Source organism: Aphelocoma coerulescens, chromosome 13 (genome assembly GCF_041296385.1).
Source record: "Aphelocoma coerulescens isolate FSJ_1873_10779 chromosome 13, UR_Acoe_1.0, whole genome shotgun sequence".
NCBI classification, from domain to species: Eukaryota; Metazoa; Chordata; class Aves; order Passeriformes; family Corvidae; genus Aphelocoma; species Aphelocoma coerulescens.
Window position 1 is genome coordinate 17,483,340 of NC_091027.1, and position 68,490 is coordinate 17,551,829.

General features: G+C 60.2%; 1 protein-coding gene across 4 annotated transcripts; it reads left to right on the forward strand.

Annotated features, from left to right (window-relative positions):
• The first annotated feature begins 1,657 nt into the window (after positions 1 to 1,657).
• Positions 1,658 to 57,863, forward strand: PCDH1 (protocadherin 1). Of its 4 annotated transcripts, XM_069028879.1 has the most exons (6): positions 1,923 to 2,297; positions 10,089 to 10,903; positions 12,440 to 14,632; positions 31,878 to 32,097; positions 54,948 to 54,990; positions 56,600 to 56,684. In XM_069028879.1, the coding sequence occupies exons 1-5, from the start codon at positions 2,093 to 2,095 to the stop codon at positions 54,971 to 54,973; spliced, it is 3,459 nt and encodes a 1,152-aa protein (XP_068884980.1). In that variant the 5' UTR covers positions 1,923 to 2,092; the 3' UTR covers positions 54,974 to 54,990; positions 56,600 to 56,684. The 4 variants fall into 4 exon arrangements, with proteins under 4 accessions (XP_068884979.1, XP_068884980.1, XP_068884977.1 ...); XM_069028878.1 differs by lacking the exons at positions 1,923 to 2,297; positions 54,948 to 54,990 and adding an exon at positions 1,658 to 1,914 and having other exon boundaries at positions 56,600 to 57,863; XM_069028876.1 differs by lacking the exon at positions 54,948 to 54,990 and having other exon boundaries at positions 56,600 to 57,863.
• Positions 57,864 to 68,490: the final 10,627 nt, after the last annotated feature.

Genomic DNA, 68,490 nt, shown 5'->3' on the forward strand with positions numbered 1-68,490 from the left:
AATTTGGCAGCGAGCATCCCACAGGCAAGACAGGCGGCGAACATCCGAGCCCTCCGGCTCCTCCGTGGATCCCGGCTGGCGTCGGCTGCCCGCATCCCGTGGCCAGAGCATCGCCGTGGTCCAAGGGATGCGCTGCTCCCGCATCATCCCACCGACGCTCCGGATGGGGCTGCACCCACCCAGCTCCTTCCCCCGCAAACCTGCAGCCCTCGGTGACGCGGGAGGCGAGCGGAGGAGAAGTTCTTTAATGTGCTCATTTCCTCGCATTTGGGTTTTGAGGATCTTTTTGTTTTTAATTGTAGAAACAAGCGGATTGTCAGAACATCTGTGTTATTAGCATTTGCTGCCCAAATCCGAGCTGCTGCTTCTCCTGCGGAGCCCAGAGCTGATGAGAGAGAGAACAGAGGAGCCTTTGAACTCCTTGCAGCAGACGGCAGCCAGGTTGCTGCGTGTGTGCGTTGGGGAGGGGGTATTTATTCTCTTGTAAGGTTCATTTGCTCTCCGTGTTTCCCTTTCTTCTCGCTTTCCCAGAGATTTAGCTGGATGCTCTTCCCTCACAGGCTTTGTTCTTCTGACAAGGCCCCACCGGCACCACGAAGCAGCTGCCTCTGCGTGATGCCAGAGCAGCCCAGCACGGGGTACCTGGAGCAGCCCAGCACGGGGGACCCGGAGCTCGGGGCAAGCCAGAGCCTCCAGCAGCAGCTCCGGGGGCGGTGGCACTGCCAGCACTGGGCAGGCGGGTGGGAAGCACCTGGAGGGTCTCATGGAATAACGCTGCAGACAGAGCTGCAGCCTGAGGGTTTCTGGTTGCTCAGACTGGCTCTGCTTTCTGGGAATGGTGAAGACAAGGTGAGAGTGGGTGACTCATCTGGAGCTGGTATATCTCAGGATGAAATTCTTCCCTGTGAGGGTGGTGAGACACAGGGTGCCCAGAGAAGCTGTGGGTGCTCCATTGCTGGAAGTGTTCAGGGCCAGGCTGGATGGGGCTTGGAGCAGCCTGGGATAGTGCAAGGTGTCCCTGCCAGATAAGGGTGGAATGAGATGGCCTTTGAGGTCCTTTCTAACCCAAAGCATTCCAGGATTCTACAATAACGCCCAGGAGAAGGAAGTACAGGGAATGGCAAAGCTTCCTGTGCTGTCAGAGGGCAAGGAGCGCTCTGGGAGGGGCTTTCAAAGGCAGTGGGGTGGAGGAGGAAGGTAGAGATGGACGAGGCAGCCCTGGGATCCAGGTCACCAGAGACCTGGACACAGTTTCCCCCCAGCTCCCCAGGCCACAGGTGCTGCTGGCACTGCGGAGGGCTCTGCCAGGCAGCTCCTCTGGCCTGCACAGAGGTGGTTCCTGACGCCAGGACACTTTTTCCCTGCATTCCTAGAGCCTGGACCTGTCCCTCAGAAACGTGTCTGAGCAGAGGCTGAGGTGACAGTCACCAGGGTCCCAGAAATCAGCGGCATCCAGTGATCCGTGTCCATGCCCAGCTCCGCGGCACTCCCTGTGCAGCTGCCGATCGACTGCCCCGTGACTCTTGTGAAACGCAAACCTTTGGTCCCCAGCAATCTCTAAAGTTTGCTGTCCCTGCTCCACGGGCAGCCTTGGATCCACGGGGTCACTCCCTCGGTTTCTCCCTTTGCTCCAGCTCTCCGTCCCTCCAAGGAGGGCTGCCAGTTACTGATCCATCAAATCTCCCCTTATCTCCCGAGAATTCCGCTCCCTCTCCCTGCCCAGCTCATTCTGGATCAGCAGGGCACAGCCTGACAAACCCCACAGCTCCTCTCCCTGCCCCAAAGGTGGGCTTTGACCTTCCCTGCCTTCTCACTTCTCATCTTCTGCTAAATTGCCTTCATGTGAATTGACACTCAGGAAAAAAAACCCCGCACACGGACGCGGAGGAGCTGACATCTCTGCAGGAGCAGAAGGTCTGGAAGGAGAGCTGGGCTTTCCAGCCTAAGGTTTGACTGTCCAGCCCCCTTTTCCTGGCTGGCAGGATGCAGCCCTGCCAGGGGCTGAGCCCGCTTGTTGCCGGGGAGAAGCGGGGAGATCTGGGAGAAGAGCAGGACAATTTTGGGGGGAAAACGGGGTGATTTAGGGGGTGAGATGGAGCCGGGCTGCTCCGAGCAGGCAGGCGCAGCCTCTAGATGGTGCAGTCATGCAGCCGAGCTGAGCATGTGTGCGGCGAAGGGCGCTGCGCAACAGGTTGGCGTAGCTCAGCGGGGAGACGCGCTCCCATCCTCGCTGCGGCGGAGCGGGAAGGACTTTCCAGCATCCTGGCGAGAAATCCACGCCGCAACCGGCCCGGGAGGTGGGTGAGGGGCAGCGCCACGGGCTGCGCGACCCTCGGAGGGTGCTGAGGGTTTTGGCAGGGCCGGGCTGCAGCTCCAGCCCCTGGCAGGGAGCGCGGCCGCTCCTTGCAGGAGCACGGAGGCGGTGGAGGCAGCAAGGGAAGGGGCAGCCCCGGAACACGGTGTCCCCAGGCCCCCGGGGACTTTGCATGGCCAGCCGAGGTGCCGGCGTGAGGAGCCAGCTGAGGGAGAACAGCCTGTGAAGGCATCACAAGGGCGCTGGGAGCTCGCGGGTGCTTTTGGGAGCCGCAGGTGCTCCGTGCTGCTGCTGCCGCTGCTGCGCCCCGACACCCCGCAATCAATAAAGCCGTGATTCACCGAGGTGTGACGGCAGGGCACGGCCGCCGCTCCAGCCCCACCACCGCAGCCAGCGGGGGAGCTTCGCAGCCTGCCCGCAGCCCTGCTGGGCTGGGGGCCGGGGAGGGGTGGGCACAGCCCCCGCTGAGCCCGGTCCCAAGGAGGGACCCTCCCGGGTGCGCTGCCCCGGGTCCCCGGCCCTGCGCCGAGGGGTTGTGGGGCTGTGAAGCGTCGGCTGGAAGAATAAATGAGTGAATGAATTATTAAGAGCACCGAGAGGGGAGTGAAAGGGGAGACCCGAGCCACGCGGGCGCGGAGCGGAGGGGTCCCCTGGATGAGGGGGTCCGGGGGACCGTGAGGACCCCCGTTCTCCACGGGCACGGCGCTGGGCGCGGTGCCGGCAGCCCAGAGACGGGCGGCTCTGCCCGGCAGCACTGCCCGCTCGTCCCGGCAGCCCGGCCGGGCTCGGGATCTGATAAGGAGCCGGAGCTCCACCTCCCCATGGTGGTGGTGGAGGCGAGAGGCGGAGGCATCGGCGGGCGGGGGGGGGAAGGGGCCGTGCCTGCGCTGCGCTTCCCCTGCACATCCTCACACACACCGAGGGACGGAGGCGGGCACGGACCGAGCTGCCCACCGGGGCTGCCTCCAGTCTGAGCCGCCGCTCCGCCGGAGGAGCCGCAGCCCCGGCCCGGGGAGGGGGGCGGTTCCCACGGGACATTTATATATTTTTTGCCCCCCCCCTTTTTTTTTCTTTTTTTTTTTTTTTTCTTTTTTTAAATATTTTTTTCCCATTTGGTTTTCATCCGTGGATAACGCTCGAGAGGAGCCGGGGGGGTGGGGGGAGCCCGGTCCCGGCGGGAAGGAGGCGATGGAGACGCCGCGGGACCAGCGCGCAGGGGCTCGGCACGGAGCGCAGCGCCGGCACCATCCAAGTAAGAGCTGCGGCGGGGCCGGGACCCCCGCCCGCGGCCAGGCAGAGCTGGGGGGGGGTGCGGGATGCCCCACGCCGGAGCCCGGCGCTGTGCGGGAACGCGGGGCCGGGCGGCGGCGGGAGCGGCGCTGGCGAGCATCCCGCTCCCGAGCATCCCGCATCCCTCCGCTCCCCTCCGCGCCGGGCTGCGCGGGGCTCCGCGGCCAGCGGGGCGGCTCCCGCTTGTCCCCGGTCCCGCCCGGCGCTGCCACTTGTTGTGCGGAGCGGAGCGCGGCCAGCCCCGCGCAGCGCAGCGCAGGGCGGGCGGTGGTTGCGGGAGGGCGGCTGTGGCGGGGGGTGCGCGCGTGTTTCGGGGTGTTTATTTTTCCGCGTGGGGCGGCTCTGGGTGTGTGTCCCCCGTCCAGCCCTGGGTGTGTGTCCCCCGTCCAGCCCTGGGTGTGTGCGCCCGCGGGGTGCGCGGCTGCGTGGGAGCCGCAGAAGTTGCGGGTGAGCTGGGGAGCCGGCTGGGAGCGGGGCTGTGCGTGTGCCGGAGCGGCGGGGCGCGGGGGGCTGGCGGGGGCCGTGCGGGGTGTCCGCGTGGGGTGCGTGCGACAGCGGGGTGCGGGGACGCGAGTGGGGTGCGCGTGTCTGTGTGCGGAGCTGCGTGTGTGTGACGGGGCGTGCGTGCGGGTGAGTGTGTCAGCGGGCTCTGTGCGTGCGGGTTGAGTGTGTCAGCCGGCTCCGAGTGTGAGTGTGTGTCAGCCGGCTCTGAGTGTGTCAGCGGGCTGTGCGTGTGCGGGTGAGTGTGTCAGCGCGCTCTGTGTGTGTGTGTGCATATGAGTGTGTCAGCGGGCTGTGTGCGTGCGGGTGAGTGTGTCAGCCGGCTCTGAGTGTGTCAGCGGGCTGTGCGTGCCTGCGCCGCGGAGGATCCCTGTTTCCCGGTACGCGAGCCTGAGCGCGAAGCCGGTGCCGGCAGAGCGGCTCCCGTGGTTTTTCCACGGGTGTCTGCGTGTGTGTGTCCGTGCGTGTGTCCGTGCGTGTCTCTGTGCGTGTGCGCGGGGCTGGCGGAGGCGCCCCGGGGAGCGGGGGCTCCGCTCCCCTCCGTGCCCGCAGCCGGAGCCGGCGGCAGCCGGAGCCTCAGCCCGGGCAGCGCGGCGGGGACCGGGGAGCTTCGGCCGCGGCGGCCGGCAGCGGAGCCCGGCCTCCATCCTCCCTCCCAGCCGCCGGAGCCGGCAGCAGCCGCTCCCCGGGCGCGCTGCGAGGCAGGAGGAGGACCTTATCCTCCATCCCCAAGGCCCCCCAACCCTCCCGGCTGCATCCCCGGAGCAGAGCCGCTCCCGCTGTGCCCAGCTCCCAGCGGCCCTGCCGGGGTGTTTCAGGCCCGCGGCATTTTTGTCGTCCCCGTGGGCCCCTCTCCAGCCGGGGTGGAGGGTGGGATGGTGGCGGGAGGGGACAGGAGCCCGGAGTGGCTGTGGGGGACCCACGGGTGGGAGGATGGGGGCTGCCACTCCAGGGAGGCTCTGACAGGTCTCTGCCTCGCTGGTTGCCAGAGTTGGAAGGGATGTGGAGAAGGCAGCAAGAAGAGGGAGGGCCCTGGGCTTTGCCGGGTTTTCATCACTGCCCAGCTTCTCAGGGATGATTTTGGGGTGACGCTGTTGCCAAGCCAGTGGGGTTCCTCCTCGCGGGGTGCTCTGGCTCTGGGCTCTCGGGCCCAGCCTGCAGAAACGCCGAGCAGCCGCAGTGGCAGCCGGAGCTGGAGCAAATCCTGGGACGTGCTACGGAATACCCAGGATTCAGCCCATCCGTGCCTTCAGCGCAGGACTGACCATCAGCAGCCGTCTTCTCGGCTAACGCGATCCCTGATCTCCGAGCGGAGCTGGGATGAGCTGTTTGCTCCTCGCTGGGATGTTGCTCCAGCTCCGAGTGTCGGAGCCGGGCTGGGGGGAGCGTGGGGGGGATTAGCACTTGTGTGCTCAGTGCAGGCTTTGGACAGACTTGTAAGCAGTGTCTCCGAGCCACGCAATCAGCCGTTGGGAGCAAGGAGAGGGCTGGACTTAGGTGCCCATTCCCGAAGCGGTGCTGCCTCCCGTGGAACGGGGCCAGGAGGCTGTGGGAATCACAGGGAGCACAGGCTTGTTCGAGCAGTTGCTTAAATTCGCGGCGCTTTATAACCTCTCTCTCATTAAGGCTTGTTTTCTTTTTTTTGGTGGGGATGGCTGAATTCTGTCGGATTTTGCATGCCACTGTCCTCCGAGAGCTTCCCAGTCATGCATTAAGCAGCGTGACTAACGCCTCTCTCATGTGGTTCAGTCTCTCTCACACTCTCCCCGTAGGGAGAATTGTGTGTGCGGAGGAATAGTTGTTTTGGGAGGGGTTTTTATTTTTAAGTGCTCTGTGCTCTGCCAGCAGGTTGGAAAAAGGTGCCTGGCACCAGAGAAGAAAGTGTGGGATGGTCCTTAGATCCCATGGGAAAATAGCCTGGTGCCTTGGACTGGCCCCTGGGAAGCGTGTGTCTCCTGCACAGACGTGCTTGTGGAGGCTTCCTCCCCCTCCTCCTCCTCCCCGTCCTCCTCCTCCTCCTCCTCACACCCAGCTCTGGGCTCTCACGTCTGCGCTGTGTCATTCGCACCCCTGGGTGCCAAGCAGGATTCCTGACCCTGCTGATTCCTTATCCTGCTGAGCCCAGGGCCCCTCGTGCCTTCCAGCACTGCCCCTCAGGTTCCCAGCCCCTCTTCTCCTCCAGCCGCCCTGCTCTGGAGGGTTCCTTCCTTCACCTGCAGGAATGGGGCTTGGGTTCAGACTCCAGCCCCGTTTTTGGAGCAGAAATCCTGGGTGCTGGGCACCTTTGGGTGACGCCCTTCCTCCTCCAGGCTGGCACAGGGCTCCTGGCATTTCCAGCTGCTGGGCCCTCCCTCAGCCATGTGAGGCATCACCACTGCCTTGAGACTTTCCCCTTCCCCTGTGATCTTTCACCTCGCACCAGGGCTTAGTCAGGACATGGCTACGTCACCGGCACCAGGGCCCAGCCCAGTGCAAACAGCCCAGTGCAAACAGCCCAGCAGCGGGCACAGCGCCTCTCCCAGCCCGGGCATCCTCCAGGAGCTCCTTCCCAACAGCTGGAGCTGCCCATCTTCCTGTCCTCACTCGCAGCCGTTCCCAACACCGGGATGCTGGAGCTCGGGGCAGCTTCACCTCATGGAGGCAGCTGGATGTGGGGGGTCTGGTGTGAGTGCACACCGGGGGTGTGGCAGACACGAGTGGGACCCAGGTGCCAGTGCCCCCGCACGGGTGACATCACACACGTGCACAGCCGGCGGCGCCAGGGGCATGCGCACACGCGGGCACACGCGTTGTGTGGGGCACGCACACGTGCAGGAGCTCGAGCTCATACCTGGGGTAAGGATGTGCTCCTTGTCCTGTGTGCAGGTGTGTGACACACCCTGCCAGGGCACAGCTGTGCTCTGTGTGTGTGTGTGACACACTTCCACACCCTGCCAGGGCACAGGTGTGCTCTGTGTGTGTGTGTGACACACCTGCACACCCTGCCAGGGCACAGCTGTGCTCTGTGTGTGTGTGACACGCCTGTACACCCTGCCAGGGCACAGGTGTGCTCTCTGTGTGTGTGTGACACACCTGCACACCCTGCCAAGGCACAGCTGTGCTCTGTGTGTGTGTGACACGCCTGTACACCCTGCCAGGGCACAGCTGTGCTCTGTGTGTGTGTGACACGCCTGTACACCCTGCCAGGGCACAGGTGTGCTCTGTGTGTGTGTGTGACACACCTGCACACCCTGCCAGGGCACAGCTGTGCTCTGTGTGTGTGTGACACGCCTGTACACCCTGCCAGGGCACAGGTGTGCTCTCTGTGTGTGTGTGACACACCTGCACACCCTGCCAGGGCATAGGTGTGCTCTGTGTGTGTGTGTGACACGCCTGCACACCCTGCCAGGGCACAGGTGTGCTCTCTGTGTGTGTGTGACACACCTGCACACCCTGCCAGGGCACAGGTGTGCTCTGTGTGTGTGTGTGTGACACACCTGCACACCCTGCCAGGGCACAAGTGTGCCCTTTCCTACGGATACATGGCCGTGCTCCGGGCAGGTGCACACCCCCGGAATGCTCACAGTGCACACCCAGCACAGACACACGCGTGTGTGCACACACTCCCTGTGTTGATGCAGAGATCTGTTGTGTTTCTGCTCGGCTCCTGAGCTCCTCCATCCTCAGCCTGGTCCAGGGATGGAAGAGGTCTTGCTCTCCTCATGCCTTCCTCCCGGAGTCACACATCCCAGCGCCGGTGAGGGCAGTTCTGCACGGCCTCAGCCAGCTGGGAATGGCTCTGCTCTGCACAAAGGAAGTGGCAGGACCAGGGAGCAGAGGCGAGCTTGGCTTCAGGGCCACCGTTTCCTCTCCAGACTCAGAGATGTATTTTCACTGTGGAGGCAGAGCTCATCTCTTCCATGTCCCCACGTCCATGGGCAAGCAGAGAGGTGGAAGGACCGGGAGTTGTTGGCTTGTGGGAAGTACCGAGGAGGACAGTGCAGGGTGCTCCACTTGCTGATGATCCATACAATGCCAGGCTAACCAGGAGCTGGGCACTTGCTGCGTGGCACCACTGAGGGGGATGGTGAGGGAGCACTTGCCCATGGAGCGTTTGCTTATCCTTGGGTGCAGAGTATGGACAGAGGGAGCAATGGGAGTGGTGAGAGGAGGGTGATGCTGCGGGGCCTTGGCACATGTTTGTGGGTGTTCATTTTAGGGCACCCAATCCCTGGGTTTTTGGGTGCCAGTGAGCTGCGTTGAACCCCTTTACGCTCACAGCTCAGCAGAAGCTGCGTGGGTGCTTCTGGACCCTGGAGGAGGAAAATGTGTTCCCAGAACGGAAACCAGGGGACGGGAAAGCTGGTGGCCAAGCCCAACAGCTATCAGGGGCTTGGTGGCAAGGCGTGTGGCTTGGCACAGGAGGGGACAGTCTGTGGGGCTGGCGGTGTGCCTGGCACAGCCTGGGCAGTGTGTGGGCACGGGGAGGAGGTGCCAGTGGTGGGGGCAGCGGTGCAGGGGTGCAGCAGTGCAGGGGTGTCTCTGCAATGCAGGGGGGCAGCGCTCCCGGCACCGCCGCTGCAGCAGCGGGGTGGGCACTGGCACAGGGTGGGCACCCAGTGCGTGCCATGTCCCAGACTGGAGTGGGAGGGAATGGGAAGGAACAGTGTGTCTGCAGTGAGGAAGGGAACAGGAGCCGCTGGCGCAGGGTGTGGGGTTGCCTAGTGACTGTGCAGCGAGGGGGATGCTGCGCTGCCGTTGCAGTGCGCCGGGGCTGGGCACTGCCAGGGGCTGCCCGGGGGGTTCCTGCACTGCAGCGCAGCCTGGGCAGGGACCCGGTGTCCCTCTGAGTGCCAGGGGCACCGGGGGCGGCAGTGCTCCACAGGCAGTGCAGGAGGGATGAGGCACAGGGCCCCTGCATCCCTGCAGTGCCGGGTGGGTGGTGCCTCTGTACCTCGAAGTGCGAGGCTGGCAGTGCCACTGTGCTGGCAGTGCGGCGAGGGCAGTGCTGCTCTGTCCCTGCCACAGCGATGCCCCTCGGCCCTGCAGTGCTGAGGGGTGGCAGCCCTGCATCCCCGCAGCGCCCCGTGGCCCTGCAGTGGTGGAGGGGTGCAGTTCCTGCAGTGCGGGCAGTGCCCTGCAGCCCTGCAGTGCTGGGTGGGCGACAGTGCTGCGTTCCTGCAGTGTCTTGTGTCCCTGAAGTAATGGCTGCTGCGGGTCCTGCTGGGCAGGCAGTGATGGATGAGAGGGAGCTGTGTGCTGGCAGTGCCCCGTGTCCCTGCAGTGCTGGGGGCATGGCAGCCCTGCATCCCTGCGGTGCCCCGTGTCCCTGGGTGGGTGTCAGCCCTGTATCCCTTCCGTGTCTCATGTCCCCGCAGTGCCAGATGGGTGTCAGCCCCACATCCCTGCAGTGCCAGATGGGTGTCAGCCCCACATCCCTGCAGTGCCAGATGGGTGTCAGCCCCACATCCCCACGGAGCAGGCAGAGCTCCCCGTTTGGTGCTCCCATTTCTGCAGTCCTGGCAGCTGCGTGCAGTGCCTGTGTGTCCCTGCCGTGCGTGGCAGTCAGTGCCCCTGCACTGGTGGCACACAATGCTCCTGTGTTTGGGTGGTGAGAAGCTGTCTCGGAGCCTGGCCGGCTCCCATCGGGTTGTTGGCAGCAGGCTGCCTGTAGTCCACCCTGTTAGTGTGCCTCGTTGGGTCTAATTACAGTTGGTGTGGTGACGAAGAGGGTGGACAGTGGCAGGAGTGGCTTCCTGCAAGTGACAGGGCTGAGGTTTCAATGATGGGGTTACTCACTCCAGCAGGGCGTTGCAGGAACTTTGCAAGCCGAGACGGGACTTTCAGGGCACTGGAGGCTGCCAGGAGCCCTCGGCTGGGCCAGCCTCAGCAGCCCCTTCCCTTTGGGAGCCATGCCAGGACCATGTGCAGCCCCACATGGTGCAGTGGGATAAGCCAGGGAAGTGGGCTGGTCCCTAACCTCCGGTGTCTGTGTCTCCTCCAGCTCCCCTGCAGCGCAGGATGAACTCGCTGGCATCCTGCCTGGGCCTGTGGCTCCTCTGCCAGCTCCCTGCCCTGGCCTCGGGGACACGTGCGGTCTACAAAGTGCAGGAGGAACAACCCCCCAACAGCCTCATAGGGAGCCTGGCCTCCGACTACGGCTTACCGGACATGGGGCACCTCTACAAGCTGGAAGTGGGGGCCCCGTACCTCCGTGTGGATGGCAAGACTGGGGACATCTACACCACAGAGACCTCCATTGACCGGGAGAACCTGCGGGAGTGCCAGCACCTCCTGCCCGGAGAGCCCTGCTTCCTGGAGTTCGAGGTGTCCATCACTAACCTAAACGCCAACAGCAGCCCGCGCCTGCTCGAGGGGCAGATCGAGGTGCTGGATATCAATGACAACACCCCCAATTTCGCCTCGCCCGTCCTCACCCTCTCCATCCCCGAAAACACCAACATCGGGACGCTCTTCCCCATCCCCCTGGCCATGGACCGGGACTCAGGCCCTAACGGTGTTGCCTCCTATGAGCTGATGGCTGGTCCGGAGGCGCAGGAGCTCTTTGGGCTGCAGGTGGCCGAGGACCAGGACGAGAAGCAGCCGCAGCTGATCGTCATGGGGAACCTGGACCGGGAGCAGTGGGACTCCTACGATCTGACCATCAAGGTGCAGGACGGGGGAAACCCCCCACGGGCGAGCAGCGCCCTTCTCCGCATCACCATCCTGGACATGAACGACAACGCGCCCAAGTTCGAGAAGGCCCTGTACGAGGCAGAGCTCTCCGAAAACAGCCCTGTGGGGCACTCTGTCCTCCAGGTGAGTGCGGGTGACGCTTCTCCTTCCTGCTTCCCCTCCTGCCTGGCTGAAGGGACAACCCGGAAGCATCGACACAGCCGTGGTTCCTCCAGGGAGGAGGGAGGGTTGGGTGGAGGAACCCACCGTGTCACCCAGGGCCAGCGGGCAGGGAGGTCCCCGGGATGTCACATCTGCTCAAGCGAGGTTGGAGAGGATGCGCAAGAAGGTGCAGCCAGAGGGGGGGCTGCAGGACACGGCTGAGGGGCAGCAGTAGGGCTGTAGGGAGCAGGGTTCTGGGTTACTGGGAGGGCTGGGACCTGAGGGCCACTGGGAGTCTGGCTTGCGGCCAGTGCGGTCTCAGTGCTGCCCACAGACAAGACACAGACCCTTTCATAAGTTGCGTTCCCTTGGCTGCTCCATGGAAACTCAGGAGGTGGGGACAGGGAGCATCCCTGCTGCCCGTGTGCGGGCTGGCCGTGGCTCCAGGGCTGCCCTGCCGTCTGCAGGGAGCCAGGGCTCTGCCCCGTCTTGGGCAGCGCTGCAAACTGGCCCGGAGAGCCCAGGGGGCTGGATCTTGGTGGATTTGGCTTGGAGGGGGCATTGAGATGATAGTAGTCGACATCTGTTTATCTGCAGCTGCCATCTTAATAAGCGGAGCGCGGCCAGCTCTCATCTGCCTGCTAATTCTGATGTGAATTTTTTAAGAATTCATTTTTCACTGTTAAGAGAATGGGAGTTGGAAGCAGATAAGGGAGCTGCATGGCCGGGAGGAGAATGGGCTGAGACGCCGCTGCTGCCATTGCTCAGCTTTTATCTTTCAGGGGGAAAATGACTTCCGCCTGTTTTGTGAGTGGAGGTAAAAGGTGGAATTTACATTTAACAACTTTCGTTCTCCATCCAAATCTGCTGAGCAAGATAACGGCGGAGCAGCAAATGGTGCAGAGAAGAGGCTGCTCAGAGAGCCGATTAGGGAGGCAAATGTTAGACAAACCTCATCTTCTTTAGAAAGCAAATAATAGGCGTGGAGGCAGGTTTATGGGGATGCAGGGCTCCTGGCGGGTGGGCAGGGATGGACGGGGCTGTGCAGGGCTTAGGCAGCCCCAATCTCTGCTTGGCTGCACCCCTGGATGCCGCGATGGAGCTGCTGCAGCTCCGCACATCGTTACCTCCCTCCTCAACCTCACCTGAGCCAGGCAGCTGCTCCAGCCCCTCCTCGGGGGCACAGCTGGAGCTGTCCCTCCCTGCTGCTGGCTGGGTCTCAGCGGCACGGTTCCATGGTTCCGGAGGATTCCCTGCGTGCCGGAGCCGGCCGGGAGGGGAGCGCAGCCAACCGGCCCAGCCGGTTTCTCCGGAAGAGCGAGGCAAAGCCTCTGTGCCCGAGGGCGGCTCCCAGCTGCTCTGCCGGTCCCAGGCTCTTTGCCCCACAGTCCTTGGCCCCAGAAGAGGAAATCCTGGTTTTTCCCCCTGGCTGTCCCCAGGGCAGGCCGCAGCGGTTTGCGGAGGGGCTCACTCTGCCGTCCCCTCGTCCTGCTCACCAATTGTCCCTCTGTCCCCCAGGTGAAAGCCAATGACTCGGACCAGGGTGCCAACGCTGAGATCGACTACTCCTTCCACCAGGCCTCCGACATGGTGCGGCGGCTGCTGCGCCTGGACCGCGCCACGGGGCTCATCACCGTGCAGGGCCCCATCGACCGCGAGGACATCGGCACCCTCAAGTTCTCCGTCATGGCCAAGGACAAGGGTGCCAACCCCAAGAGCGCCCGCACGCAGGTGGTGGTCACCATCAAGGACATGAATGACAATGCGCCCTCCATAGAGATCCGGGGCATAGGGTTGGTCACCCACCAGGATGGCATGGCCAACATCTCGGAGGATGTGCCAGTAGAGACAGCAGTGGCTCTGGTGCAGGTGTCCGACCGAGATGAGGGCGAAAACGCTGTGGTGACCTGCGTGGTGGCCGGTGATGTCCCGTTCCAGCTGCGCCAGGCCAGTGAGACGGGGAGTGACAGCAAGAAGAAATACTTCCTGCAGACCACCACGCCGCTGGACTACGAGTCGGTGAAGGAGTACACGATTGAGATCGTGGCTGTGGATTCGGGCAACCCGCCCCTCTCCAGTACCAACTCCTTGAAGGTGCAGGTGATGGACGTCAATGACAACGCCCCTGTCTTCAGCCAGAGCTTCACTGAGGTGGCCTTCCCTGAGAACAACGAGCCCGATGACCTGGTGATGGAGGTGAGTGCCACTGACGCTGACAGCGGCTCCAACGCCAAGCTGGTTTATTCCCTGGTGACAGACCCCGCCTCCAAGGGCTCCTTCACCATTGACCCTGACTCTGGGGAGATCCGAGTGAAGGCGGTGCTGGACCGAGAGCAACGGGAACGCTACGAGTTCTTGGTGGTGGCAGAAGATAAGGGCAGCCCCAGCAAGCAGGGCACAGCGTCTGTGGCCATCAACGTCATGGACAGGAATGACAACGACCCCAAGTTCATGCTGAGCGGCTACAACTTCTCAGTGATGGAGAACATGCCACCCCTCAGCCCCGTGGGCATGGTGACGGTCATCGATGCTGACAAAGGAGAAAATGCCCGGATCCAGCTATCAGTGGAGCAAGACAACGGGGATTTTGTCATCCAAAATGGCACTGGCACCATCCTCTCCAGCATCTCTTTTGACCGGGAGCAGCAGAGCACCTACACCTTCCGACTCAAGGCTGTGGATGGTGGGGATCCCCCCAGGTCTGCCTACGTGGGCGTGACTATCAACGTCTTGGATGAGAATGACAATGCCCCCTTCATCACTTCCCCCTCCAACGCCACCTACAAGCACATCCTGCCCCACACCAGCCCTGGCCAGCAGGTGAGCAAGGTCAAGGCGGAGGACATCGACTCGGGCATCAATGCCGAGCTGATCTACAGCATCACGGGAGGCAACCCCTTCGAGCTCTTCCAGATCTCCCCGCAGAGCGGAGACATCACCCTGGAGAAGGAGATCCTGCGCAAGCACCACGGCCTGCACCGCCTGGTCGTGCGCGTCAATGACAAGGGCAAGCCCTCGCGGCACGGCACGGCCCTGGTGCACTTCTACGTCAACGAGACGCTGGCCAACCGCACGCTGCTGGACACGCTGGTGGGGCACAGCCTGGACACTCCGCTGGACATCGACATCGCCGGTGACCCCGAGTATGAGCGCAGCAAGCAGCGGAGCAACATCCTCTTTGGGGTCATCGCCGGCATCGTGGCTGTCACCCTGGTCATCGTGCTGGTGGTCCTGGTGCGCTACTGCCGGCAGCGCGAGGCCAAGAGCGGCTACCAGGCGGGCAAGAAGGAGACCAAGGACCTTTATGCACCCAAGCAGGCCAGCAAGAGCGGGAAGAGCAAGAGCAAGGTGAAGAAGAGCAAGTCTCCCAAGCCGCCCAAGCCCACGGAGGATGAGGAGGAGACAGGGCTGCAGAAATCACTCAAGTTCAACCTCATGAACGACTCTGTCAGCGACAGCCCCCGGATCCACCTGCCCCTGAACTACCCTCCGGGCAGCCCAGACCTGGGCCGCCACTACCGCTCCAACTCGCCGCTGCCCTCCATCCAGCTGCAGCCTCAGTCACCCTCTGCCTCCAAGAAGCACCAAGTGGTGCAGGACCTGCCGGCCACCAACACCTTTGTTGGCACCGGGGACAACAACTCGACGGGCTCCGAGCAGTACTCGGACTACAGCTACCGCACCAACCCCCAGAAATACACCAACAAGCAGGTAGGAGAGCTCATCCTGAGGCCGGCAGCGGCGCCCCCGCTGCACCGGGGAGCCATCTGGACAGAGGTGTGGGAGTGAACGTGGACTGGCCCCCAGCCCTGCATGTGTGGCCCGGGGGGATGGCGTTGGACTACCCCGGAGCCGAGCCACAGAGCCTGGGCGTGGTGCAGGGGGGGGATGGGGACGGTGTGGGGGAGGCCAACAACTGTCTGAGCCCTTGTCAGAGCACCCGGGGCTGGGTCCTGGTGACGGTGATGCGAAGGGCGCTGCATGTGTGTGGCTCTGCATGTGGGGCTCCGGGCAGGGAATGCCACCCGCCTGCGTCCCCTTTGGGGACGGCTCTAAGAGCACCGAGGAGGGCGATGCCCACCCTCCCATCCCTCCCCCCGCTTAGGCTGGCTCTTGGGGAGGAGGGACTGGTCCTGCTCCTGCCACAGCTGGGTTCCAGCCCTGCCCTGCTCCAGGGAGCAGTTGGGAAGGCTCTGGCCTCGCTGTTGCCAGCCCGGCTCTGCTGGTGCAGCTGAACCTGCCAACAGCCCTGCGCCAGGGCGCCTCAAAGGAAGCTCTGCGCCCGCTGCGGCTGCCCAGGCAGGTGGGGCTGGGTGGAGGAGCAAAGTTCTGCCTTTTTCCCAGGCTCAGACTCCGGCTTCCCCCAGGCTTGGGCCCTCTGCCACAGCCAGCGCGGTGAAATCTGGGTTTCCCTTAGTGCCGGAGCTGGGCCAGGAGCTGTGGCTCTGCAGGAGAGGGTCCACAGATCCTGGGGCACGGGAATGGCCCGTCCGTGTGGCGGGGCTGGGGCTGTGCTGGGGGCCGGGGGAGAGGGGCACTGGGGTCTCTGCTGTGGTCGGGTCACTGCTCTTGGTGTCGCCGGGGGGGTCTCTGCGTGCGGGGCAGGGCGGAGGCAGGTCTTGGCTGCTCGCTGGTGTGCACTGGAGCTTGGAGCTGAGCCACGAGGTCGTGGGCTGAGCGCGGAGCTTGCAGGACCCTCTTTCTCGGGCTGTCTGGCCACTTAGGAGCTTGCACCACATTTCTGCTTTGGCACCTCTGTCCTTAACCAGCCAGGGAGGGAGAGGGGGAGTGAGTGCCTGTGGCTTTGCCTTCTTCCTGGGGCCCCATGGGTGAGGACCACCCACTCCCCCCCATGCTGTACCCCCTGTGCCCCATGAGACCCCTGCCCCCTTCTTTGTACCCCAGTGAGCGGCAGGCTGGGCTCCTGCCGTGGGGCTGAGCTCAGCTGCCCTGTTGGATTTGACTTCAATAAAGTTTTCTATTTTTGACCGGTTGTGCCTTATTTTCCCTGCTGCCCCTGAAGAGGCTCTTGCTCCCAGCAATTTCCCGGGCATGTTTTCCATGTCCTTGGCCGCTGGAGCACTCAGGCCCTGCGGAGGCCAGAAGTGATGCTCACGTGGGCCGGCTGTCTCCACAAACCCTCCACCACACCCCAGCATGGTCAGTCCAGAGGCCTCATGGTGCTGACCCTTCATCCCCAGGTTGACATCTCCCGTATCCAGTCACTGCCTGGCCCTCTAAGGATGTTCCTCCAGAACAGGGCTCCCAACACCTGCACACACACACACACACAAGGATGTGGACACAGTCCGAGCCGTGGCCCAGCCCGCCCGGCTTTCTTCCACCCCAACATCCTCCCTCAAAGCTTCTCCTGGTTATCCCCACGTCCTCTTGAGCCACACCCACATCCCACAGCCAGAGCACGGCGGAGCAGATCCCTGTGCCTGGCTAGCCTGACCCAAATCCCGCCGGCGCGGGCTGGCAGCCGCCGGCTCCCGCCCGCCGCAGTGCTGCAATGAGGGCTCACGCGGTTGCAGATGGAGCCTTGGCGTGTCAGCAGCACCCGGATCCCGGAGCTCCCCCACCCCGAGAGGTGATGGGAAGGAGAGATCCTCCCAGGAAGGCTTGCTGGAGCCGGGTGGTCCTCTCCCTCTGCCCTGCATGGGATCTCCTGGCGGGATGGATGGGGGTGATGCCAATGCCGTGGGGCTTGCTCAGCTCCAGCTGTTTGGAGAAAAGATGGATCCTGGTAGGCAGGAACAGTCCAACACCCCCCTCCCACCATCCAACCATCCCACCTCAGGGACCCCCTCCCTGGCCACCCATTCCTGTTTCTCCTGATTTTTCTTCCAAACTGGGGCACCCATCCCTGGTCCTGTCACACCAGTTCACCTCTTCCCCAGGGCCTCCAGTGGCCGCACCAGGCTGCCAGGCCAGAGGAGCTCTGGCGCTGGGAGAGATTAGATCAGCCAGGGAAACCAGTGGTTCTGGCTTCGGTGGTTTGAGCCCTGTGCCAGCCTTGGCTCTCACAGCCTCCTCGTTTGTTTTGCTAACAGCATAAGGTTTTATCTTGAACCATCCAGGAAGTGTCTGGGCCTCCTGGGCAGGCAGGGCTGGGACCCGCGGGGAGATGCGATGGCTGCAGAGGAGGAAAGGAGACACCAGCAACCACCTCAATAAGTGCTCCCCCCAGGGCTGGGCAGGGCAGTCTTGGGGCTTGGCTCAGCCCTGCTATCTGCTTCCCTTTGGGAACTTTCTGAGAGAAGTTTCCCTTCCTTCCTCGTCCTCAGCAGCTCTTTGATGAACCTGGGGTGAGAACTCAGGCGCTGGCATGGGGAGCGGCTCTTTCTTCTGCCTGGCTCCCAGGTGCCATCCTTTTTTACCAGGAGGGGATATTCTACATCCTTTCCCAAGACTGCCCCGGGTCCTTACAGCCCCCCACCACCTGGGCTGGAGTGATGTGAACTTGAGCGAGCACAGCAGAAGTTCCTGCACCTGCCCGTGGGCTCAGGGCGCGGTGCAGCATTAATTACTCTCTGCGGGAGGGGAGGAGAGGAATATTGTAGCTGTAATGGACAGAAATGAAATCGTTTTGTTTCAGAATTTAGCTCAGAGTCTCCATAAATTGCAGGTTTAGGTGCTGGCAGATGTCTGGGAAAGTCTCCCACTGTCCTGGGTCAGTGGGTTTTCTCAAGGTCGTTCACGTGGAATGAGCTGATAAATGGATCCAGCAAGGAGCTGCAGATGGAGCTGAGGGTTCATGGGGGACCTGCCCTGCTTTTCCCCAGTTTCAGAGACATGCTGTGCTGGGAGCAGCTCCTCCGCACTGTGAATCAGCTCCTAGGATCAGCTGGGCTTGGGTCAGATTTGGCTTTGCCAGACTGAGATCAAATGAGGGAGATGCCGTTGAGGGGCTGCAAATCCCTGGATCTGCTGGGAAGAGTGGCTGTGTCAAAGCACAGCAGCTTTGTGAGCCTCACTGGGGTGCCTGGGGGAGCACAGGACGGGGTGGGGAGTGGTTCGTTCTCTGTGCTGGGGCATTGGTGGGGATGCTGAGGGCACCACGGGCAAGGCAGGAAGGTGCGGTGGCTCCTGGCACATCTGCGCTGGGGACTGTGGTTGATGGCAGGGAGTGAGAGCACCGTGGGGTGTTTGGGGCCTCAGAATGAGGAGCTTCAGCCACGGGAGATGAGCAGCGCTGTGGTACAGGCAGAGCCAGCGTGGGCGTGCACAGGCTGTGCTGTGGGGGAGGTTACGGCGGGGTGTACCCAGCCTGCTCCCCGTGGTGGGTGACAGCAGGCTGCTCACTGCCAGCACCCCACGGAGGTGGCAGGGAGGGGAGCACGGTCTCTGTGACAAGGGGTGGCAGGGACACACATACAGGCCGTGTAGGGGATGCAGGGGGGCAGCCAGAGTCTCCCCTGGGAGAAGGCGGCACGGGGCAGGGTACAACCCCTGTCCCCAGGGAGGTGGCAGTGGGGGCTGTGCAGCCTGCACCGTGGTGGGAGGTGGCACAGGGGGTGCACAGCCCCAGGGGGAGTGGCGCAGGGCTGTGCTGTGGGGAGGGTGGCAGTGGGGTGGACACAGTGACAGCAGGTGACAGCAGGATGGGCAGCCTTGGGCAGGTGACAGCTCCGTAGGCAGTGTCTGCAAGGAGGCACTGGCACTTGCTGTCCCTAAGCCATCAAGGAGCTCACTGGGTCTCTCCTGCCTGGCTGTCGCTGGCCCCACCAGCACTGGGGACCTCGTCCTTTCTCCCGTGAAGGCACCCAGCCTGTGCTCCCTGCCTGGGGCTCCCCACACGGGGCTGGGTGACAGCACTGCCCCGTTCCCCTCCTGCCATTCCTCTCTGCTTCTCATTCCCCCCTGCCCTCCTCTTCCTCTCCCTTCTCACAGCCTCAACCTCTCCGCTGCCTGGTGCCCTTGGAGCCAGCGTTGGCCTTTCCTAGCTTGGATCTGGGGAACTCCTTTTTTCCCCCCCATCTTCCCTCTTCTTTCACAACTGTGTCTGCTCCTCTCCACCCTCTCTCCTGATCTCTCCCTTCGCCCTGGCTTTCCCCAGTCTCTCCTGACTGTGCTGGCCCCAGTACAGAAGGATGCTGAGCCCTCCCAGCGCGGGGCTGAGCCCCCGGTTGGCTCTGCCGGCCGAGCTGTGGATCCTGGGGGATGAAAGCCCTGGCTGTGTGTGCGGCCGCCCGCTCCAAGGCTCCCTGATTGATATTCCCAGCACTGCTCTGCCTGCTCGGCCGGGCTCTCAGCTGCAGTGCTGTTCTCTGGAGCAGGGCCCAGCCCTGCAGGCTGCTTCACCCGGCACCCAAATCCTGGGGCAGAACCCGGGGCTGTGACAGCATGTGTCCCCGTGGTCCCTGGGTGTCCCCGAGGTCCCTGGGTGTCCCCGTGGTCCCTGGGTGTCCCCGAGGTCCCTGGGTGTCCCTGTGGTCCCCGTGAGTCCCCGTAGTCCCTGGGTGTCCCCGAGGTCCCTGGGTGTCCCCATGGTCCCCCGGTGTCCCTGTGGTCCCCCGGTGTCCCCGAGGTCCCTGGGGGTCCCTGTGGTCCCTGTGAGTCCCTGTGGTCCCTGGGTGTCCCTGTGGTCCCCGGGTGTCCCCGAGGTCCCTGGGTGTCCCTGTGGTCCCCGTCAGTCCCCGTGGTCCCTGGGTGTCCCCGAGGTCCCTGGGTGTCCCCGTGGTCCCCCGGTGTCCCTGTGGTCCCCCGGTGTCCCCGAGGTCCCTGGGGGTCCCTGTGGTCCCTGTGAGTCCCTGTGGTCCCTGGGTGTCCCTGTGGTCCCCGGGTGTCCCCGAGGTCCCTGGGTGTCCCTGTGGTCCCCGTCAGTCCCCGTGGTCCCTGGGTGTCCCCGAGGTCCCTGGGTGTCCCTGTGGTCCCCGTGAGTCCCCGTGGTCCCTGGGTGTCCCCGAGGTCCCTGGGTGTCCCTGTGGTCCCCCAGTGTCCCCGAGGTCCCTGGGTGTCCCTGTGGTCCCCGTGAGTCCCCGTGGTCCCCAGGTGTCCCCAGGCACTCGATGGCCCCTGCATGTCCCTGGGCACTCAGCCCAGAGAGCATCCAGAGGCTGTGGATGGGGTGAAGCACAGAGGGTGGGATGCAGCTGGAGGGGGTGGAGGGTGGGGTGTTCCCGGGTGAGGACAGAGCTGGGATGTTCTGGGATGTTCTGGGATGGGATGGAAGGAGGCTGGAGTAATGAGAGGGTGTGGGATGTAGGACAGGCCAGGGAGGGTGTTGTGGAGGGAACAAGGGCTGAGGAATGCCTGGAGCAAAGGGCACGGAGTGGCTGGAATTGTGTCGGGGTGGGGAGGGCAGCCCTGGGAGCCGTGGGACAACAGCAAAGGGGTGGCTGCTCTGCTCTGGTGTCCCTGAGCTGGTGGCCAGCCAGGACCCCCCAGAGTGAATCCCCCCATGTGGGGCTGTGCCAGGGCAGGTCCCAAAGAGCCCTTTGTGGTTTTTGGGGTGTTGGACACCCAGCCCTGGTGGTGCAAATCTCCTACTGCTTGGCACATCCTTCGGAATGCTGAGCACTGTGCCAGGCCCAAATCACCTTCGTGGCCCTCCGCCCTCATCCCCACACACCCCTGTCCTGTGAGAGCACCTGCCAGGAACCCTGGGCACAGCCCATCCCCAGGGCACAGCTGTGCTCCCGGGCCAGCCACGCTGCCATTGCACAACCCAGCTCTGCTCCTGGCAGAAACCAAGATGGTCGGTGGAGATTGTTCCAAAAGAGGCTCTTCCTGCAGTGCCCTGATCCTTCAGTGCCCCAGAAAGCACAGCTTGGCTGAGGATTGAACAGGGGTGAGGAGGTCACCCCTGGCATCTTGGTTCCCCTCTTCTTGTCACCTCTGACTGTGGCTGCAGCATCCACCAGTGCAAGCTGGATGAAGCTCAGCCTTGGCTTCACTTCTGGAGTCAGATCTGCAACTCAGAGTCACTCAGCTTCTCCCTAACAGGCCCTTCATTGACCTTGTCTTTTGTACTGACCCTTTTCTGTACTTCAAGGAGAGCTACAAAAAAGGTGGAGAGAGATTTTACACAGGCAGAGAGTGATAGGACAAGGGGAACCCTTTTTAACTAAAAGAGGAGAGGTTTAGATGGGATATTGGGAAGGAATTCCTCCCTGGGAGGGTGGGCAGGCCCTGGCACAGGGTGCCCAGAGCAGCTGTGGCTGCCCCTGGATCCCTGGCAGTGCCCAAGGCCAGACTGGACATTGGGGCTTGGAGCACCGTGGGACAGTGGGAGGTGTCCCTGCCCATGGCAGGGGTGGGATGGGATGAGCTTTAAGGTTCCTTCCAACTCAAACCATTCCATGATGCTATTCCCTGACTTTCTGAACTTTTCTGGAGGTCTCTGCACCCTTGAGGACCTGCTTTCCACATCCTACCTGTAGTAAAGGCTTCTTTCCCGAGTGCGATTCCCAACCCAACCCTCTCGAGAGGAAGAGGAGGTCAGGCAGAGGACCAGAAAGAAAACAACTCCCCCAGATCCCTTGGAAAACATTCCTGGCTGTTTTGCATCAATGCCTGGTGTGGTGGAGGCTGTTTACTGCCTCAGCCCTTCAGCTGCTTGCAGGGAAGCGTGGGTGGGTTTGTGGTGGGAGCGTGGGCTGTGACCTGCCAGTAGAGCAGGAGGAAGCTCCACCACCTCATCATTTCCACCCTTCTGGCACCCACAGCCAGGCCTTGTGGTTCCTGCCCAGAGATCCCTGAAGATGCCCCTTTCCCGGGATGTAAACATCCTTCTGAGCTCCTCCTGGCTTGCAAAACACCCGCTCTGATCTCCTATCTGCACGTGGCACCGGGATCCTCGCACGTTCCATCAAAGTTCGGGGCCGTCCTTTGGGGAGGGCAGCGATTCCCCACCTCTCTCCCTGGGAACTGATCCTGCTCCGGGGCTGCCGGAGCAGCGTGCCCTGATTCAGCTCCTCGGAGACATCTTGAAAGGCCCAAGCAACCTGAAAGCCTGCAGCTATTTTGCTCCCACATGGCCTGGTTTTCACATCCTCCCAACTCCTCGGTGCTCGGGAGCAGCTGCCAGGGAGGCTCTGCCAGAGATCCGGCCCTGCTGCTGGAGCACCTCTTGGCTGAGCTCTGGACTGAGATGCTGCTGGAAGTGTCCTGCTGGAGCAGTGTGTGATGTTCCTCTCACACTCATCCATTCTTCCTCCTGCTTGTGCCTCAAAAGCACTCGAGCCGCGTGGAAAGCAAAACCCGCGCTTCAGGCGTTTGAAGAGCCCTTCGTTTTCATTCAGGCTGGGCAAGACCTTTTGGGGTGTTGTGATTCCAGGCTCTTCAAACGCCTGCAGGAGCTTGGGTGGGTTTTTTTTCCCAAGGATTTCAAGTGGATCACAGTTTATTAGGGTCTATCAGGGCATCTCTTGCCCAGAGAGCTCAGAAACCTTTGCTAACGTGCAGGAAATTTGTCTGGAGCCACGATCTGGTTTGGCCAAGGATGTGACAGCAATGCTGGGATTTGAGGAGCTCATCCATCCCAGGGGTCCTGTGCTGGGGGGGATGGGAGTTGGAGCAGTGCAGGCAAGATAAGTGGCCCTAAGAAGCCTTCCTATGACTTGTCCTACCTGTTTGATGTCTCCAAAGGGAGGTTTGTCTCACCTGGTATCTCCATTCATCAGGAGGTGCAGACCACTGAGGTGAGGGCTCTGCCCTTCTCCGCAGCGTGTGGGTGCCCAGACCTCGGGAACAGGCACGATTCCTCGGGCAAACAGGAAAAGCTGCTGCCCTTTGCCTGTGGAAACAGAGCTGGTTGCAGAACAGGTCTGCCCTCAGAGGAAAATTTTCAATTTGAAAGCAAATCAGGAAGAATTGACAGTTTTCCCCCTCTATTTCCCAAGTCAATCAGAATATATATTATATACAAATATATTTTTTTCCTAGTAATTTCTAAAGGCATGATTCTGACCGACCTTTTTGGGTTGAGCTCCGTAATTAATACTTGGCTGGATTCCTGAAGTGAAAAGTTCCTTTGCAAGAGCATCATTTTTTCATTTTCACGTGTCAGCAAAGATCTCCCCCCCTGCCCCAACCCTGAGACAAGGAGCTCTCTTGAATAATGATCTGATTTCAGCAATTTGACATGTTTTCCGTGGACAGGCTTCCATGGAAACATTCCTGGTTATCTCCATTTTTTTTAAATAGAGTCCTGAGCCTACAGCTTCGGACCCCCTGGTCTCCCCAGAGCCTTCAACACTCCCTGTCAGCTCTGCTGGGTGCAACTGGGAGCCAGATTAGCTCATTATTTTCCCAGCATTATTTTCCCACTCTGCAGCTGTTGGATTCCTCGAGGGTTTTATTCGAGTGTTGCTCCCAGTCCCGGAAGCTTTTTCTCCCTGGGATCTTCAGACGGTTTTAACGTGATTATGAGACCTCCTGCTGCGGCCAGGGCAATTTCCACTCCACACCAACCATCTCCAGAATAGCTCCATTATCAGCAGGATGGTGACAGGCATTCCAGGGCAGCACAGCTGGGCCAATTTAGACATCATTCCATAAAGATTATGACCCCTTTCCATTTTCCCGTTTGCCCTTCCAATGATTTATTTCCACATTTTCCTTGCCCATCTTCATTTCACCCAAAGAAAAGCCAAATGGCACCTCCTGGATGGGCTCGGAGCTGGGATAGGCTGAGGGTTAGGCAGGCTCTGTCCCCAGGCTGCCTAAGTGGGTTTCTAATTGCGTTAGATCTTGCTCTGAGTTAGATAAATTCGATCTGACCAGGCAGGTTGGCACCGGGCTTTGGCGGCTTCTTTGAGCATCATGCAAATTTCAGGAGGCTTCAGGGCACCTATGTGGAGTCAGCCCGCATTTTCCCTGGATTTATTCATTAAATAGTGCCTCGGGAGCTGATGTCCATTTGAGGCTGGCTGCTCTGCTATCATTATTTCGGCAGGACTTGGAGACTGGCTCTGCTGACTGCAAGGTCAGCACTCGCTAATTGTCAGCTGAGCAGCCACTCAGGAGGGGGAGCAGGTGCTTTTTGGGATAACACCTGGCTCTGGGATTCCATGGATTCCTGCGTGTCGCTCCTCTGGTCGCGGATTCCTTCTCTGGTTTGTCAACAGTGAAAGAGCTGGGGGGTTGTTGGGAACTGGGGGTGGGCACAGGGATTTGTGGGCAGGCACAGCCACCACACGAGGCCCTGTGAGCAGCACGGACCAGAGCTGTCACCCTGTGGCCAATGTGCCCTGTGGGACCCCCGTGGCTGAGGTGGAGGTGGCCCCAGTAAAGTCAAGCTGGCAGATGACAGAGCTGGGCCTTTAACTGTGCTGGCGCTCCTGCCCAGAACTGTCAGGGTCCTTTGGGGGGCACCACCTTCAGGGACGAAATTTTGGGAGGGCCTGAACGAGTGTTTTGAACAAAGGATGGGTCTCACAGGTGTGCACAGGCCACACCTTTCCTTAGAGGTGGATCCATCCATCTCCCTCCCTTGTCCAAAGCAGGCAGAGCCCCTGGGACCTGATCCCGTGCTCGGCACCAGCTCTTCCCTCAATTCCTTCGCATTGTGCAAACACGGAGCAATGCTGGGAATGCAGCTGGGTCTGCTTAAGCACCTGGACATCTGGAGATGCTGTGGCAGGGCAGACAGGACCCCCAGGCCACCAAGGGGAGGAGCAGAGCAGAGGGGAACTGTAGGTGCCAGGAGGCGACACCAAGCCAGGGCAGGGCTTGCCTTGTCCCTGTCCCTCAGGGTGCTGCTGTGCCCGGAAACGCCCTGAGCTCTTCCCATCACCTGCAGGGTGGGTGCAGAACGAGCAGGGAGGGCTCCTGGGGGGCTTCTCCTCCAAAAATCAGTGAAGCACAATGTTCTGGGGGAAGGGGGGGGGGGGGGGCATGGAAAAGGATGGGAAGAGCTGTCTCAGCTCCAGCACAGCAGCAGAAGCGCCGGTGGCTCAGACGAGCGGTAAAATGGTCGGCTCAGGGACAAGCTGAGCCCGTGTCCTGTTTCCTGGAGCTTGAGCATTGCCCTGGGTGGTTTTGGCAATTCAGCTCCAGCTTTCCTCGAGGCTTGCCCTTGTTTCCATGGCCATAATATTCCCCTCAGCCTCCTGCTCCGAAGGCTGCACTGCGCTGGAGCCCTGCTCCTCTCCAGGCAAAGCAAATCATTCCCAAGCCTCCACCCACGGAAAGCTGGCTCTGGGGCGTTCAGAGCACGGTCCCTGGGCTTCTCTTTCTTTCTCTCCGTACCCAGGGATGTTGCAGCGCTCCAGGTCGGTTTGTGAAGGAGAGGGGTTCATGAATCCATGTGGAGTTGAGTAACTCGGGTGCCACAATGGCTCCCTTGTCACTTATTTTGATATTCCGGGCGCTGGCTCTGACATTGCCTTTCACTCCCGGCCCTGTGAGTTGCTGCATTGTGGCGGCTGTTGGGGAAGCAGCTCCTTTGGCAGCTGCCTGAGAGGAGGCTTCTGGCATGTGGGGAGGCGCAGGAGCCTTTGGAAGCTGCCAGAGGAGACCGGGAGACACAGATCCTGCTTTGGGATCAGCAGCGAGCCGGTTAACAAGGGCTGGATTTCCCCCACTGCGCTCAGGGAGGGCGAGCAGGGTGGCTCCTTCCATCCCTGCCAGCAGGAAAAGGGTGCCCGGGGCGGATTTTATGGTTTCCTTTGTGAACAATGGAATTTCTCCTGCTGCTCGGTCCCTGCCCTCTGCGCACGGGGTAATGCTGTGGGTTTGTGGGGACACGGTGGCATCCCAAATTCCTCTTCCCTCCTGGCTCTGCTCTTGTTTGGGCTGAGTTTGTTTTCCCTGGGTTTAGCAAGGAGAATCCGCCTGGTGCAGGTCCGGATGGATCTGGAGATGTTTGAATGAGGGAAGGAAGAGGCAGGAGGGAACAGAGGGGCTGAGGAGTGCGGGGTCCCCTTAGCCCCATCCAGCATCCGTGAGTGGGAATCCTCACGGAACCATCAAGGTTGGAAAAGACCTCCAAGGTCATCAGGATTTGCTGTCACCCAGCCCAGAGCACTGAGTGCCACCTCCAGTTGTTCCTTGAACACCTCCAGGGATGGTGATTCCACCACCCTCCTTCCAATGCCACCCTTGCCATGAAGAAATTTCTCCCAATACAATTTTTCCTAACGTGCCCTCATGGCAGAGGGAATCAGCACAGGCAGGGATTGGTGTTGGGGGGTTTGGGATGTGCAGCCAGGACCAGGCAGGTCAGGGACAGCCCATGAAAATTCGTCACCAAAACAAAATTCCTGCTACTGCCAGATGAGCCCCAAAACTGGAGCTGTGGGTTTGGGTCTGGCTTCCCTGTGGCTGGAAGGCTGGGACAGGGCTGGAAGGAGCACAGGGAAGGGCAGCAGGGCTGGAGGGAGCACAGGGAAGGGCAGCAGGGCTGGAAGGAGCAGAGGGAAGGGCAGCAGGGCTGGAGGGAGCACAGGGAAGGGCAGCAGGGCTGGAAGGAGCACAGGGAGGGGCAGCAGGGCTGGACTGAGCACAGGGAAGGGCAGCAGGGCTGGAGGGAGCACAGGGAAGGGCAGCAGGGCTGGAGGGAGCAGAGGGAAGGGCAGCAGGGCTGGAAGGAGCACAGGGAAGGGCAGCAGGGCTGGAGGGAGCACAGGGAAGGGCAGCAGGGCTGGAAGGAGCAGAGGGAAGGGCAGCAGGGCTGGAAGGAGCACAGGGAAGGGCAGCAGGGCTGGCCAGACCTGCCCGGTGTCTGCAGGAGGACCTGGCAGAGCAGGATGCAGCCCGGATTTGTGGAATTGGAAAGGGGCAGAGCGAGGAGCAATTACTGCTGTTTCCTCACAACCCTGCAGGTAGGAGAAGTTCAAGGCAAAACGAGCAGGCAGCAGAGGCAGCAGCAAAGGGAAGAGCTTTTCCAGAGAGCACATGGGCCGGGAGTTCATTGCTGCTGGAATCCGCGGAGGCCAGAGCAGGCACGGGCTCAAAAAGGCAGGAGAGCACTTCAGAGAGGATGGGGGTCATCGGAGGGAGAGCTGCCAGCAATTCCTCCTCGAGAAAAATCCCTGAGCTGTGGCAGCACAGAACCTGCAGGATTTTCCTGGGGATGAACATCCCTGTCAGAGCATCCTTGCAGGAAGAGGGGGACGGGGGCTCTGTTTGTCCCTCAGGTGTGGAGCTGGCACAGGTGTCCCCATCAGGAATATCACAGTGAGCACTGGGGAGCCCTGAAAATGAGGTTTTTTTATCCAAAGCCACCATTTCTCAGCGGAGAAAATAGACAGCTCTGCCCCAAATCCCATTCCAGCACAGTGGCAGCAGTTGGAAATAGGAAACCAATAAATAGTGGGGGTAAAAGGAGGGAGTTACAGCAATTAGGAGAAATGAGTCGTTCTGGAGTGTAGAAAATTAACAAGCAAAGCCAAAGACATTGGGGGAAAATCAATTATTACAAAGTCACCACAATAAGTACTTTAAAAAATGCGCTGGGAAGAGGTGGAATCCAGGAACTGACAATCCCAAGTGGAGATTGCAAAATTGTTAATTATGGAGAAAAATGCAAAAGTATTCAATAAATAGTTGGCGTCATCTGGGCTGAGACATAACAACGTAGGATGTGGGACCTGCCCATGCACTGGGAGCCAGCAAAGGCGTTCAAAAGACACATATTTGACACGTTTGGATGGAATAATTTGTGCCAAAAAGTGGGATCGCTCTGCTCTGAGGTGTCCATGGAGCTGGGGAACGGGCAGGACTGGGAGGGCAGCGATGCCACGAGCAGCTGGAAGAGCTGGCTGGGGCTGTGCAGTGCTCGCTGTCCTCGGCAGCCCCAGGGAACAACTGGATTAATGGCTAAGGCAGGGAATGGCTGATGGAAATAGCACTGACGTCAGTCACTGTGGCTGATGGCAGGGGACACTGGGCACTGGTGTTACGTGACAGGTCCGGCTTTTAAACCTTTCCTTAGGCATGGTCCTGGCCTCTGTGAGGAACAAGGTCTGCTCCAGGCGTTCCTGTGGGGCTGGAGAAGCAGAGCTGGTTTATGTTGGGTACAGAGCAGCTGGAGACTGATGGATGTGCCTGCTGATAATGGGGACTTTATCATTATTATTATCATTATTATTACCATTATTAAGTCTTTTACATGGACGCAACTCTCAGGTTGGACAGCAGCAGGAATTTCCTGCATGGAAAGGGTGCTCAGGCCTTGGCAAGGGCTGCCCAGGGAGGTTTGGAGTGCCCATCCCTGGAGGTGTCCAAGGAAGGGCTGGAGGTGGCACTCAGTGCTCTGGGCTGGGCATCAGGCACAGCTTGGACTCGATGCCCTTGGAAGCCTTTTCCAAGCTGGGATTCTCAGCACGGCATTGTGAGGCAGATCTGGTTTATCCAGAGCTTAGAGAAGGAAAGCTCGGCTGGGATTCCTCGTGGAGCGAGGTTCTCCTGGAGCTGCTCCTCGGCGCCGGTGCCCTGCTCGCTGCCGTTCAGCGCCGCAATCAACGGTCTGGAAGGAAATCTAAAATCACTGCTGATAAACCTGCGGCTGCCACGGAGATTGGCGGAGTGGGAGATGGTGCTGAGGACGGAGCAGTCATGCAGAGCAATCCAGATTGCTTGGTAAACTGGGCCCGTTTAAACAAAGTGCATTTTAAGCCGGCCCAGCGCGAAGCTGCGCGCGGAGGAACGGGGAATGCTGGCTGATATCCTGGGAAGTGCTGACTTGAAAATGGATTCGGGGTGATGAAAATGGATTACACTGCGTGAGTAGCTCAGGGTTAAGAGGCTGGCACAGACCTCAGGTGGAAAAAGCCGCGAGGTTGGAGGGGCAGGAAGGCGCTGGAGGAGGCCCTGGTGAGATGGCAGCTGCAAGGGTCACCTCTGATGAGGAGTGGGGAGAAACTGGGGCAAGGAAAGGTGAGGGCCCCAAACCAGATTTGCTGTTTGCAGGTTGGGACTTGGCCCTGCTGTGTTTGGCTCCTCAAACAGAAGCTCAGGCCTGGCCCGACTACACTGCACAAGCAGCTCCTTGTGCAGAGGCTGCTGCTGGCTCAAAGGCTCTTTAACCTCCCGCAGAAAGGTCACACCAAGCCCAGCTTCTGCGAGCCAGGGCCAGGCAAATTGATTCCGTGCCTTTCCATGACTCCAGAGCGGGTGGAGAGCTTCCCAGGGCACCCGCTGCTGGGGCTGGGCACAGCGGGAGGGGGACGCTCCCCGTGCCAGGGCCACGCTGCCCTGTGGGGCTGCAGGGACAGGGCTTGGGAGCCCTGCAGTGAGAGGAGCCCTTTCGAGGGCTGCCTGGCACGAGGTGACATTTAGAGGAGGTGTTTTTCAGGTGAAAGCGCTGCTGTTCGATGGAGCCCCCCGGGGGAGGCATGGTGGCTGTCACAGGCGGGCTCTGGGAGGTTGTTTGTTTGTTTGTGTTACGGAGCCCGGCTCGTCTGGCTGGGCTGGTACGAGCACGGAAGGAAAGCAGGAGCCCGGAGCTCGGGATGAGCCGCTGCCAGGCAGGGAATTGGTGTCAGCCGGGCAGGCAGGGTGCAAGGGGAGGCTGGGGGAGGGCAGTGCTGGGCTTTACACGCTCCCCGTGGGCTAAGAGGGCACTCCGGAGGGTCATCGGCACCTGGGCAGTGCTGCCTTGTCCTCAGCTCCTCCAGAGCCCTCCTGAGAGGGGCTCGCCTGGGCCCTAACGACAGGGATTGCACCCTCTGCTCTGGCACCCCATGGGCACAGGGTGCCTGTGCCCCATCCTGGCAGTGTCCCAGGTCAGGCTGGACAGGGCTTGGAGCCATCTGGGGTAGTGGGAGGTCCCTGCCCGTGAGATGAGCTTTAGGGCCCTTCCAACCCAGCCCATTCCATGATTCTGTGACTGCACTTGGCCAAACCTTGGCCAAACCTTGGCCAAACCTTGGCCAAACCTACCACTGGGTTATTTTTACCATAGTGATCAACCTGGTCTTCCCTGCTGCAGGTGGAGGACACTCCTTCTTATCTGCTAGTGGTCCCAAACACAGACTTCTCCATTCCAGCCTTTGCCACCCTCAACCTTCTCTTCCCTGAACCAATTTCTCTCTTTTTTAAAAAAAAAAAATTCTCATGGTTTCTAACAACTGCTTCTCTGTTCTCTGCTGAAGTGGGGCACGTCTCCTCCAAAGTGGTGCCCAGCTCAGCCTCCTGACGCCCAGCAGAGCTGTCACACCCCAGCCTGTTCACACACCCCGACACTGCTGCATTTTTGGGTGGGAGGTTGGCACCGTGGGTGGATCCCCAGCCCGTGATGTGCAGTGATCCTCAGCCAGCTGCGATTACTCCTCGAGAGGGTGCAGATGTGACAGATCCATCCCACATCTGTCACGCCAGCAGTTCATGAAAACAGCGCCCAGCAATGGGCTCAGGACACCACCCGGAGATTTCATTTGATCCATGATCCCAGCTGAAAGGGCTCTCTGCAGTAATTCCTTTGGGAATAACACTTCCCAAACGATTTGCACCCACCCCGCACTACATTACCCAGGCAGGGATGTGCCGTGCTGCACCTCCGCTGTTTGCTTGCATTACTTATGAGAAAAATCAGCTAAAACAGTGTCAAAAAAAACTTCCTCAAGTCGAGCTGGAGCACTGACTGCTCCTCCTCCTTCCACGAGGCCTGCTGTCTTTTCAAAGGAAGGAGTTCAATGGCTTGACATGTTTGTTTGTGACAAACCTACAGTGGCTGTTACTCATTTCCTTGTTATCTTGTAGGTACTTACAAAGAGTTCTTTTATCTGCTTCAGTATTTTTCCAGGAACTGAAATTAAGCTAACTGTTTTATAATTCTCCAGCTCTTCTTTTTTCTCGTCATTAAAGACAGGCGCTATTTTAGCTCGCTCCCAGTCTTCTGGAAGCTCCCTGATTCTCTACAAATTCTTCAGGAAAAAAAACCAAAAAAAGTCTTGGGAAAAGGGGAAAAAAAAAACCCAAACCAACCCAGCCCTAAGAGCTCGGAAGTTACTTAAATCAGGTCTCTAAGCATCTGTGGTGAATTTAATCAGGTCCAACCAACCTTAAAGCAGCTCATCTAAATGCTCCCTCTGTGTTCCTTCCCTCTGTTCGTCTCAATTCCTTCCCCTTCCTGGCCGGTGCTCGCTGTGTGTGGGACGCCTGATTGCCACTGATTTGTAGTAAAGACACCAGCACAAAAAAAGGTATTCAGCCTAAACGATGTGTTGGCTCCTCTCTCTCCTCGTCACCTTCAGATCCCCGTCAAATAATTCCCGTCTTGGGCTTCTTCCCGCGTTTATGGTGGAGAAATACCGTGGTGGCTTTTTCTTGCTCTCGGTGTTTGTGTTTCATTCCCTGCTCTTGCCCCTTGAACTCGTGCTACCCTCTCCACTCCTCGGTAATCACGCCAAAGAAGGATTTGGTGGAAGGATTTGGAGCGGGATAATGATGTGGCTTAATGGCTCTTGGCAGGGAGCTCCTCCCCGAGCGTGAGGCAGAGCTGGGGAGGGAAAGTGTGAAGTGGGGTCTTTGAAATGCTGGAGGAGCACACACAAAAGCGGCGCTGGTGGTGACCTGGGTGCAGAATGCGGAGGATGGGAGCTGGGGTCAGGCCAGGGGCTGGCAGGGCAGGGAGGATGGCGCTGTGGCTCCGTGCTGGGCAGTGATGCCATCAGAGAGGCTTTGGGGTGGCCTTGGCCGCGCAGGGCTTTGGGGTTGGGTGGGGGACCCGCAGGACGGGGACACCCGGTGAAGGGTGGGGACAATGATTCAGGAGGCTGTGCCTATGAGGGACCTTTCCAGAGCCGTCCTGCCATGGGAGGGGACATCTGGGTGACAGAAGAGGCTGGGACAGAGCCGTGGAGGGAGTGATGGGTTGGGGGAGCACAGGGACCACGCGAGGTGTGCTCCCTGCATGTGATGGGGGGCTCTTGGCTGGGATGGAGCCTGGTGCTGAGTGTGTCAGGATGGCTCTGGGGGCTGATGATGGGGTCAGGTTGGATGACCCCACCCTTTGCCTGCATCTGCTCGGTGGGTGATGCAACAGCTTCTCTCTTGCCTGCAGTTACCTCATCGCCGAGTGACGTTCTCTGCAGCCAGCCAGGCTCAGGACCTGCAGGACCCCTCCCAGCACAGCTACTACGACAGCGGGCTGGAGGAATCTGAGACCCCCAGCAGCAAATCTTCATCAGGGCCCCGCATCGGGCCCCTGGCCCTGCCCGAGGACCACTACGAGCGCACCACGCCCGATGGCAGCATCGGGGAGATGGAGCACCCTGAGAACGGTACGTGCCCGCCCCCCGCGCCTGTCCCCTCCCCTGGGACCTGCACCTGAGGCTCCTGGTCCTCCATGATCCATGTCCCCGGTGTGGGTGACGTGGAGCTCGGCTGGGGCAGGCTGGCCACGCTCGGCTTGGTGGGAATGGGAGGATGGAGAGGAGGTGAGGCTCAAAGCAAGAGAGCAGCAAGGACGTGGTGGGGAGGGGAGAGGTGGGTGAGGGAGGGGAGGTCTGGGCGAGCTGTGGGACGGGAAGAGTCAGGGAGACAGGTGGGTGTGGCAGGGGACGGGTGGGGCTTGGAACGACGCAGAGAGGGGCCCCGACTGGGTGGTCCGAGATGGCAGCACAGGGCCGAGCAGAGGGGCTGTACCCCAGCCTGTGGGGAGCTCATGTCCACAGTCAGGGGTCCCGCGGGTGCCTGTCCCCACCGCAGGGGGTTTGGGGCGTGCTGGAGCTCCCCACGTGTGTTTGGGCTCGCAGCTGCGGGAATTCCAGGGGACAGAGGGCAGAGCAGCTTTAGTGGCACAGGCTGGGCTGAAGGGATCCGTGCAGTGGAGGCTCAGTGAGCGTGGTGGTGGTGGTGGCAAACCCCAGAGCGACGTGTCCCGCTGTCACCGTGCCCCTCGGGTCACCTCCCGGTGGGGTCCAGCTTTCCCTGAGAACCCCTGGAGGTGTCTGCGCTGTCACCGCGGGAGAGCCGCTTCCCCCCTGCCCCGGCGCAGCTTCACCGCGGCCGTGCTGCTCGTGCTGCCCCTGTGCTGCCCCGCCTGGCTGCAGCCCACCCCCCCAGCTGTCTGCTCCGGCCAGCTCCCGTCGCTTCCTTGGATTTGGCTCTGGCTGTGCACATAACATCTTGTCTCCTGTACCTGCTGCCTTCTGTGCTCGTGTCCCCAGGGGAGGTGGCTGTGGAGGTGGCAGGGTCAAAGAAACCTCTGGCAGGGAAGAGGAGGAGGCGGCAGAGGGTTCTCCTGAAGTCTCCTCCTGTTTCTGGGAGCATCCTTGATTTTGGGGCAGGTGTGTGTGTGGTGGGAAGGTGGCTGAGCGGGTGTTCAGCTGGTTTTTGGGGAGCTGCAAACCCGCTGGGTCCCTGTGTTATGGAAATGGACAGGTCTAGTGGAATGTCTCTTCCCAATTCCCAGATTATTCCTGGAGTAACACTGGAGTTCTCTGTGCTACAACCATTGGAGCAAGGCACGGTGGGGTTCCCAAATCCTTCTGTTGCTCCTGCAATGAGGCACTGCCCTGTCTAGGAATGTTGTGCAGATCACTTTCTTCCCAAAAGTGTCGGTCAGTTGCCTGGGAAGAGCAGTTTGGAGCAATTCCTGGAGCCCTGGCACAGCGTGACAGTGCTGGGCTTCCCAAGTGTTCTTGAGTACCTGGAAGAGAGGCTGGAAGGGTGGTGAGCAAGGAGATGCCATGTGGATGAGCTGAAGGTGAGGCAGTGGTGATGATGGACATGGAAGAGGGAAGGCTGAGACCTGGAATGTGACAGGAAACTCGGAGATGATGAGGGAGGAGAAGGGCTAAAAGTAGAGAGAGGAGCACCTGGAAGGTGGAGGGCAGAGAGGGCTGTCCTGGGATGTTCCTTGGGATGTTCACTGTGTGCCCAGTGGGGATGAGCAGAGCTGAGGAAGGCCAAGGCTCACTGCCTGGAGCCCCTGGGAACGGCTCCCTGCCCACAGCATCACAAACCTGCCCTAAAACCCAGTTCCCTTCTTGGCACAAGGTGCTCTGTGTGTGTCCACCTCCCAGGAGGACGGGAATCACCCCACACCCATCCACCACCAGCTCCATGTGTGGTACGGGCACCGCAGAGGCTCCCAGGGAACAACCACAACCCTGCTCTGCTCTCCATCCCCCAGAATTGGCTCCCTTCCCATGGCAGGGCTTGGCAATCAGGCTCCAGCAGCTGCTCTGACCTGCACTGGGTGCAGAGGCCGTGGCAGGCCAAGGCTCTGGGGAATCCACCAGCATTACCTGGAGCTGGTCCTGGGGCTCTGCAGATAATCTGGCACGGCACTTCAGGGGACCTGAGGAGCTGGGGTCAGGGTGGTGATCCTCTAAGCAGACTGTGATGGGACCCTGGCACTGGCAAAGGTGATTTGGGGATTAGGAGGCGCTGGGGGTGTTGTGTTTGCTCTGTCCCCTGCCCTCTCTGCATCCAACCACACCTCGTTTGTCCAGAGAAGGGTCATGTCTTGCTTCCTACAGAGAAGGAATGATGCAGGATCACCATGACCTTTTGGGAACTGTCCCACCATGTCCTTGCCTTGGCTTCATCAGCAGCACCAGCTCCTCAAAGTGATCAGATCTTGATTTTTTGGGAAGCTGGGCAGACTAAGCCGTTCTTGACCTTCTGTTAAACCGCAGAGATGCGCTGGATCCCGCACCCCCATCCCGCGGCACGAGCGCGAGGCTGACACGACTGTGCATTTTCTCAGCTTTCATCTGGTTATAAATATCCAACATAACAGGGCTTCCATTGCTTTCTCCAGGAGATTATCCCTGCAGCCGAACCAATCTGATAAGCAAGTATGCAAGGCTATTTATAGCTTTTCAACTAGAAGACAGATCCATGCCTTTTCTTTGTAGATGGTTCTTCACTTGATTAACACACATCTCAGTGTCCTCCTTTTTTGGACCCTTTCTGCTGTGCAGACTGCAGGAAAATGCTGTATTGCAGGGGCTGAGCCAGGCCCTTTGCAGGAGGAATTATGCTGGTTCTGGTGAAGACTCCTCCAGGAGCTCGGCGCTGCCGTGGCAGCTCCTCAGTCATCCCAGGCGTTTGGCATCGCCGCTGTTTCCCCTCGCTGCCCGCTGTTTCCTCCCCAGCATTTCCCTGGGCTGCTCCCCACCTCGGTGGGGCACGCTGAGCTGGGAGCAGAGCTCAGTCTCGCGCTTGGCCACCCGCTGCTTTCCCCAAAGACATCTGTTCCCCCCCGGATCCCAGATTTGCTTGGGTTGGAAGGAGCCTGGCAGCTCCGTGGAGGCTCTGCCCTGCCATAACACACGCGGGGCTTGGGTGGGGACAGTGCCAGCCGCTCTCCATCGGCCGTGGAGGGAACTGAGCAGGATTTCAGGAGCAAATATGAGCAATTTAGGATCTGTTACGTGGAGCCTCTTTTCCCTCTGTCCCTGTGAGGTGTGAACGTTTCCGAAATTGTGATTTATTGGATGAGGCATTTCTGATTCGTGTTTTTCCGCCCCCAAAATCTGTTTTATGGCTGTTATTTAAAGTGGGGACCCCATGCCATTTTTAATGCATGCAGTTACAAGCCTGCTCGGAGTATGGAATTAACAACCACCTCATGAGCTTTCCCGACGCTCTCTGTGCCGTAGGGTCCGCACTTCCCAGATGTTCACGAGTTTATCCTCACAGTTCCAGCGAAGAAACTCCGCCATAGGTGGGGAATGAAATAGGAGATTGCAATTTGCACTTTTCCGAGGTGGCTGCTCGCTCTGGGTGACCCTGGATGAGCTGGCAGCTCCTCCCTCTGCTGTTTTCGGGATCCTGGTGTTCCAGAGGCACGAGGCAGGAATCCGGCTGGTCCCAGATGCCGCAGCCCAGGCTGCTGCTGACATCCGAGGTGGGAGCAGAGCTCGGCTTTGGGACTTTGTGGCAGAGCTGGTTTCAAGCCCTCCTGCCTGGTTTTGCCAAGCCCAGCCTTTCCCGGTGCTGTCCCAGCCCCTCCCAACACCTCGGCACAGCTGGAGCGGATGGATGGAGATGCTGCTCAATAAAACCCCGCCAGCCCAGGTTTTCCTTGGTTTCAGGGAAGATTTAGAGGCACGCATTGCAAAGCTGAAAGGAGCAGCTTGTCTTACCCGTGTGCGACACGGCCATGAAATCCCAGCCCGTGATTTCTGCTGGGAGCTTTCCTTTGGGAATTTCCCACTTTGTTAGCACAGAGTGTGAGACCCCGGGGGAGCCGTGCCAGTGGCAGGTCCTCTCTGCCCCTTAGTTTCACCAGTCTACACTTAAATCCTGCTTCAGCTCCTCCCTTCTCTTCCCACGGAGTCCCACAACACCAGAATTGCCTCTCCTGGTGCGTACTCGGAGATCCCATTCAGGCAACTCAACATTTAAAGATCTCTTTGAAAGAAAACTGAGTCAAGTCCCTCCCTGTGAGCAGAGCCAAGGCAAGGGATTTTGGCAGCTGGGTCTCTCTTCCTCTCCTCCCACCCTTCCAAGCGCTCCTCCCAGCCATTGCCATCTGCTCCTGCCACCACCACAGACCTGCAGCCTCCTTCCTGGGCAGCAGCAACATCTGGCACATCTTGGATGTGTGTGGTGCTTTTTGGCAACCCTTGCAGAGGCAGTCTGGGGAGAAGTTTCCCTCCTCCTCTTTCCTCCATTTCTGATTATAGTTCAAGCCTTCCGCTCCTTCCGCTCATTTTCCTCTCTGCATGGTCTCCAATTTGCCCACAAGCTTTTGGTGGGGTGGATGTGTCCAGGTGATGGCCCAGAGCCCCCCAGCAGCATTTGGTGACACGCACAGCAGCTCCAGGTGCAGGGATGATGTGGCTGGGAGTGTTTGTGTTCGCAGCGTGACCGTGGCATGGAAACACGGCTGCACCTGGCTGTGCGTGCGCCCTGCAGTGCTGTGGGATCATGGAATGGCGTGGCTTGGAAAGGACCTTAAAACCCATCCAGTGCCACCCCCTGCCATGGGCACGGACACCTTTCCCTATCCCAGGCTGCTCCAGCCTGGCCTTGGGCACTGCCAGGGATCCAGAGGCAGCCACAGCTGCTCTGGGCACCCTGTGCCAGGAACAATTCCTTCCCAATCTCCCATCCATCCCTGCCCTCTGGCACTGGGAAGCCATTCCCTGTGTCCTGTCCCTCCATGCCTTGTCCCCAGTCCCTCTCCAGGTCTCCTGGAGCCCCTTTAGGACCTGCAAGGGGCTCTGAGCTCTCCCTGGAATTTTCTCAACACTGAGCTCCCCCAGCTCTGAGCACCTTGAGAAGGTTGGATGGCTCAGAGGATTCCCAAGCCAACCATCCCTTTTTCCTGCTCACCACGAGGATGGATTCGCAGCCCTGGGCAGTCACTGCCTCCTGCCTCTGCTTTAGTGCCAGTCATGAGCTGCTTTTTAAGGTTCTCACTGCGATTGTTGTTCAATTCCTCGCAGCCAACAGATGGGACAAAAAAATTACATTCTGTCTCCTTCCCTGGCACGGAGGCTCCTCTAGATCTTAAAACCTATTCTCTTTTTCCTACATTATCTCTAAATGTCCCTTTTGTCTTGCAGAAAGAGTTCCAGGCACATTTGCAGTCTGTGGAGTTGGGTTGGTTTTTGTTTTTGCAAATGTACCCTGCAGCACTTCTGCTTTGTTGCAGAGGCTTTGGAATGCCTTTGTCTGGGGTGTGGGATGTGGGATTCCAGCTAGCTCCCGGTCCTTGCAGACTGGGATCCAGCAGGTCACGCATCTGCCCAGCTGAGCTTGGCCCTGGTTGCTGCTTGGACTCCTCTCTAGCTGAGACATTGTGGGTTTGGGGTTTTTCCAACTGATCTTCAGCCCTTTTTAACACTCCAGGGCTGGAATTCCTTTTGTTCCCAGTCCTGCCCGGGTTTAGGGTGTCCACATTCTTTGTGACCATCTCCTGCTCCTCATCTGCCTCTGGAAATTCTCTCTGGGTCCTTCAGTGATCTTCAACACCTGCATTTCTCCAGAAGAAATCCGGAGCTTCTCTCCTTTCCACACTTAATGTTGGTTCACCCCCAAAGCCGGCTCCTGATTTGCTTAATCACCGCTGGGAAAAGATTCTTATCAGGAGAGAAAACATCCAGCAGATTGCAAATGGCCCTGGATTGCCCCATCCCGGTTTCAACATTTCTGCCTGAGCTGTAATTCCAGCCCTATTTCCTTCGTTTCCATATTTTCTGGGGAAACTCTGACGCCAGAGCTGCTCAGGGCAGAGCAGCTGTCCTGCCATGCCAGCCAGGTCACCTTCCTTAATTGTCCCCAGGAGCCCGGGGTAAACAGCAGACGGCTGTTCCCCTGCCCCAGGAACGAGCACATCACTCCCAGCTCCTGAGAGCGCCTTTAATCCTCTCAAGACCTTCTAAGAAGGCTGCTCCTCGCTTCCGACATTGTCCGAAATAGCTGTAATAATTCATCTGCCTCTCTTGCCTCAGCAGGATTATGTGGTAGCGCACACATAAGGCTGTCCTCGAGTTCTCCAAAGATCCTTGGCGGATCCTGGATATCTTTAGAGCAGTTATTTGAAGAACCCACATTTCCCTGTTGGATTTCAGTTGCTTTTTTCCCCCATTCCTGTCCCTGAGGCCACGTGGTGTGGTTGTGAAAGGTCTGGGCAGTGCAGTCACTCGGCATCAACGCCCAAGAGACAAAATCTCCATATTTCAGTGGGAAAGTGCCTTCTCCTGGGGAATATCTGGGTCCCCATGGCTCTGTGTGTGCCTGCTGCATTCAGGATTGGATTTTGGGAGTTTTCCGCTGTTCCTTGCCATCCTGGGCTGGGCTGGGATCTCCTCCATTCCCTCTTGCTGGTGGCAAGCTGGTGGAAATCCGTGACTGTCCTCTCGCTTGTGTTGTGTCCTTCACATTCCTCCCGCTCTGAATTTACTGGATGGAGAAAACTTCATCATTTCTCCTAATCTTTATTCCTCTTCCCACCTGGAAGCCCTCCCCAGGACGCTGCTGTGCCCATGCTTGGTGAGTGCACAGCTCAGGGAGGTGACCCTGCCCTCACTGTGTGCATTTTCTGGGCAATCCTGCAGAGACCCCAGGCCTGGGGAACCCACTGGGAGCTGCTGACCCCAAACTCGCCCCGCTCCTTGGGACCACTCTTAGGCTCAGTCAGCTCCATGGCAAGCTTTGAGAGTTCCCTTAAGGGAATCAGCTCCAAACAGGTGGGAGTAGAGAAGTTTTTAGCTAGGAACTCTACATGAGCTCCTCGAAGGAAGGCGACTTCTGCTGTCCCAGGGAAGGGAGGGTTTCCCATCTCCCCAACAAGGGAGGCCAAACTGTGTCATGGAACAACTCCAGTGCAAGGCAGGAGCATTTTCCACCACATTCCACCTCAGCAGGCCTGGGAACGGGTTCTCACCTGGCAGAACACGACCCCAGTGACATTAAAACAGGGAACCCAACCCACACAGGACTTGGCATTTTCCTTTTCCCTGGCAATGGTTGCAAATTCCGATGCAAATGCCCATGCAAATGGTCATGCACAGCTATTCTTATCTCGGGGCCAAATCTTAACATCCCTTCTTTGGTAGAAAGTCGATTTTCCAAAAATAGTTTACGTCAGCCTCCAACTATTCGTGGCTTCAGCTCGAGTTCGTTAAACCCAGTTCCAGGAAGAGTTTTCCAAATTAGATCCGCAATGGGAACAGGAGGGTGGGGCCCTTCTTTGCCTGTACCATGTTCCTCTCCAGGGAGGATGTTTCCTCAGAGTGAGGGGTTGGGTGAAGCTGCTTCAGGCTCTTCTTTGGTGTTTTCCAGCACATTTTAAAACACTCACCTGAACTGGGGAGCTGCTGCCGCTCCTTTGGACAGGTGGGGACAGCTGGGAATGGGAAGGATGATTTCTGTCGATGAGCCACAACACTCTGGGTGGTTTGGGAGCAGAATAGGTCGGTCCCCTCCTGCCCCTCTTGGCCGGCTCATCCCTGTCCTTGTGCCATCCTGCTGTCCCAGCACAGCTCCATGGCCAGCTGCACAGGGGAGTGAGCAGGCTGAGGTGTTGCTGGGTCACTTTTTTTGGCCATTTTTGCTCTCCAGACAGAGCAGTTTTCCCACCCTGCCTGCTCCGTGGCTCCACAAAGAGCTGAACTTGCAGGGATTCTGCGGGAGGCAGGGATTCTGCGCTTGGCATTCAGCTTTAGAACACGTCTAAACCAGAAAAAGCCACCGAGTGTAAAAGCAACAGACAGGCAGGATCCCTCAGCAGCCCCAGACTATTTGTTGTTTTCAAAGACCTGCTTCCTTAGAAAGCTCCTTTTGAAGTAATTTGACGTGCCATTTCCAGCTCCTGTGTGATCTACCGCAGTTATTCCCCCTTTATCTGCCTCCCAGTGCTCCGGAATGTCTCCATAAACCTGCCTGGCAGTGCCTCTGCCCGTGCAAGGGACCTGCATTAGCGTGGGATTTAAACCTAACGCCACAGGAGCTTACAAAGTCTCCCGTCTGAGCTTCTCGTGGACTCCGTGCTGCAGTTTCTTTCTCATAAAAATAGCAGGTGGCTGAGTTTGAAGGATCGGTCAGGTGTGGATCCCTCACATGGAAAATCCCTCTCGCTGGCAGGAGATAGAGGATAAGGGATTCATCCCTGTCCCTGGTGAAATCAATGGCAGCTCTACTGTTGAGACAGGTCAGATGTCAGTCTCAGTTGTTGGCTCTTCCCTGGGATTTGATCCTTTGTGCTCTCACCATTAAAGAATCTCTCTTCCTGTCTCCTTCCCACGGGCTCTCATCCATCGTGATTTGAAGTCCCCTCCGTTAAGTGGCTGCAACGCCAGCGCTCCGCTTCCCCGGCCAAGAGGACACTCCATAAATCTCCCATTAGTCATGGATGTGGCGAGCCCTCAACAGGGATGGGCTGCTGTGCCTCAGAGGTTATCAAACCGTGGCAGCCCCGGCGTTTGCCTCTCCTTTCCGAGAGCTCAGCTTCCCAACAGCGTCCAGGGCGCATTTCCCGGGAGCTGAGGTGGGCACGCTTCGCTCAGGGACACAACAGCGGCCACATGGTGCCCAGTCCTTGTTCCCTGGCCAGTGTGGCTGGAGCTGGGCTCCCTTTCCAGCACCTCTGAGCAGGACAAGAAGCTTCCAACAAGTAGGAATGGGGGAAGTTTATGTGTCCATGGCTGGAAGGCTCCGTTTTCCCCAGACAGACACGCAGGGACATTGTCTGTGTGTGATGTCCCCAGTGGGATGGAGAGGGGGCTGTGCCTCTGCACGGGGTGCAAGGTTCCCAAATGACCCCTGTGAGGCATTTCAGCCTCAATCCTCATGGAAAAGGAAGGCTGAGCCTCACTGGTGGGAGCACAGAACCTCTCAGGGGCTGATGGATACCGAGTCATACCTGGCTGCTCCTTCCAGGGCTGTATCCCTGAAAACAAACAGCCAGATCTCATTCCTGGGCTTGGGGGACAAGAGCAGGAAAAGATCCCTCCAAAGTGCTCTGTTCCAGGGCTCTTGTCTGTCAGGGAGCTGCTTTGATCCAGGAGAAAACAGGCTCACGTCAGACTGAGCTGGAGGATGAGGACTCTGCTCGTGGCAGCTCTTGGACATGCTTGGATTTACACCTGGCACCTTTACTCCAGCATGAGACTGGTGCTGTCAGGCTAAAATAACATCACTTTTCCAGTAATTTGGGATAAACTGGCAGGGATGCTGTGAATCGGGAATAAATCAGCTCCAGTGGCCCATGGGTGAAACCTGTGACTCTCCATGGAGTCTGTTATTCAGATATAAAATGTTCTTCCATGGATGGCCACGAACCCTCTGGACAAGGAGCATGAGAGAGGCTGGGGAAGGGATCCAGCAGGGAAGAGCAGGGTGCTGGAATGCACAGGTTCCTGGGAACAGCAGTTCTCCATCAGCCGTGTGTGCCTGGGTTAGAACAACCTGCCTGGGCCTGAGGAAACAAGGGGCAGCAGGAAAAGGAGGAGGGGGTCAGGATGTGATCCGTGCTCAGGGATGTCGGAATGGCTGTCGCGTTGTTTTATTGCTGCCGAGGAAAGAGAAAATGGAGCAGGGAATGCAAAATGACAGAGAGTGAGGAGATGTGATATTTGCCTGATGTATTTTGCTGGTAATTAGTGTAATGCCAATTAGACAGAAGTAATCTTTTTTTTTTTTTCCCCTTCTTCAGCTGTATAAATTATTGCTGGAATATCTGCCAGCTCAAACCCAGATATTAAACTCGGAGTGATGTGGAGATCTCTGCTCCTTGAGGATCTCTAGATGAAATTACCCAGACAACAGGGACCTTGACAAAAGTAAGGCCGACTCTATCCAGAATGAAAACGAATCAAAGCCAAAGGAATTTTTGTATTCCACGTCTGGCGGCTCGCTGCTTATTAGCCACACAGGAAGGGACCCCCACAGAGATGCAGCAACATCAGTGAGAAAAGGCAAATATCTCGCCTTTCCCGCAAACAATGCCACTTGCAGGCTATTGTTCCCCTATCAGCTTCCCTGAGGAGCAGATCCCGAGCCCTTCCCGTGCTCGGGCTGCAGGTAAACCCAGCCGCCCACACGCATTCCATTTGTCATTCCCGGAGCCCTCTTTTCTCCCCGTGCTACCCCGCACCGGGACAGCAGCGCCGGGCTTGTTTTGCCTCCGGGTCCCCCGGGATGTGGAGCTCTTTAATGATGATGAACGGCTTCCTTCAAAGGGTCAATTGCTGGCCTGGACCTCTCCAATCGCGGATCCCTCGGAGCTCTGTACCTGGGCACAGGCGCTGCTTTGCTCCATGCTGCTCACGCATTTTCCCCTCGCATGAGGAGCGGACCTGCTCTTGCCATCTCCTCCCTTTGGAAAAATAACCGCTAAAAATGATGCCCTTGGACCCATTCCGGAAATTCTCATCCATCTCTGCTGGACCGTGAAATCCAAATCTTCTTGTGATCATCCTGCTGCTCCCTGGTGCTGTGCTCCGGGGGTTGCAGAGCTGGCAAATCCCCTTTGCCAACCTGCCTCTGACCCGGGGCGGGGGGGATGATGTATCCCCGCTTGTCCCGCCTGGATTTTAGGATTTTGTAATCCTGGCTGGCTCTTTAAAGAGTGTTTTATTCATGGAAGCCTTTAGGACCGCCTCTGGCAGGCCTCCCTCGAGTGGTGCAAACTTTACTGCGTCTCTCCTCCAGCAGCCTGTAAACTGCAGCACCCAGGGGTAGCTGGAGGTTGATATTCCCTATCGGAAGCGATTATCCGTCTTTTCCCTGCTTTTCCTGCAAGGGCTTCTTGCTGCCATCCTAATAACAAACACAGGGCCCAGTGATATTCATCAGGATCAGGGGTTTTTCCCAAATGAGCCATAACCAGGCTGCCCCGTTCCTAAACCTCCCCATATCCCGTGTTCGCTCCTTCAGCCGGATGCTGTGGCGCTGATCCCTCCTGCTTTGCCAGGAGAAGGGGGTTTCCCCCCAGTCCTGGCCATTAGGGCAGCAGATCCTTTCAGGGCTCGGTGGGGAATCACAGCAGGAGGGCAAATGGTCCAATTCGAGCACCAGGGTTGATTTCTCGGGGTGATTTTTGCCCGCACCACAGGAGGATGTGACCAGCGCTGCTCCTGCCACGTGCCAGCCACAAAACCTCTCCCCGTGGTGCTCCCACTGCAGATTTTCAGCCTGGGAGTCTGTGGGCGTTGGAGGCGTCAATAAGGAGCGTTTTCAGCTGCTTTGTGGCACGGCTGCACTGCAGAGAAAGGGGCTGGGCAGTTCAGGGGCTTGGGCTCGGGATCTCCGAGCAGTCGGCAGAGAATCGGCCTCATTTGGTGTGGGATCATTCCCCCAAAGTTTCCCGACTGTATCCCCGCTCTAACGCTCCCAGGGCTGCTGCATGTTGGATTTCAGGTGGGTTTGGTTCCCTGGGGCTGGGTTTGGGATCCAGGGCTGTGTGGGCATCCATCGGGGACAGACATTTGCCCCTGAGCGCAGCCCAAGAGCCTCACCCTGCACTTACTGCTCGTCCCCTGAGCCTTCAGACAGGCACCAAAAATTCTGGCAGGGATCTGCCTCTTCCCCCTCGGTGTCTGCAGGACAGCTCAGGCGAGCTCAGGACAGGCTGTAAAGGAGTTGGAATGATGTGAGGGGTGCTCCCTTTCCTCGGAAGCAGCCCAGGAAAGATCCGTGGCGAGGAAACAAAGCGTCCGCATGCAAATCCGTACTGTCATTTCCTCTCCCAGTTTCCTTGGGGTTTGGCTTGACTCTCTTCCAAGGGCTCTTCCTTCTGCCTGCTCTGCTTCCCTCCGAGTGGTCTCGGCTCCCTTTGTTTGCAGAGCCCCTCGTTGAGAGGAACCCTTTTCATAAACTTGCGATTTCTTTTGTCACTTAAACACCTCCGTGACTTCAAAGGCCGGGAACAGCACTTGGCTCTGTGGCTCCCGGCCCCCCTGCACCAACAATTTCCCCCCATCCATTGTCCTGCCAGGGAAGGATTATTAAATTGTTGATGGAGCTGAACAATGGTTTTGTTCAAAGGCAGACATGCTAACGCCACTTCTTTTCTCCTTGACACAAGAGCTTTAATACCCGGCAACAATGAGAGGCAGCCACCAAGGAGCAAACACGGAGAGGGCTCACAAAGCCAGGCTGGTATTCCCAAATCCCTGTGCACGTGAACTGCTGCTCCTTGGAGTGCTCCCCGTGGCTGTAGGTGAGGTGAGAGAGCTGAAAATTAATTACAAATAATTCAAATATTGCCCGTTAATACTGGCTCATGTGATTAGGACGTGAGCAGCCGGTGAGAGAGGACCACCTTTTGCACAGAATTAAGGTTGGAAAAAAACCTCTGAGATCTTCAAATCCAACCATTCCCCCAGCACTGCCCAGGCCAGCACTAAGCCATGTCCCCAAGTGCCACATCCACAGAGCTTTGAAATCCCTCCAGGGTGACTCCACCCCTGCCCTGGGCAGCTGTGCCAGGGCTTGACCATCCTTCAGTGAAGAAATTTTCCCTAATGTCCGACTTAAACCTCTGCTGGCACAACTTGAGGCCACTCCTCCTGTCCCTGTTCCCTGGGAGCAGAGCCCGACCCCCCCGGCTGCCCCCTCCTGTCAGGGTCTTGTGCAGAGCCACAAGGTCCCCCCTGAGCCTCCTTTGCTCCAGGCTCAGCCCCTTTCCCAGCTCCTCCCCAGGCTGGTGCTCCCATTCCCAGCGCAGTGCTGGCACCGCGCTGCTCCCGTGGCTCCGTTCCTCGCGCTCGGAGCGTGCCAGGCACACACGCACAGCTCCAGCCGGGCTGTGCCTTCGGAGCAGCTCCTGGAGCCTGGAATGAGGATCATTCCCTGCACTGCGCAGCCTCGGGCTCTGACATTTTGTGCTGTGCAGGCTCCTTTCCGATCGCTTATCACCTCAGCTGCTTTCCAACACCGCAGCGTTAATTTTCCATGCTGGGTTTCCCTCAGGTTAATTTCTTTTTTCTATTTTTCCTAAGTTTTAGCGGAGCTGTTCCGGCTGGTTTTGGAGAACAAGTCGTGCTGCCTCAGCCCTGCTAACAAAGTGATTATGAAAATTTCCTTTCAAGATCCATTAGCTTAACCATGCTCTGGGAGAGGGGTGTGGGATTTGGCACGGGAGCTGCCAGCAGCAGTCGGGGGCTGCTTGTCCTAAAATGTGCGCTGAGTGTACTCCAGAACACATCCCGGGGTAGCTGCGCCCACACTGCCGTGTGTGGCCTTCAGACAACAGCATTCCCAGGGTTTATCCATCAGGGGAATGGAGTCCAACTGGCAGAGAGTAGGTTTACATTGGATATTAGGCAAAAATCCTTCCCTGTGAGGGTGGTGAGGCCCTGAGGTTGCCCAGAGGAGCTGTGGCTGCTCCAGCTGCTCCATCCCTGGAAGAGTCCAAGCCCAGGTGGGACGGGGCTTGGAGCAGCCTGGGACAGAGGGAGGTGTCCCTGCCCATGGGAACAAGAAGAGCGTTAAGGTTCCTTCCAACCCAACCCAGTCTGTGATTCCATGATTCTGTGACCCATGTCCTCTTTTGGAGACCAGCAGGAGTTTGCTGCTGTTGCTCCATGGGCGTCCATCCTGTTCCTTGATTTACATCCATCCAGTTGCTTAAATGTCCCCTGGACATTTCCCAGTGCTCTGTGCTCTCCAGTTTTCTTTGGGATGCTTGGCCCAGCATGGCAGGAATTGTCCTTTTCCTCTGGGAGGGTTGAGCATGGCTGGCTCTGCTCTGAGGCTCTGGGGTCAGGGTGCACCTGAGGGTGCCTCACTGGGAGCCCAGGGGTGCCCAGGTGGGCAAGGAGGCCATGGGCACCTGGCCTGGATCAGAACCAGTGTGACAGCAGGACCGGGGCAGTGCCCGTCCCCTGTGCTGGCCCTGCTGAGGGACCTCGAGGGCTGTGTCCAGTTCTGGGCCCTCATGGCCAGAGAGACCCTGAGGGGCTGGAGCGTGTCCAGGGCAGGGAACGGAGCTGGGAAGGGGCTGGAGAGCCCCAGGAGTGGCTGAGGGAGCTGGGAAAGGGGCTCAGCCTGGAGCAAAGGAGGCTCAGGGGGGACCTTGTGGCTCTGCACAAGTCCCTGACAGGAGGGGGCAGCCGGGGGGGTCGGGCTCTGCTGCCAGGGAACAGGGACAGGAGGAGAGGGAACGGCCTCAGGCTGGGCCAGGGGAGGCTCAGGGTGGACAGCAGCAGGAATTTCCCCATGGAAAGGGTGCTCAGGCCTTGGCTGCCCAGGGAGGTTTGGAGTGCCCATCCCTGGAGGTGTCCCAGGAAGGGCTGGAGGTGGCACTCAGTGCTCTGGGCTGGGGACAAGGTGGGCATCGGGCACAGCTTGGATGGCTGGGAGGGCTTTTCCAGCCTCAGTGATCCTGGAATTCTGTGGGGGAGCTGCTTTGGGGCTGCTTTGGGGGTGCTGGGAGATGGAGCCAGCCCAAAGTGCCTCCCAGCCAAGGCATTTTCTTGGCTCATTCCCAAGCTGTGGCATCGCCCAGGTCCACCTGGAGCAGAGCTGTCCCCACGTCCCCCCACGCACAGCGCAGGGGTGGCACACTGGGGTCCCTTGCTGCATTCCCAGACCCACCAGCACAAAGAGGCTCTTCCTTTATCTTCTTCTTCCTTTGCTTGTCCTTCCCGGGGCCTGTTCCCTCCCTTCTCCTGCTCTTCCTGGCGAGCTGGCAGAGGTTCCCTCAAGCTCCAGTGCCCTCCGTGATGAGCTGCTGCCAGCCAGGGGAGCACGGCTGCAGCTTTAATTAAATGATAAGGGCAGAGCCCCGGAAGTGGGGAGATAAGTGCAGCGGTGTCTGCCACCACACTGGCCCAGGCTCTTTCTAATTAGCTTTGAGAAGCTCTGGAGAGGCTGATTAACCCTTGGAGGTGCGGGATGAGCGCTGGGATGGCAGGAGGAGGGTGCCCAGGCCAGCCCCAGGGATGGGGGTGCAGTCCCATGGTCTGGGTGGGATGGGGCTGCAGGGGACCCTCTGTGCTCCCCCCAGCAGAGGGGACAGGTGAGGGAGGATCAGAGCTGCCCTTTGACAGGCTCAGGCACAAGGCAAAGCTCCAGGATGATATGCTCAGGTTCCTCCTGGGAGAAGCGTTCGCTGCTGTGACATCCCCCTGCCAGGAGTGGGGGGCTGTCCCCAGCCCCACAGGGCACAGTCCTGCCACAGCTCAGGTCTCCAGCCCCTCTGGAACCACGATGTGTCCAGTGACGCTCTGAGAGCTGGGGACCTGGGGACACGGGGTAAGAGGACCACTGTGTGTCACCAACCCACGTTAACATGGACTGGCAGCTCCCCAGGACCTGGTGCCACCAGGGCCACCACCTGTCCCTCACCCGGGTCCAGCCAAGAGTGAAGTGCAGCACAGGGCTGGGAAGGACAGCTGGGCTTGTGGGCACCGTGTCACCAGCTCAGTGGGTGGCCAGAGCTCTCAGTGGCACTGGTGACACTGCTCCTGGTGGCCTGGCCCTTTGTGTCACATCGGCTGGCAGCACCGGGCACCCGGAGCGTGCCAGGGAGCTCTGGGATGGCCATTCCCGTGTCCCCAGGGAGTTCTGGGATGGGGCCATTCCCGTGTCCCCAGGGAGCTCTGGGATGGGGCCATTCCCGTGTCCCCAGGGAACTCTGGGATGGGGCCATTCCCGTGTCCCCAGGGAGTTCCGGGATGGGGCCATTCCCGTGTCCCCAGGGAGCTCTGGGAGGGCCATTCCCGTGTCCCCAGGGAGCTCTGGGAGAGCCATTCCCGTGTCCCCAGGGAGCTCTGGGATGGGGCCATTCCCGTGTCCCCAGGGAGTTCCGGGATGGGGCCATTCCCGTGTCCCCAGGGAGCTCTGGGATGGGGCCATTCCCGTGTCCCCAGGGAGCTCTGGGAGAGCCATTCCCGTGTCCCCAGGGAGCCGCTGCCTGGAGGGGGGGCCAGGTCACCCCCACAGACCCCCACGGGCGGAATCCCGCCCATCCATCAGCAGAGCCGAGGTGGGAATTGGGCGGGAGCAATCGCGGTGGAATTTGGGCAGCAGGAATGCGCATCCAAGGCATGCATGAGCGGGCAGCCCCCGGGGATGGCAGGTGGAGCCGCGCTCCCATGGGATTTACATAACCATCATTAGCCCTGCCGGAGCCAGGAGAGCCCTGTGCTCCCACCTGTCCCTGCTCCTGGGGCGGGGACGGAACCAGGGCAGCTCCACTGCCCGCAATTCCATGGTTTTAGGACCTTTGTGCGCTCCTAAAGGAGCCTCAGGCGTTGGTGCTCACCTGGGTACTGCAGGAGCTGGGAGGAGGGGTTGGTTATTCCATGGATTGATTCGGACTCCCCAAGCTTTCTGGTGGATATCTGTGGGAGGTCTCTTGTCTGTAGGGTGATGTGTGGGATATTCACGGATCCAGGATTTCATTCATTGGTTTGTTTCATGCAAAGTGAGTGAGGACGATTGCCCAGCAATGCTCATTCCTCGCCTCTGCTTTTGGCTGCTGTGAGCTTTAGCTGCAAGGACCCGATTTTTCATGGAGGGCAGGTGCCAGGTACCAGATATTTTGAGAACTGCCAGTGAAATGTGCCCAGATATTTTATTTCCAGAAGGAGGAGAGGAAATTGCTGGGTTTTTTTCTCATTAGGAGAGCAACCCCCCCATCCTCCAGCCCATTTTTAGAGGAGGAATTTTCTGTGATCTCTTGACCCTTTCCTTGCACCTTCCCCGATTTCTGCAGCCTCTGGGGCAGAGTCTCAGTGACAAAGCAGCTTCTTCCCCGTTATCTCTCCCCGGTGGTTCTGTCGTCTCCCTGGAAGCCACAAAGGGACCCCAGGGGAAATATTTCCCACCGGAGTGTGACTCTGGTCTGCATCACAAAGCACTTTCATGAGGAGAATTAAGGCTGCCTGGACAATCCTAATTTTGGCATTTCCTAACCTTTGAACCCTGTAATCCTATTAAGGTGCTTCTTAACATAATTATATCAGCATGTGTGTAATAATTCTGCTTTTTATAGTCCAGCGAAGCTTGAAGCCCCTCTGTGCCAGGGTAGGAGATCATGGGGGTGGCACCACGAGCACAAAATCTGTTATAGGAGGGTTGGATTTGTTTCTCTGGGTACCACAGGGAAGCTGTGGGGTGATGGGGATTTTGGGAGCCCTAAGTGTGTCTCTGAGCCCTGTGAGCCCCGCAGGGACACGCTCAGTGTCGGGGACCATCCATCTGGGTGCTCTGCCTGCCACTGCTGTGGCGATGTGGCCGCTGTCTCACAGTGCCCGTGGTGTGACTGCAGCAGGGAGGTGGCTCCTCCAGCTCCAGCTCCGGCACACGCGGGAAGATCAGATCCCCTGGGAGTGGGGAAAGGAAAAACAGATCCCCTGGGAGACGGGAGAAGGAAGAAGAGATCCCCTGGGAGCTGGGCTGAGGAAGAACACATCCCTGAGAGCAGGGAAAAGGAAGAACCCATCCCCCGGGAGCCGGGCAAAGCCCCTCAGCCCCACCTGTGCCGGCGGTGCTGAGCCTGGTGGGTGCATCTGTCCCCATCCATTCCTGGGGGGTGCTGGGATCCCCTCGGCAGGAGCTGGGAAGCCGTTTGCAGCTCGGGAGTGTTGGAATGTCCTCCAGGAGCCGGGGACTCATCCGGGGGCTGACAGCCCCTTAACTTGGGGGCGAGCTGTGTGTGCCGCCTGGAGCTGCTGCTGTTCAGCACGAGGGCAGAGCCAGCGGGGCCGGGGCAGATGCTGCGTGTGTGTTCCATCTCCTGCCTCCGGAGCCCAGCAGAAACCCGTCTGTGCGCTGGGGAGCTCTCGGGGTTCACTGGAAGAGCGGGTGTTGCTCGCTCTTGCCCCGGGAGCCGGAGGTGTGGCTTGGAGCCGCAGTCGCCACCTTGGTGGGCAGTGCCGGGTCAGGCTCCGATACCGGGAGCCATCTGGAGCGAGGGTGGGAAGTTTGGGAAGCCATCTGTCAGGGTGTTGTAGCGCTAGGAACGGTCCTGCAAACCGTCTGCACCGGGAGGGGGTGAGGCAGCTGTGGCTGGGGAAAGCCGGGGCTGACGGGGACGGCAGGGAGCTCCGTGCCTGCGCTCCCAGCTCCCGAGCTTCCCGTGCTCCCAGCTCCCGCTGTTTCTGTGCCCATCAATCCCTGGAGCAGCGCTGTGGGGCCGGGCAGCTCTCCAGCAGCTCCCCCAGGGCCTGCACGGAGACATTGGTGAGCTCTGGGCTGGTCCACATGGGAACCAGGGGCCAGGAATGGGTGAGGAACTGCAGGAGGGATCCTGCATCCGAAGGGTGTCCTGGGGAATCAGCCCAGGGAGGGATTGTCCCACTCTGCTCTGGGCTGGGGCGGCCTCACCTCCAGTGCTGGGGCACTTTGGGTGCCACAACATCAGAGAGATCCAAAGCTGCTCCAGAGTGTCCAAAGGAGGGAGCCGGGGCTGGGGAAGGGTCTGGAGGGGCCACCCGAGGAGCGGCTGAGGGCACTGGGCTGGTCCAGCTGCAGCAGAGGAGCTGAGGGCAGAGCTCCCCGGGGCTGCAGCTCCTGCCCAGGGCAGCGCAGGGACAGCTCCGAGCTCTGCTCCTGGGCCAGGGACAGCACCCAGGGAGCGGCTGGAGCTGGGCCAGGGCAGGCTCAGGCTGGAGAGCAGGGAAAGGTTCTTCCCCAGAGGGTGCCGGGCACTGCCCAGGCTCCCCAGGGAATGGGCACGGCCCCGAGGCTGCCAGAGCTCCCAGGGGTGCACAGGGTGGGGGTGCTGGGGTGTCTGTGCAGGGCCAGGGGTTGGACTGGGTGATCCTTGTGGGTCCCTTCAGCCCAGGACATTCCATGATTCCATGATTCCCTGCTGGGATAATGCACTGGCTGTGCCCCCCTCATTTGGGGTCCGTGAAGGGGGGCTTTGAAGGAGATCCTGGCTCCAGAGCCACCTGCAGCACAGCTCCCCTCTCCCAACAGCCCTGGCCAGGGAAAAATGTGCTGGGAATGGGCCATGGAGCTCCTGTTCCCTGCAGGGAGCTCCCGCTGAGCTGGCCAGGGCTGGGATGGTGGGCATCTCTTGCACCAGTGTGGGGGCACTTCTCCAGTGCCTGGCATGGAGAGCGGGGAATAAAGGGGTGGGATAATGCAGGACATTCATTCACAGGCGGGGAGGAGGGCATGGGATGGGATGGGATGGGATGGGATGGGATGGGATGGGATGGGATGGGATGGGATGGGATGGGATGGGATGGGATGGGATAGGATGGGATAGGATAGGATAGGATAGGATAGGATAGGATAGGATAGGATAGGATAGGATAGGATAGGATAGGATAGGATAGGATAGGATAGCAAGGGGGTGTGAGAACATGGGATGTTGGGCTGCACAATCCCCACCAGCTTTTCTTAGGGTGTCTGAGGAGGGAGGGGAGCAGCAGCAGCGGTGCCTGGAGGAAGCAGCTCCGCAGGGAAGAGGTATCTGGAGGGAGCAGCGCTGTAAAACATGGAACCTGGAGGAAATGGCTCCACCGCAGCAGCGCTGCCTGCGGGGAAGGCAGCAGCGGGGGGAGGCAGCACCTGGAGGTGGCAGCAGCCCAGAACATGGCACCTGAGGGACGTGGCACCCTGGGGGAGCCGTACCTGGAGGCAGCGGCGCCGTGGGGGACGGCGCTTCCCGGGAACGGCGCTGCGGGGAGCGGCACCTGTGGGGAGCGGCGCCATAGGAGAGCTGCGCCTTCAGGAGTGCGCCGTGGGGGACACACCTGGGGGACACACCTGGGGGGGACACGCTGTGGGGGACACACCTGTGGGGATTGGCACCGCTGGAGAACACTGGCACGGCAGGGTGGGGCCTGTGAGCAGCTGTGCCGTGGGCAGCGGGGAGCAGGAGTCCCGGGAATGGTGATGGTGCAGGAGAACGGCTCCGGGAATGGTGGAGTAGGGAATGGTGCCGACTGCCAGGAGCTGTGGGGTAGGAAGGGAGTCCTTGTTGCACAGGGAGGGGGGACAGTGCTGCTGGGAGAGGATGTCATGGGAGGCCACCACCATCAGGGACATCCCAGAGGGGTCTGCAGAGCCCTGAGGGCTTGGAATGGGAGAAGGGGCATTTCCAGGTGTCCACAGCTCGGTGGCCAAGCTGCCTCTCCTGGGAGCGCTGCCCCCTGCCCTGGCTGAGGACAAACCTCTGGGCCCTGCTCCATCCCCCTGTCCCCGGGCCCAGCACAGCTCAGGGCTTTGGGGCTCTGCTTTCGGGGCAGCTGGGTGGGACGAGTGGCCAGTGGAGGCCAAGAAGGCTCTTTCTGATCCCAGCTTTGGGAAAACATCCGGTTTTCCTCCCAGCTGCTCTCCCCGCTCTCCCATTCCCTGTTTCTCCACACCACCAAGCCTCTCCCGTCCCTCCTGGCATGCTGTGCTTCCCTCCTCCCCTTTCCCGGGCTTCTCTGCATCCTCTGCTGTGCTCTGCTCTGTCGCAGCCCCACTGCCTCCCCTCCAGAGCTGCTCCAGCACCTCCCCTCCCTTCCGAGCCCTCTCCTGTGCCGCCTCATCCATCCCTGCTCTCCTGACACTGCACGGTGCCGCCGTCTGATGCAAGTGGAAGACACGGGAGGACCAAACCAGGCTGGGGTGGCATAAAAAACGTGCTCGGGGCTGGCTCTGGGCCTGTGCTTGGAGCTCCCGGGCTTGCAGAGGGCGAGGGAACCTCTGCCCGTCTCCTGCAGGAGATGGAAGCGCTGCTGTCTGAGGCTGCTGCTTTTGTGTCATTCCCAAAGTGCCCCAGAGCTCTGCTGGAATCCCCCAGGACGGTTTCAGGGGGGCGGCTGTGATGGGATGAGCTCCTGCTCTGGGTGGGGAGAGAGGCAGACAGCAAAAATCAGCAGCAGCACCGACGTGTGCCTGTTCCCGGAGGAGCCAGCCTGGCACAGCCTCCTTCCCGAGGGGCAGCATGGGAGCAGTGCCACGGCCCCAGGGGGCATCTCTGAGGGCATCCCAGTATAAAACCCCAACCGTGCCCACCAAAAACCCAAAGGGATCCGATTTTTCCTGCCCTGGATTCATCCCTGAGGAGGAGAGAGCCCCGGGGCAGCTGACAAGGGGGTGCCAGAGAGAGGCAAAGCTGCAGGAAGGGGGGAGCCGGGAGGATGGGGGGGTTGTGAGTGCCCAAGCCACCGTTTCCCTGGCTGGGAAGCACAGTCTGGAGGCCTGGAGGGAGGATAACCAGGATGGGCCAACGCTCAGGAGAAGCCGGCAACTGCACAACTCAGTGTGGCCAGGACGCCGTGGTGCTGCCGAGGGCGCGGCCGTCCTCGTCATCCCCCGGGAATATTGTCCCATTCCAGGGCTTCAGAGGCACAACGTTGCATTTTGGGTGGAGGAGGGGCCGGAAATCCCGAGTGCCCTTTGTGCACCCCGAGGTGCGAGCCTGCCTCACCACCCCACAAAATTTGGGAAAAGCGATGGGCGAAATTCCCACCAAAGATGGATTAGTGCTTGCCTGGCCGCACATCCCTGAGCCACCAGCATGTGCTGGGAATTAGGCCATGGGGTCGTGTTTTCCCTCAGTCCCAGCTATTCAGGAATTCTGCCCTACCCCGTTCCGGGCTCATGGCACAGAATCCGCTCCTCAGTGGCCCCGCAAGCGAGGGGACAACGCTGGAAAAAGGCTTCAGTGCCAGGAGCAGACAATGGGAAAAGCAGAATAAAAGCCCCTGAACACAGCGTTCCTGCTTGATCCTGCCATTCCCAAGCTGCTGCTGGCACGGGGAAATCTCCGTAGCTTTATTCCCTGCAGAGGTGGATTTTATTTCAGCCCTGCCAGTCCCCTCTGTGGGCTCTGCAAAGCTCCTTCTGCCCCAGGAAGAGGGGATGGCTCCCATCCACTCCCCCAGGAGCACAGAGCACCAGCGCCTTTCTGGGGGAGGAAAGGATGTGCAGGGGGAAAGCTGGTGAGGAAAAGATGGCCATAATTCCTCTTGGACAGAAGTGGAAGACCACAGAACACGACCTCAGAGTGACCAAGCCATTGCGTGGCCACTGGGGCACCCTGTGGTCCTGAGAGGAAAACCTGATGGATCCTCTTGGATTCAGGCTCCGTTCTCTGCTTCGACTTGCACGGAGCAGGGACGAAAACGGAGCTGTTGTGCCTCTGGTTCCCCATCTCACATTCCAGCTGAGCTGGGGGAGAGGAACGAGGCCATTTCCCAGGAAATGGGGCAGCTGGTGCATGGCCAGCCCCAAGGACGTGCCCTGCCAAGCTGTGCCCTGGTGCCGCCCGTGCCGCTGCCGTGTCCCCTGCGCTGCTGCTTTTGTGCTGCTGCTTCTGCCCCCGCAGTGTGAGCATGGCTGTGCCCTGTGCTGTGAGCAGGGCGGAGCATCCTGCTCCGACGGATCCGTGTGTGTATCCATGTGTGTATCCACGTGTGTCCGTGTGTGTATCCCTGTGTGTGCACAGCCCCAGTCCCTCTGCACGCCTGAGCTTCTGGTGTCACCACCCGGGTGGCTTCGAGCGTCCCCCGTGTGAGTCCAGCGAGGGCCACCGGGCTCCAGGGAGGATCAGGATAAAGCTGGAGCAAGGAGTGAGGGAGGAGCAGCCACGGCCAAGCAGCCTCCAGGAGGCTGGAGCAGGGCCAGGAGAGGCCGAGGAGGCAGCGGGGACAAGGGGGACAGGGCTCGGAGCAGTGTGACGGGGGGTGGCACAGGCTGAAGGGGGTGTGGAGGCCGGGGCTGTGCACTGACGTGACCCTGTCGTCCTTTTTCTGCCCCTCATCAGAGTCCCCTGAGCGGAGCAGGCTGTGAAGGGGGGCTGCCATCAGGTATGTCCGTGTGGCTCCCGCCAGGTTATCCCAGCTTCCGTGGGCGCCAGGGATGGAATGCGGGCACAGGCCCTAGGGGGAGAAGTGGGCTGCCTCAGCCCCCAGCTGAGGATTTGGGGACAGTCGCTGGGGGCTGTTGTAGGGCAAGATGTGCTCACACAGTGGTTGGCTGCTGACTTTGCCCCTTCATCCATGCCCGTGTCAAGCATTCCCAGCATTGTCTGGAGCCTTCCCTGCATCCTGTGTGTGAAAGCTGTGCCAGGGTGACTCGGGGGTGTGACAATCCCAAACTGGTGGCAGGAGGGAGCGTTGGCCAGGGCAGAAACCCCACTATGGTGCTCCTTGCTTCTTCCCAGGGCTCAGGGAGTGCCCGTGGGTCTGCCCTGCTTTTGGGATCAGGGGATTGTGTGTATCCAGTGGGAAGGGGGATGTCCCACATGTCTCAGGTCCCCAGAGCTCTCTGGCATCTCCCTCCATCAGTCTGTCAGTGGAGAGAGCTCCACGGTGGAGGAGACATGGAGGGGATTTTTGGGAACCACAGGGACATCTGCAAGTCCGAGTTCCCGCTTGCACCCCAGCACCAGCACCAGGCTGGCTCTGCCTGTGGCAGCAGGCAGTGACGTGTCCCAGGGCGCTCTGCCGTGTCCCAAATTGGGGTGGGAATCAAGGAATGGCTCATGACCGGGATGGCTCTTGGAGGGACGCTCAGCTCTGCATGGAAGTGCCAAATTCCAGCCTCGGAAGCCTCGTGACAGGTGCTGCCTGTGCCGAGGACACCTGGCCAAGGCTCGGTGACACCTGGGGGAGGGGGTGGCTGCTGTGTGAGGACACCAGACTGTGGACTGGTGTAACTGGTGTTCCGTGTCCCGGCTGTGCCAGGAGCAGGGAGCTGTGGTGCCCTCGGGTGCTGGGCTCCCTCAGGGGCAGGGTTTGGTGCACAGGGCACCCCTGGCACGGGGGGCTCCCGGCATCTCCAGCCTCTCATGGCTTTGCCTCCGTGTGCTTGGGGGTTTCAGGCTCCACAGGAGACCAGGACTGCTGCCTGGGCTTGTGGCTCCTGCTGAGGGTGCCAGGGGGAGGCTGGAATGTGGCCTGGAATGCCTGGTGGGAGCAGGGCAGGGATGCCTGAGGATGCTGCCCAGGACACACGGCTGTGCCTCGGGGCTGAGTTCGGGGCGGTTCTGCCTCTGCACAGTGAAACCATTGGTGGTGCCCAGTGGAAATTCCTGGAGCTTAGCGGGTTCCAGGTGCTGCCTAAACTTTTGGGATCACAAGCCTGGTGGCAGCGTGTGTCCCGCTGTGCAAACCCAGGCTCCCTGTGCCATCCTTGTCTCCGAAGGGGCTCGCTGAGCTCTGCTCTGTGCTCTGCCTCCTGTTTCTCTGTGGCCTTGGGTTCCCTTCCCAGCTCTGCTTTGCTCCCTGGCTGTCCGTGGGTCCGGCTCCGGGGCTGTCCGTGGGTCCGGCTCCGGGGCTGTCTGTGGGTCCGGCTGTCCCTCCCAGCCTGGGTAGGAGGGAGCTGTCCACTCCCTGCCGCTCATCCCCGCGCTCCATCCCCGCATCCCGAGCCGGGGTTCCTGGGTGTGACGCTGCTGTCCCTTGTTCCCCGCAGATCTCCGGCCTCTGCCCGATGTAGCCATGACTGGGACCTGCACCCGGGAGTGCACGGAGTTCGGCCACTCCGACACCTGCTGGATGCCCGGCCAGTCCTCCCCCAGCCGCAGGCCCAAGAACGCCCTCAAACTCTCCACTTTTGTGCCTTACCAAGACCGAGGGAGTCAAGAGCAAGTCGGGAACGGCAGCCCCAGACTGTCGGAAGAGCGCAGCACCAAAATGGCCAACCTCCGCCTGCTCCCCACGTACAGTGCCTTCTCCAATAGTAGCCATGAGCCCTGCAAGGACTCTCCCATGGAGGAAATTCCTCTCACCCAGACCTCGGACTTCCAGCCAGCCACCACCCCCTCGGCCCAGACCACCAAGAGGGAGATCTACCTGTGAGGCTGGGCGCGAGGGGCAGGGAGCGGAGGCCAGAGGAACATTTCCCACTTCGATGCTTTATGGCTCCGGCCGCTTCTCCAGGCAGGGGGCTCTGCGGGGAGCAGGGCAGGGCGAGGCAGGGAGGAGAGGAGCGCCTTTTTAACCCCGTGTTGCCCGGGGCTGGGGGTGGGTGGGGAGGATGAGAAGCATCCCAACCCCGATTGCCGAGCATCCCGAACTGCTGCCGGGGAGGGCTGGGCAGGCTCCTGGTGCGGAGGGCACGGAGAAGGGGAGAGAAGGGCTTACGTACCAAAGGTCCACGCAGAGCTGGTGGAGTTCCTGGGGCATAGGACGAGGGGTGTCCCCGAGCACGGGGAGCCAGCTGCCTGTCTCTTTGCTGTAGACTCCTGTAAATACGAATCTTAGGAATGACATTCAAGTCCTGCCTGATCGCAACTTTTTATTGTCCTTGAAACAAACAAACAAACAAAAAAAAAAGACGTTTAAGGAGAAAACAAAACAAAAGAGAAAAAAAAATCCAGACAAAAAAAAAAAAAAAGAGGAAAAACCAAACAAAACAAAACAAAAAAAAAAAAAGAGAGAGAAAAAAAAAGAAAAATAACAAACCACAGGGAGCAAGTTCCAGCTTTGAATGGTTTCGTGCGTGGAAGAGCCCCTGGGAGCGCAGCGTCCGGCCCGCACTCGTGTTCTATATTGTAAATAGAGATGTGATCAGTCCCTGAAACAGCAGCTGGGGAGCTGGAGGAGAGGGGCAGCATCCTGGCCGGACTGTAGGGACTTTGCTATTTTTCAGCCTGGATCTCTTTCTGAACGTTGTCACTGTGCCCACAAGCTGCAGGGTCCCTAGGGACTGCCCGGTGCCATAGGTGGGGGCTGCTTTGGGGTGGGGGGTGGGGTGTCCCCGGTGGTGGCCCTGCGGCTGGCGGGTGGAGGAGGGGTGGGGAAGCCCCCAGTCAAGGGACCGGCTGGGTCCGGGGAGGGGGTGTCCCCAGGCAAGGGACCGGCTGGGTCCGGAGAAGCCCTCAGTCCGCCTCTGCTGGCAGGGAGGTCGCCAGCGGCTCCGGCTCTCAGCCCATCGCCTCGGGCCTCCTCCGGGGCAGGGGAAATGCCCACGAGGCCAGGCTGTGCCGCGCCCTCCACCTCCGTCCCATCCGCCTGTAAAGCCACCATTGCCTTTGTGAGGAGGAGCTTTGTCTCAGGGTCACACCGGGGGCCGCCGAGCCCCTGCCCGCTGGACTCCCGCCGCCCTTAGGCCACAGGGCCACTCTCACGGGGTCCAGCTTTCTCTTCCATTGTCAAAGGTCCACCGGTCTCCCCGGCAGGTCCCCGCTGCCCCGGCGTCCTCAGCTCCCGTGCAGGGTCCCCGGCCGGGGCGGGGGGAGCGGAGCCCCTGCCCCTCACAGGGCTCCCCAGAGGGGGACCCCTGGCTCTGCCACTGCTCCCTTGGCAGCCGGGGCACAGTCCTGGTTTTGGGATGCACCCCTGGCAGGAGGGGTCCGGGCGACTCGCGCCTCATTCCTGGGTAGCCCTTGCCAGTCCTGGCCCGCCGGGCCGCGGGAGGGGCCGTGCTGCACCCTTGTGCTTCCCGTCTCCAGCTCCGGCATCTTCCTGAGGGAGCGAGGCCAGCAGGATGGGTGTCCTGCGGCGGAGCATCCCCGGAGCGCACGGTCCGTCCCTGCGGGGCTGGCGGGTGGCTCTACCGGGCTCCGGGGGCGCAGGGACCCCGCAGGGCCGGGGCGGGGCAGGGCCTGCCCTGCCATAGCTGTAGTGCCTGTCGGGCCCCCTGCCCAGCCTCCTCCCCCTCCAGCACCCCGCTCTGAGCAGCTCCTCTCTCTTTCTGGGGCGGTGGCGGGGTGCAACCACCTCCCCGTGCGGCTCCCCGAGGGGACACGGCGCCAGCCGAGCCCGGGCGACAAAGGAAGGGCGGCAGAAGGCGCCTGCTCGCTCGCACCCGCTGCTTCGTGCCCCCCGTGCCCCAGCCCTGCCTTCCCGCACCGCCGCCACCCCGCATCGCCCGCGGCCCCGGCACCTGGCGGTGCCACCCGGAGGAGGCAGGACCCTCCTCCCGGCCTCCCGCTGCTGCTCCCGCCCGGCCGGGTGTCCCTGGAGGCGGGCGGGATGCTCCCGGTGGATGTGCAGCCGCCCGCCCGGCCGGGATTCCTGCTCTGCCCTGCGGGGCCGCGTTCCCCCGGTCTGGCTGCCTGAGCAGCTCCCGCTCCTGAACTCGTTTTTATTGTAGCTCTGTAGTTTCAGGGCCAAACTGGGCAGAATGTGCAATTTGGCCGCGCTGGCCACGATCTTTGACTCCACTGCCAACTCGGCTGCTCACGCCTCCCCTGGGCTCAGGCAGTGGCAGTGTCCAGTGCCCCTCTTGGGGACCCCCGGGAGAGCCACATCCGAGGGGGGCTTGTCCAAGACCACCTTATCGCGGCGGGTGGGCTCCCTACCTTGTACTGGGGTCTCCAGAGGGATCCCGAGGCTGGAATTCCCGTGGCTGGAATTCCTGTGGCTGGAATTGCTGTGTCGTCTCCTGGAGCACCTGGCGATATCCTCAGTGCGAGCATGGGGGGGGGTTGGGGCGCAGAGGGGTCCCCGAGGGATGGGTTTGGGGTGGGTTTGGGGATGGGGATGGGGATGGGGATGGAAGAGTCCTGTGGGGTGCACAGAGGGGTGGTGGGGCTTTGAAGGGGAGCACAGTGGGGCACGGTTTGGTACCAGGGTTGGGTGTCTGGGGGTGCAGAGGGGCTGGGGGTCTTGGGGTGCTGGGTGAGTGTGTGGGGAAGGCCACAGTGGGACCGGGGCCTCAGTGGGGTGCCAGGGTGCAGGGGGATGGGTCCCTGGGGAGGAGAGGGCGCTGGACATCAGTCCTGGGAGAGGGGTTTGAGGGGATTTGTTCTGGGGGGAAGCTCCCAGTGCCACTGGGGATCAGTCCCGGGGGAGGGCGAGGAGAGGTGCTGTGGGAAGAAGCTCATTTGCACAATTATAAGCCAGAAGGATAAAGCCTCTGTGCACGTGGGGGGGGGGACAGCTCCCCACGGGCTCCAGTCTAGACAAGCACAGGGAGGAGGAGGAGGAGGAGGAGGAGGAGGAGGAGGAGGAGGAGGGTTCACTGTATCTCACACTGCACTAGGACAAGCCAGGGGGAAAACCAAAGGTGGGAGCCAGGGAGCAGGCGGGCTGCGTGGGAAGGATCTAAGCGACCCCTTTGTAGCTCTTCAGTGTTGGTTCTATTTATACGAGATTTCATTTCCTTGCTTGTGATGCCTTGTTTTTTGTACAGTTTTATGTACATGCAGGTGTAGCTTTTCTAAAGGAGAAATCCTATGGCAGAGTAAAGTACCCCACTATTTTTCAGATGGTGCCCTACGTCTAAGGCGACGCCTCTTGCTAAGGTTGTACTGCTCAATGTGTGATGCATTTCCCTGTGCGGGGAAGCCTTTGGGCCTTGGGCTTGGTTTTCCCCGGGCGCTGTGAGCACAAATTGATTCCCTTGTAACTCTTTCCGTTCGGAGCCGTGAGCATGACACCGTCGTGATCCCCTTTCCGTTCTCCCCTGTTCCGTTCGTTTGCTGAGCTGTCAGATGACCAACTCCATTGTAATTAGCCCTTCCTAAAGCTTTACAATAAAAGTGTGAAAACCCGGCTGCCTGCGCCCGGCTGCTTCTTCCCACGCGTCCCCCCGAGCGTCCTCAGGGAAGAAAGGGCTGGGAATGCTTTGGGATGTGCCTGCCTTCCTCCAGGTGCAAGGAGCCCTGCTCCTGTCTCCCTGTTTTCCAGCTTGGGGATGTTCCTGCACAAGGACAAGGACGCTAATCCCCCAGAGCATTTTCCCACGGAGCTGTGTCCTTCAAGGCCAGGCTGGACGGTGTTTGGATCATCCTGCTCCAGTGGGTTGGAGCTGGATGAGCTCTCAGGCCCCTTCCAACACAAGCTGTTCCATGGTTCTGGGATGGATTTCATGATTAAAACCCAAAATATTTCAATGGAAAGACACCTCCAGCCCCAAGGCTGCCTGCACCAGTCGCCAGCCAAGGTGGGAATCAGGAAAATCCCACCAAAGTGCTCCAGACCCTCTCCCACCTGCACCACTGCTCCTTGGAGATTTGCTCCGTGCCCCACCATTTCACCATCTCCTTTCTCAGGCACGGCTGCATTTTTTAGGTAGTTCAGACCCTTTGGAATCAGCTGCGTCCCTCCAAGCCAGGGCACATTTGCAGCTCTTCCCACCCCAGCTGCAGGGAGCTCCTCCAGCCGTGGCTGTGGCGTTTCCCTGCCTTTGCACAGGATCCCGACCATCCCGAGCTGCACCGGGAGATTTCCTGGCTCAGGGCAGAGCCCTGTACGACCCCTCTCTGGTGGGGTCCATACAGGTGTGGCACACCTGGGCTGTGCTGGGCTCACACACAGCCTGGCACCGCTGCCTGCTCAGCTCTATGGTTGGACCACCAGGCCAAGACTCCTTCCCAGCTTGGAAGCCTCCAGGAAGGAAGAGTTCCCACGGGAAGATGAAGCTCAGCCTCCACTCCCCTTTGCAGAGCCTCCTTTTGAGCCATCCCCTCCCCAGGGCTCTGCAGGGCCATCGGAGGGCATCCAGTGCCCCCCACTCCCAAGGGATCTCCCCTGGCAGTGAGGGCTGGGGGCTCTCAGCTGCCCCTCGGGGCAGGCCCAGCCCAGCTGGGAGCAGGGATGTGTCCCCAGGGAGCCCCGGGAGCCCAGTGCCCTTTGCTGCCATGCCGGGGAAAGAGGATCCAGGTGCTGAGGATGGTGCCAGGCTGGCACAGCTGGCACGGAGGGGCAGAGCTGCCGGCACCCTCCTGTCCCCAGGACAGGTGACCAAAGGGTGTTTTCCTAGGCAGTCCCAGGCCCTCCCTGTCCCTCCTGAACACCCCTGGCCCCGTGCCATGCCCTGCGGTTTCTCCTCACGCCCCCTCCTCCTCCTCAGCCATCCCAGGATACCCAGACACCTCCCTGATCCCATCTGTGCCTCCTTCCCCTCTCTGCTGTCCCTTTCCCAGCCACTCCTTCTCCTCCTCGTTCCCTCCTTGCCTCTCTCCCCGTTCCTGTGCTCTCCCCTCACCCCACACGACGCCTCCCCGCTCCTCCAGCACAGCCCCGAGCTCGCATCCAGCCGGCTCCGTGCCGGGCTGGAGCCCTCCGGTTTCCATGGCAGCACACATCCATTACCGGCTGGGAAGGGGCCTGCGGATGCTGCAGATGCTGCAGCTGCCCAGCACGGCCGGGGGCTCGGGCACGGGGATCCCATCAGCACCACCCTCCGATGGGATCCGGTGCCCACGGAGCCCTGCAGGGAGATGGGAGAGAGGAATGGGCACAGGGATCCCGTCAGCACCACCCTCCGATGGGATCCGGTGCCCACGGAGCCCTGCAGGGGGTGGGAGACAGGAATGGGCACAGGGATCCCGTCAGCATCACCCTCCGATAGGATCCGGTGCCCACGGAGCCCTGCAGGGGGTGGGAGACAGGAATGGGCACAGGGATCCTGTCAGCATCACCCTCCGATAGGATCCGGTGCCCACGGAGCCCTGCAGGGGGTGGGAGACAGGAATGGGCACAGGGATCCCGTCAGCACCACCCTCCGATGGGATCTGGTGCCCACGGAGCCCTGCAGGGGCTGGGAACAGGAATGGGCACCGCAGGACTGTCCCACCTGGCAGAGTGATGCGGCCTCGGTGTCCCCGCTCAGTCCGTGGGGATTCAGGCCTGGCTGGAGGTGGAGGAGATGGATCTGCTCCTCCTGGAGCCTTCCCTGGTGTTGGGGCACCTGCAGAGAGGGGTGAGGGGTGGCTGCTGGGGACAGCGGGTGACAGGGGATGGGCTGGGCCCGTGCCAGAGCTTTGTTGTGACCTGGCTTTTCCAGGTACCTCCGGTTTAATTGGGTCCTGGCTTACAGCAGCAGCTGGGAATGTGCCAGGCCAGGGACATCCATTTTGACGGGAAACTTAATTCCCGTGCCTGCCGAGGGCCTGACCCTGCAGCCCCAGCTGTCCAGCTGCCTGCACAGACCTGGCAGGGTCATTTCCAGGGCTTGCATGGTAATGGGGATGAGGTTTGGGATGTCTCACTGGCTCCAGCAGTGCAGTGGCACCGTTTCCTCACAGACTGCCTTTCCTGAGGGTTTTCCATGCAGGAATATGCCCAGCCCTAAGCTCTGTGGGGTTTAAAGCTGGATTTTCAGTAGCCACAGGAGCACAGGAGGGTTTGGGTTGGAAGGGACCTGCCATGGGCAGGGACACCTCCCACTGTCCCAGGCTGCTCCAACCCCAATGTCCAGCCTGGCCTTGGGCACTGCCAGGGATCCAGGGGCAGCCACAGCTGCTCTGGGCAGCCTCAGGGCCTCACCCCCTCACCATCTGTGCTCGTGTGCTCCCTTCCCTGAGCTCCTGACTCCCAGAGCAATGGGCATTTCTGGGAGCTGGAAACAGGGAGCCAGGTGGGAACCTCAGAACGGCCTCATCTGTTCTTCCTGAATCCTTAAAGAATTTCAAAGATGCTGAGGTGGTTCCTGGGCCAAGCAGCTCCGGTGGGGGCAGGGAGTGAGCCAGCAGAGCCCTGCCCAGGGCTGGCTGAGCACTGAGTGCCCAGCAGGGTGGATTTTTCCTTGGATGAGCAACGGGACAGCTCTTTCTGCTGTGATGATGGCCACAAATCCCTGCTGGCATGGAAGCAGGGCTCTGGCTCACCGCGGAGCCAGCCCGGTGCTCAGGGTAGAGGTTCCAAAAGAATTGAAGAGCTGACACCACTCTTTTTTATCACCAGATGTGTTTTATTCCACGATTCCCAGAGGCAGCAGCGAAACCTGCAGAGCAGGACCATGGAGAGGGCAGGGAGAGGCTCCAGCGGCCGGACCAGGGTTGGGAACAGAGCCCGGAGCGCCGGAGGAGCGGGACCGTGGCTGGGGCAGCCGCTCCCTCCTTCCTGCGCCGGCTGCGGGAGGTGCCCGGCCCCGCACGGCCCCGCCAGGCGCTCCGCTAATAGGATGAGCGAGAGACAAGCCCGCGGTGGCCCCGGAGCCTGGCCCTGCATATGTTGTGGTGGCCTCTGGGGGAGATTGGATATTGTGCTGCAGGAGAAGCCCCTGTAATCGCCCGCAGGATGATTGGGATTTGCAGCAGCTCAGAGGAGGCTGGGGGGCCCGGCCCCAGGCAGTTTGCTCGGTGTCTCTGCTTGTCTGGCACTCTGATGAAGGGGATTAGGAGATTTAGAGGCAGCCCAGCCCCCTCTCTGGGGGGCTCTGGAGCCGGAGCCCCGGCAGAACGCACGGCTCCGTCGATTCCCACTGGCAGATTGATGGGGACAGGGCCGGGGTGCTGCCACCAGCAGCTGATCACGGGCGGGAGCTCTGCTCCTCTGCCAGCGGGGAACTGCCACCCCAGCACAGGGAGAGGCCCTCACCTCCTCCCTGGCCAGCTGATCATACCAAAGCCGCTTCCACCCCACACTGCCCCCATCCCTCACCCCCAGAGCTCTCACCCTACACTGCCCCCATCCCTCATCCCCAGAGCTCTCACCCCACACTACCCCCATCCCTCATCACCAGAGCTCTCACCCCACACTTCCCCCATCCCTCATCCCAAAGCAGCTTCCACCCCACACTGCCCCCATCCCTCACCCCCAGAGCTCTCACCCTACACTGCCCCCATCCCTCATCCCCAGAGCTCTCACCCCACACTGCCCCCATCCCTCATCTCCAGAGCTCTCACCCCACCCCGTCCCCGCCTTTTCTCCGCTCCCAGCCCCTCCCAGTGCTCCGAGCCCCCTTTATCCCAGTGTGAACCCCCAGGCTGGCCTGGCATCATGATTTAATCCCACAAGGAGGCACAGCTGCCTGGACCGAGCTCTCCTGCCCATCTGCCCGAGCTGAGCCTGGCCCAGAGCATGGCCCAGCCACTCCCTGGATAAGGCAGGCTCGGGGGCTTAGTGCGAGCGGCCCTAATGGGATTAGCGCGAATGGGAGCCACGCTCGGCGCCACGGAGAGGGATCCGTGCCTGCCCTCCCTCCCCGGCTCCTTCCCTGCCCGTCCATCCGCCCAGCAGGTGCCAATCACACCTCAGCACCCACATTCCTGGGGAAAGGCAGCTTTGGAAAACTCCTGCAGATGAACGCCTGCCTCGGATCCGATCTCTCAGCTCCCTGAGCCCATCGCTCCACCCTGATCTCATTATGGACACGGCTCAGTCCCACTTGCACTCCTGAAACAGCCCCAACCTGCAAAGTTTGACTCCAGAGAGAGAAGGTTTTTTCCCAAAAGCTTTAAAAAAGGGGTTTTAAAAGGGGTTGGACATCCAACCCCTCCTCAGTTCCCTCTTTGCCGCAGCCTTGTCACAGTTCCAGCGCTGCAGGGACGCTCTGGAGCCCGTGAGGCTCAGTTTGGCTTTCTGGGAAGCTTGGGAAGGATCCCACAGGAAAACCATCAGGCCCAGTGATTAATTAGTGTTGTAATGACACCAAGGATCCCCCATAACCCACTGAGGTGTCACCCTGCAAGCACAGGGCAGAGAGTTCTGCTCCTCTGGCACTGCCACACATGGGATTTTGGGAAGGAATTGTTCCCTGGGAGGGTGCCAAGCCCTGGCACAGGGTGCCCAGAGCAGCTGTGGCTGCCCCTGGATCCCTGGCAGTGCCCAAGGCAGGCTGGACATTGGGGCTTGGAGCAGCCTGGGACAGTGGGAGGTGTCCCTGCCATGGCAGGGGGTGCAGCAAACCGGTTTTTAGGGTTGCTTCCAACCCAAACCATTCCATGTTCTATGACCCTATGGAATCAGGCAGAGCTGATTGTGGTCCCAGGACTTTGTGTGGCCTTTGGGCAACACCTCTGGAATCAACGGGATTGAATCATTCCTCAGTTTCCCTGCATGGAGCTGATCTGGAGGAGCCACCAGGGAAGGCTGAGGCTGCTCTGCCCCCTCACAGCTCGTTGCCTGCATGCTGCCACCACATTCCAGTGGCACCTCCTCCGCCCGGGCAGACTCCAACAAAAACCCCTCACAAATCCAGGAAAAACCCCCAAATCCAGTTCTTTCTCCTCAAACACAGTAGGGGGTTGCCAAAGGAGGATGTCCATCCTTAGGGAATGGATAACGGAGGCCGCCTTGCCTGGCCCTCACACCGAGCACTCACCCCGAAGGTGCCTCCTGGGTGCAGCCACTTCCACCTGCTCCAAACATAAGGCCAGGAAAAGGGAACACGAGGCCTTCAAGGAAAGCCTGGAACAAAGCAGAGGGCTGGGTACCAGAGGGATTCGGCTGTAACGGAGCAGGGACAGCGGGGATGGGGCTGCAAAGTGCTGGGAAGGGCTGGTGTGCAGGGCAGGGATGTGGGGAAGCACTGGGAAAGCGTCAGGAGGGATGGAGCTTTCTTACCCTCCTTATCTCTACCCTGAATCCTTCCCTGTGCTCTCCATCCCACCCCACTCACTGCTCTGCTCCTGGTTCTGGTCCTCTGGGACCGTGGCAGGGCCGGCTCCTCCATCCACACACAGATCCCAGCTCCCTGAGAGCGGATCCATGACTCCCTCACGTGTGGCTCCTCCATCCACACACAGATCCCAGCTCCCTGAGAGCAGATCCATGATTCCCTCACGTGTGGCTCCTCCATCCACACACAGATCCCAGCTCCCTGAGAACAGATCCATGACTTCCTCACGTGTGGCTCCTCCATCCACACGCAGATCCCAGCTCCCTGAGAGCACATCCATGACTCCCTCACGTGTGGGTCCTGCAGGATTTGTATCAGCAGCCACCCCAGCCTCGCTGCCAGGGCACTGCATTCCTTTCCTGGGAGAAGCTCTGCGCATCCCAGCCCTTTCCAAGCTTGCTGGGAAGGATGGCGCCTTTCCCAGGGTCTCTCTGGCTGCCAGGGCAGCTCTGCCATGGCACAGCTCCCTCGCTGTGCGGACGAGCTCATCCCAAGTGTGATGGCATCATCTGCACCCCAAAAGTCTTTGCTGGGGGTGAGGAGGGTGGGGAAGGACCCTCAATTTCCGAGGAGGAAAAGCCAAGGAGAGGCTGTTTTCCCCCGGCCTCCCCAGAGCCTGAGAGCTGCTGAATTATGCTCATGACTCAAACGTGCAGGAGATGAGGACATGATCAAATCCCACTCGCTGCTCCAGGGCTCCGCCTCCGGCCGATGGATGCCGGAATCTGCTCCGGCACAGCCAGGGCTGAGAGCAGCGGGAGGCAACGCTGGGACCCTTCACAGGCCCTCGGATGGCCTTGGGGACACGGTGGGATCCCAAACGGGTCACAAATGCGATGGAAAATCAGCCCCAGCTGAGCCTTCGGGGCTCTGGTTTTCCCCTCTGCAGGCAAAAGTGAGCTCCCTGAGATCCTCACCCTGCTTGGGAAACACCAGGAAACACCAAATCCCACAGGTCTCGTGCCGGAACTGTGGGATGTCCCCTCCAGCTTTCTCCCTCCTGGCTTTCATCCCTCGTGTTTGTCCTCCCATGCCCTTCCCACCCCCTCCTTTCCTGAGGAACCCCAGGACCTGTCGGGTGCCTGGAGAGGCCCTGGTTGTCTTCTCAGTGTGTGCCCAGCCCTGGTGACCCGGAATGTGTCACCAACCGGAGCCTGGCCAGCCTGAGCTCCATCCTTCATCCCTGTCCTTTGGCACCAGACCGATGCCAGCCCTCCCCCTGCCAGCGGCACAGAGGTGCCACACGCTCTGGAGCGGGACTCACTTCATCCAGCCTGTCCCTGTCTGCAGCTGGACACTCCCTGGCAGCTTCCCAGGGCAGATCTGGGGTGCAGCAGGGACATTTCTCCAGGAGCAATTCCCCCCTGGTTTAACCTCGCACGAGACAGCAGAGAGTGGGAGGCTGGAGCTGAGGTGGCACCCAGCCCCTCTGGGGACAGCTCTGGGCCTGGCACTGGGCACAGCTCTCCTGCCCTGGGCACGAGGGGTCGGAGCACGGGCTGGGAAAAAGGGAAGCACCGGGAATGCTGTGAAGAGGGACGAGGAGCGAGGCCTTGTCTACAATCCCTCAGCATCCCAAGGTGGGACAGGAGCAGAGAAACGACGCCAGGAGCAGCCAGTGAGGGTGGAGAGGCGAGCCCAGGTGGCACCTGCAGATCCACTGGAGAAAAGGATGGGATGGGATGGGATGGGATGGGATGGGATGGGATGGGATGGGATGGGATGGGATGGGATGGGATGGGATGGGATGGGATGGGATGGGAAGAGCTCTGTGGGGTCCTGCATGCCACGCTGGGCAGCTGGGTGGACACGGCGAGGGCAAACCTCCCTCAGCACCTCGTCCCTGGGCTGGGCTGGGCTGGGGGTGTCCACAGCAGCCTGGGGACAGTGCCAGCTGTGGGGGCAGTGCCACCCGGCTTTGCACACCCACACACACCCCCACATCCTCCTGCCCGCGGGTACCACAGGGCTGTGAGTGCAAGGCTGAGCTACCACATGTCCGGGGGGGACACAGAGCGCGTCCCCGTGTGTCCCCGGGCAGGGGCTGGGTGCCACGCACCCACGCAGAG

Coding starts and splice junctions, on each gene's coding strand:
- PCDH1 (XM_069028876.1), top strand. CDS start 2,093: ATGGAGCCGGGCTGCTCCGAGCAGGCAGGCGCAGCCTCTAGATGGTGC. Junction 2,298..10,088: donor CGCCGCAACCGGCCCGGGAG/GTGGGTGAGGGG, acceptor TGTCTCCTCCAG/CTCCCCTGCAGCGCAGGATG. Junction 14,633..31,877: donor AGAAATACACCAACAAGCAG/GTAGGAGAGCTC, acceptor TCTTGCCTGCAG/TTACCTCATCGCCGAGTGAC.